Source organism: Mytilus californianus, unplaced genomic scaffold (genome assembly GCF_021869535.1).
Source record: "Mytilus californianus isolate M0D057914Y unplaced genomic scaffold, xbMytCali1.0.p SCAF_12, whole genome shotgun sequence".
In the NCBI taxonomy this organism is placed as follows: domain Eukaryota; kingdom Metazoa; phylum Mollusca; class Bivalvia; order Mytilida; family Mytilidae; genus Mytilus; species Mytilus californianus.
The window spans coordinates 42819615-42891703 of record NW_026262604.1 but is presented as its reverse complement, the minus strand read 5'-3'; the positions used below and the strand labels follow the sequence as shown (position 1 = coordinate 42891703).

At 33.6% G+C, this 72089-nt stretch overlaps 3 protein-coding genes across 3 annotated transcripts in view; 2 read left to right on the top strand and 1 right to left on the bottom strand.

Moving 5' to 3' along the window:
• The window catches only part of LOC127721080 (uncharacterized), a 10573-nt gene extending 5174 nt beyond the window's left edge, over nt 1–5399 (bottom strand). The window contains exons 1-2 of the mRNA XM_052227763.1: nt 4950–5399; nt 3863–4662 (exon numbers count right to left, since the gene is read on the bottom strand). Of these exons, the coding sequence (XP_052083723.1) occupies nt 3863–4662; nt 4950–5364 (1215 nt within the window). The 5' untranslated portion in view covers nt 5365–5399. The remainder of the gene's footprint in view (nt 1–3862; nt 4663–4949) is intronic.
• A 2588-nt stretch (nt 5400–7987) lies between these two features.
• On the top strand, nt 7988–9540 carry LOC127721079 (zinc finger protein 227-like; the record flags this gene model as incomplete). Its single annotated transcript, XM_052227762.1, has 1 exon — nt 7988–9540. A coding segment is annotated over one exon (750 nt), but the record flags the coding sequence as incomplete, so codon positions are not given.
• A 7379-nt stretch (nt 9541–16919) lies between these two features.
• Nucleotides 16920–56954, top strand: LOC127721078 (zinc finger protein 226-like). Its single transcript, XM_052227761.1, has 6 exons — nt 16920–17052; nt 37163–37952; nt 43813–43841; nt 44174–44227; nt 53358–53435; nt 53674–56954. Exons 2-6 carry the CDS (start codon nt 37304–37306, stop codon nt 54355–54357), a joined length of 1494 nt encoding a protein of 497 aa, XP_052083721.1. The 5' UTR covers nt 16920–17052; nt 37163–37303; the 3' UTR covers nt 54358–56954.
• Nucleotides 56955–72089: the final 15135 nt, after the last annotated feature.

Here is a 72089-nt window from a genome sequence, read left to right as displayed (position 1 = left end):
CAACAACCTTTTTTCTAAGTATACACATGTACAGCAGCTCCTTTAAGGATTAGTAAGGGAACACTTTACATATAGTCCAGTGGCTAAGTCCTGTCTTTTTTGTCTCTATTATTTCCTTATTTATATTATATTTCTTATATTCTCTTGTACATGTAGTAAGCTAAAAAGCTATCATTACTCTTTTTCCTCATCTGCCTGATAACAATGAAATGTATTCATTGTTGATGTCTGTAAAGTGACTTATAATTTAACTGCTAACAGAAATTTGGACTCTGGTGGATAGTTTCTATACTGTTATCTCATTGGCAATCATACCACATCTCTTTATTTTAGTACAGGTTAAGTATTTAAAGTAAGTGACTAACAAACATTAAATCATTTGAAAGAAAAATTCTGCAATGATTTCAGTTTACATATATCAACAATAAGATTTGGTTGTATAAATTGTGTCATTATGTTTATAATGACCACTGTAATTGTGAACTGCCATGACTGTCTTGTACAAAATATATTTGAATAAGTTCCCTAATGAATAGTATATAGATGTTTAAAAAAACAAATGTATGTACTAGTTCCAGATCTATCAATTCAAAAATAATTGATGTTTTTTTTAATTAATTGAATAATAACAACTTATTGCAATACTCATGATGATCATGATATTAAAATACAAACTAGCATTCTTATATGTGATACATATATAACTTAATGCAGCTTATTCTGAAATTGTAAGGTATGTCATAAAAAAGAGATTTTTTGTAAAAGTTACCAAAATTGTCTGTATTTCAACCACATTTAGGCCTAGGAACCTTAAATTTTTAAGTGTAGAGGTTGACAAGGCATGACTGTAAATTCAGATATTATCATGAGGTTTTTATTAAAGTAAATAATGCGATTAAATTGATTATCTCAATAAAAAGAACTCTCATTCTGATTTGATACTATGAGATTTTTTCTGATATCAGAAAAATAAATATCTCATTGTTGTCCATTCTTCAAAAAATTTCTGAACATACTGTACATGTATTTAAGTCAGCTTTGTTTTTGTCTGAGACTACTATAACATGGGAAGTGACCAATCTCTATGTTAATTGTTATAGTAGTCTCAGGTTTTTGTTTTGTAGTTCAATTGACTATGCATTTTAGAGCAGTTAAATATGAATTTGGATTAAATTTGAAGTTGATTCAGTATATTTTATGACATAATAACACTCTTTTATTTAAACAAAGCATTTTCAGACTTTATTTACAGACCAGCTTAGCTAATCATTCATTATTCAATCAATAATTTAATTAAAAGACTCAACAGTTGTTTGTAGGACTTATGAATTCAAATATAAGGGAAAAAAATCAAAACTTGAAGTAATACATGCAATAGGAATTATGAGAACTGTATGATATCAGATTGCAATACAGCTTTTTGTTCAGTTTTCTTTGTGTTGATTATAATGTTTTTAAATCCCTTTCTGGCTTTTTGGATGTTCAGATTTTTTCTCTTAATTAAGAGCGAGCAACGGAACTTGTACATCTTATATAGTTTCTTATCTCGGGGGTGGATCAAGCAAATTTTCAAAGAGGAGGGGGGCATGTATTGTCTACATTTTCTTTTTTTCCATATTGTATTTTAATGTAATGCAAAGTTAAATTCTATTGTAACACAAGTTCTGCTGACAAATGGCTGATAAACCCCTCTTGTATGTAATTATTTGGCATGAAATGAAATATGTTTTTTCTGTATATGGAAATTAGGAATAATCCACCCTCTCTTTATAAAAGACCTGGATCTGCTTAAAAGTTCTTGCTTTTCTCAGAATTTTCCATTGTTACATCAGGAATAAAGGCTACCAATAATCATGCTTGACAATCATTGAGGTCACACATAAAGAACCCATCTCTTTGTAGATCATAGTAGAAAAACAAAGATACAATGTAGTTGGTAACATAAATGTATTTAAAAATATCAAGAGAAACATTTCCATACAGAATCTCTGTCAATAAGTTATTTTTCCACTCTTAACAGTGAAATCTTAAATATGTAAATTGATCGGCAAGCCTCACATCTTGAAAAATAAAATGTCTGTAGGAAAGAACTATTGTTTCACAATTGATGCTGTGTTAGAATTTATAATATCACTCTTTTTTCTCCATATGATCAGCATAAAAAGTGACAAGTTCTTCAGTCTAAATAACTTTGTTAAATCTCATTTCTGGTGGAACATTTTCAGTGCACCAGATTAACAACTTTCTATGTTAGATACTTATTTAAATATAAAAATTCAAGTCTAATTTTAGAGTGAAATTTTAATATATTTAAACAAACTGTTCTAAACAACCAACATGTACAAACGCTGAGTTTATTTTCATATCCTTTCTAAGAATATTGATACAAAGAAAGTAAAACAAAGACTTGTATCATTCCATCTACCAAAAGGGTGTTTGAGAATATACAAATAAGTCCAAGTTTCAGAGAAAAGTCAGTTATCTATAATTTTCTTCTTTGGAAGTTTTCAAAAACCTGTTTTAGGGTACTTGAAAAAATGCCATATTCAAACATTCCATGACTATTTTAATGTTACAAGAGTAGAGGAACATAAAATATTGAATGGTTATTCAAGAAAGTGTCGAAATATAACTACAATCATTAATTTTACTCGAATTTACTGTTGTGAACTTGCAGTTTCCTACGACGCGTGTACGGAGTTATCTCCCGTTGATCTCCGCTTCGCCACGAATAAGCTGACACAATTGCGTATCCGGGGAATTTATGATCTATAATTAATATATAAGATGCAGAAAATGGTTTTACTTCATATTTTATACCCCTCCATACGTTACCAAACCCATTTAAGAAATGATTTGGGATTTTCCGTAGACCTACGCGAATTTTCCAAAAAAAATTTCAACTTCCATCGTTGTTTTAGAATACTTTTATAACACCTTTCATAAATAAGTATACATAATAATGAAGCTTATTCACTCAAGATTTGGACCCTACAAGTTTTATTTATGTACGAGTTACAATTAGACGATACGAGGTAAAAAACCAAGAGGTGTACACGTTCACAAGAAAACGGTAAACTCTGACCTTTTATCACGTGACCAATGTCTTGAACTTAGACGCCATTTAATGAATGGCTATTATTTATTTTGAATTTATTGAACCATAAAATTAATTTTTGACTCTTCACATTGAATAATCCGCGAAGCGGATTATGTAAAATGTGAAGAGTCAAAAATTAATTTTATGGTTCAATAAATTCAAAATAAATTATTGCCATTCATTATAAATAAATGTCTATAAAAAAAAAAGGCTCAAAGAACTTTTTATATTATTTATATTAACAATAACAACGTAACGTCACATGGTGGTGTATGAATACATAACGTCAGAGAGAATGAATGAACTGTCATGGCCTCCACGTCATTGGAATGTTATGAGACAGGTAAGCTCTTTTCCAAAAACAACAGTTTACTGTGGATTATTGATTTGAAATGTGCAGTTATGGAAAGAGGAGTTAGAAATAAACCCTGACGACATGAAGTTGTTTGACGATAAGGCGGTATTCATAGTGTTTACGTTTGGGGTGTCACGAGCCGCCAAAACTGAGCTCACACTGGCAGGTTTGTTTTGTACAGCCATCGGCATTGGCATCGCAGTCTGTGGCGGTGCACGTCCTGTGGATAGAGTTGAAAGTGTGTCACTCATTGATTTCTTTTGGAGGGTAGAACAGTCCCGACTGTAGCTTCGTACAGACGCCTCATTCCGGTGACCGCTCATATACATAATATGCCGGATTTCGAAGCCAGCGTCACTCATTGCTTGGATCGCTGTTGCCCGGAGACAATGAGCTGTGTACATTACACTACAGGAGGCATCTGCCATGAATCTTGTGAATTGGTAAGATTTGACCGATTTGTTAGTGTACCATAGTTGTAAAATGTTCGGAGTTTTGGACGACAACGCATCTTTATTAATGTGATTGAAAAGTGAAGTTGCATCTGGATCAGTTTTCAAAATCAGCAATTTCAATGAAGCAACTGGGCAGCGATCGCCTTCACATGAATACATTCGTTTGTCATTCATAGTTTCTCCAGAGTCTAATCCGCCTTGCCAATTTTTCTGTTTCATTTCGTGTGATAAACAGGCATATTCACGATTGTTTTCATCTAAGTGGAATTCAAACGAGTTTATCTGAAGTTGTTGATGAAACTCTATCCCACGGGTCACAAAATGCATAGCAATATTATACCACACACGGAATCTTAGGATAATTGGATCATCAGATGAGTACAGGTAAGAATTTATCTTTTCCAAATCATTCATGGTTATAATCTGTTTATGTTTTGTAGGACGAGAGAGACCTTTTTCGAGGTTTTTCTTTAATTTTCCATCAAGAGTTTCATTCGCCTTCCTAAATTCTTTATCGCGAACGATATCAATATCCCTATCTAAATCATGAATGTGGCGGTTGATTGCTGCCCTTATGTTTTTCATTGAATTTTTGTGATACTCTTTTGACTGGGCAGTTGACATTTCCTTGCCTCTTTTTTCGGAAAATTTTGGGGTTGCCTCGGCGTAAAATTTACCCAAAACATTGTTTAATTCCTCTGTTTCAGTAGTTGCGAAATCCAATACTTGATCCAGGGCTTCCATACACCATTCTGAAAAATAACAAAATAAGAAATTCAATTTGATTTTCAAACATAGGAAAGAGGAAATATTCAATATTGGTAGAAAAACAGCAAATAAAATTTATTATATAGATTCAGATAGCTCAGTGGCAGAGCGCTCATGTTTTTTGAGAGGTCCCAGGTTCAAATCCTGGTCTGAATTTACATTGTTTTATTTTGAGTGTATAGAACAGTTGTGTTTGTACATTGTATTTAACTCATTTAACTGTCAGAGTATAACAAAATCATAAACAGTGTTTCCATAAGTTTGTATTTACCTTGGAAAACTTTGACTCCCCACTTTGTGTTTTGTTTGGTTGATTTAGCCTGTCGACTTTCTTGCAGGTCTTTCAGTTCTTCTGAGGTAACAGTTTTAAATCGTTTCTGTGTTTTTTGAAGCCCAGAAACTGTAGGCCTTTCAACTTCAACCGGCTTGGGTGCCAACGGAATCTGAGATGGGGCTTGTGGATGCGTTTGTTGTGCCAATCCAGGATTTTCGGGAGCAATGTTTAGCTCAACAAGTTCAATATTTTGCAAGTTATCTTTAAACAACCATCCCAATAAATCTTCTTCACTGTACGAGTCCATTTCAATCAGCTTTTCGCCCCCACCGATGTCGAAATCCGGCACCTCTTCCATCTTTGCCTTACTAGTATTGAGCAGACGACAGGAGTTGGGGAGGGACGGAGTCATACATGTACATGTAGTTCGGGGTTAGATGGGTAGGATAACACATTTAAAACATTGAAAACAACAAATGATTGAACAAAACTTTATTGTTTTGCTCTAAATCGTATTGCTACGAATGTATCAAGTAAAAGAATTTTCGAATCAATAAAAAAGTAGTTCCGGTAAAAGTGGGCGTGTCGCCATAAAAATTGACAACATTGAAAATAAAAGTAATACTTTTAACCAATCAGAAAACAGTAAATACACCAAATTTATTTATTAACATGTTAAAGCGTTTGCCGTTCAACTGTAAACCCTACTCAGAGTTATTTATACCCTATCTGATGAGTCTTCAACTTGGTCTTGTTATGATCTGTTATGGTAATCGTTTGCTATAGTCAAGGACGTATATTAGATTATGTTAGTTATACGTCCTTGCTATAGTGTACCCATTCAGACCCTCGGCGGCGACACTTGAGCATGTGTGAAGGGGTAAATTCAGTAAATAAATATACGTCATCAGGGACCGATTTGGGGGAGAGCTTTCTGTACAAAACTGAAGTCCTGTGCTCTTCTGATTGGTAGATAATGTTTGTAATAAATATTTTTTGATAGATGGATCAAAACTAGAGTTAAAAAAAATTAAAAAATGAATGCTGAATGTACTAAATTTTTTTACTACAGGGTTGAAAAGTAATGGGGGTCAGTAAAGGAATTAAGTGCGAATCTACAGTGTTTGTAAACAAGGCCATGTGAATGCCCAAAAATGCCGCATGACCCTATGTTTTTATTGTTGCAAAAGATAGGGCTACATTTGTACTTTCATGAATGATATATGAAAGCTTCCAATTTCTAAAGGTAAATCAGGTATAAATTTAATTCAAGACATAGATTAGCATTAAAGTCAATGGGAGATTTTTTACTGAATTTACCCCTGAATTGTGAAACCGGAACATGCTAGATATTGACATCAACACTGACAACAGAACACAGTTTTTTTGTGAATGAAAAAAAATATTCAATTATTATAACCTGATACAGTGATTTTAATGTATCGAAGCTTATTTATATGATGACAATATACTCTTGGGTAATGAATTGAAGTGTTGTCATAATATTTAATGATTTTGTTTATGAAATACACGTGTTGAAAAACTTAGAAAAAAAAGGCCAAAACATTTTACTTTTACTTTATCATGTTTATTATATTTGTAACACTCAGAAACGTGTCCATCCTCCCAAACGTGTCCGATTCCCCCAAACGTGTCCATATATGACGTCGCTGAACTGCAAAATATGTCTAGTTGCCAAAGGGCGCCAAAACGTGTTGTTTATAAGTGCCCAATTGTGTCCATTTAATTAAAAAAAAAGGCCAAACGTGTCTGGTTTATATGAAATCGTAAAGTCTCCATTTTAAAAGCACAGAAACCACTTTTGCATGAAGCAGGTCGTACAATACCCTCATACATTATATAGCCATTTAGGTATCATCGAAGAATATTAGTACAATTGAATCCACTTAGTAAACAGTTATTAAAACTGTACATAACTAATAAATTGCAATGTTTATGTTTTTTCTAAATACGCATGACATATTTGCCACTGGACATTAAGCAATCAACATTCAATAGTTAATTATGTGTTGCAAATTTAGCTTGCATATACTTAATAAAAAAGAACCGGCGTTGAACAAATTAATGCTAATAAATTACCACTTAATTAACAGTGAAGCATCGTGAAAATTTACAAGATACAATATATTGAATTTTTAATTGTGAAATACCTCTATCTGAACTTTATATAAAACATTATTAAAACCGCTTTAAGCAAATGTTAAGTGAAAATAACTTTTTATTGTGGGATTCTTTTTTAACCTGGTGTCTATTATTTTGAAAGCAGAAGTCACTGTGCATAGTGTAGCATGTCTTGAACAATTGTCTATACGGCTTACTAAACTTTCCTCCAGATTTCTTTTGGGTAGCTGCTTTGATTTTTTAAGAATTCAACCGAACCCAACGTCTTTTATTGTATCCCACGCCATATAATTGCCGTAAACGTTTTTGACTTCACAGAGTTATATTGGCGCATATTATATGTATTTTCAGTAATATAATTTGTATAAGTTCTTACCATCATCATTGATCATGACCATATATCATGTATATACAGGAAATCTGTCAATTTCAAATATCTACAAATAAATATATACAAATTTGGCAAGGGACAACAAATAATATCTTTAAGAATTGTTTCTGAACATGCTGAAATAGATATTTAATAACATTTTTAAAAAATATACATGTACATGAAATGTTCACTTATAAATCAATCATAACTTTTTGCAAATATGAGGTTGTCTATTAAATTGTTTTGTCATAAAATACTTTTAATAAACAGACAAATGCCAGGGCCAGGTGAGCTAAAAATATGGGGTAATAACCATTTGATTCTGGACAAAAAACTGTATCTTTTACATGTGCATGATGAACTGAGTTGTACAAAGCCATAAAGATTGCAAATAATATGCTTTTGCCCACATGGTACTTCTCAAAATTTTATGATTGTCTTCTCTTATTCAGACTGCAGGCCATTTTGATAAAACAAAAGACGTAAATTCACCAAGACCACGAAGAAAATAAATGTCTGACAATGTAAAGTATGCGGTAAAGGGTTTAGTACGAGTCGGAATTTACAAAGACATTGGAAAATACACACTGGTGATAAACCCCATGAATGTACAGTATGCGGTAAAGGCTTTAGTATGAGTAATCACTTAAAGGGGCACATGAGAATACATACTGGTGATAAACCCCATGAATGTTCAGTATGCGGTAAAGTGTTTAGTATGAGTATATACTTAAAGGTGCACATGAGGATACATGTAGGCGATAAACCCCATGAATGTTCAGTATGCGGTAAAGAGTTTAGTTTGAGTAAATACTTAAAGAGTCACATGAGAATACATACAGGTGACATACGTCATGAATGTACAGTATGCGGTAAGGGATTTAGTACGCGTCAGAACTTACGTAGACATGAGTATATACACACTGGATATAAACCTTATAAATGTGGAGAATGTGGTAAGGAGTTTAGTCAGGAGCAGTGCTTAAAACAACACTTTTATGTGCATACTGGTGAAAAGCCTTTAAAATGTAGTGTATGTGGAAGAGGGTTTGCTGGTGGTTGGAACTTACAGAGACACATCAAAACACACACAGGTGATAAACCTCATAAATGTGACAAATGTGATAAAGAATTCATTCAAAGGATTGACTTACAGAGACACATGAGAACACATACGGGAGATAAACCTTATAAATGTGATGTGTGTGGAAAAGGATTTAGTCAGAGTCATAGCAGAGATACACATGCAAGATCACACTCTGGTGATTAACCTTTTAAACCTTGTGAATGATACATGTATGTATGTTATATGTGTATATTTTGTGTAGAAAAGGATTCGGTCAGGGTCATAGCAGAGATAAACATGTACGAACACACACTGTTGATCAACCTTAACCCTGGTAATGTTATGTATGTTATATTTGTACATTTTGTGAAGTAAAGGATTCAATCAGGGTCATTATGCAGAGATACATGTGCGAACACACGACACTTGTGATTAACCTTAAGCTTGTGAATGTTATGTTTGTACATTTTGTGAAGTAAAGGATTCAGTCAGGGTCATAGCAGAGCGACACACACTAGTTATAAATTTCTTAAATATGATGCAAGAGGTATAGGGTGTTGTTAGTTTTAACATGCAGTCACACACGAGAACAGTCATACTATTGTTAAGTTTTTAAAGCTCAGTTTGGTCTTTAAATTTATTACTACATCTTCCAAAAGATAAAAGAATCTGGATTTCGAAACTGAGAACATGCACTCTTAAGATTCCTATGGAAACTGGCAGGTGGCACAATGTTGCAAGAACCGATTGTCTATGTACCTTATGTATTGAATGTGTTGGTGATGAATATCATTATTTATATGTATGTAATAATACTTATATCACTGAACTTAGGTAGAAATATATACCGACATATAATACAACACACCCATCTGTACTGAAAATGCAAAAGATGCTGTCATTATGTCACTGCCTTTTGTTGCATAATTAATCTATATTTTTCAGGAAACTATCTACTCTCATTTAGTAAGATGTATGTACCTAATAAGTTTTATGGTCTTTGGATAGTATACTTTTGTTATTAGTTCCATGTATATTCTGTCAATCATCATGTTCATTGTATTTGATTTGTAATTTGTCCTCATGTAACACATATTTTGTGACTGAGTGTAAATAACATGTTAAAAACATCATAAAAGGTGAAGAATGGGATAAATGACATATCACTTTCAGAGATACATGAGAATGCACTCTGGTGTTGAACTAATACATTTTGTGTGTCGTTAAACTGTGAATGTTTCATTAAACTGTTGGTGGGTCATTTAACTTGCTGTGTCATGAAATTGTGAGAGTGTCATTAAACTGTGGGGTGTCACTGAATTGTGAGTGTGTCATTAAACTGTGAGTGTGTCATTGAACTGTGGGTGTGTCATTAAACTGTGGATGGAGTTTTACCCTTGTCCGTCTGTCTGTACGTACGTCCCTATGTCCCAATGTTGGTTTCCGTTCTCTAACTTAAGTTTGCCTGAACCAAATGTTATGAAACTTATACACAATGATTATTACCACAAAACACAGATCAAGTTTGAAATTGGGTGCCGTCACGATAATGGTTCTTGAGTTATGCCCCTTTATAAACATTAAAATTGCTGAGTTTTTTCGTTTCCGTTCTCTACCTTTAGTTTGCCTCAACCAAATGTTATGAAACTTATCCACAATGCTTATTACCACATAATACAGATCAAGTTCGAAATTGGGTGGCGTCACTTTTACCGTTCTTTAGTTATGCCCCTTTATAAACATAAAAATTGCTGAATATTTTGTTTCGGTTCTCTAACTTTAGTTTGCCTCAAACAAATGTTATGAAACTTATACACAATGCTTATTACTACATAATACAGATCAAGTTTGAAATTGGGTGGTGTCACTTTTACCGTTCTTGAGTTATGCCACTTTATATACATAAGAATTGCTGAATTTTTCGTTTCTGTTCTCTAATTAGATATAGGAAGATTTGGTATGAGTGCCAATGAGACAACTCTCCATCCAAGTTACAATTTATAAAAGTTTAACTTTAGTTTGCCTCAACCAAATGTTATGAAACTTATACACAACTAGTTCAAAATTGGGTGGCGTCACTTTTGCCGTTCTTGAGTTATGACCCTTTATAAACATAAAAATTGCTGAATTTTTCGTTTCTGTTCTCTAACTTTAGTTTGCCTCAACCAAATGTGATGAACCTTATACACAATGCTCATTACCACAAATTACAGATCAAGTACAAATTTGGGTAGCGTAACTTTTACGGTTCTTCAGTTATGTCCCTTTATATGATATGCAAGCAGGGGCATCATCTGTGTCCCATGGACACATTCCACATTTATTTTAACTATCAGTGTGTCATTAATATGTGGCTGTGTCATTAAACTAGCGGTGTCATTAAACTGAGGATGTGTCATTAAACTGTGAGTGTGCCACTAAACTGTGGATGTGTCAGTACACTATGTTTGTGGCATTTGTATTTTGGAAGGTCATAGGTTTGTTCCCTAGTTTGGTCAAACCAATGTTTTAAACATTGAGATTAATTGCTTCTCTCTAAGGCATGCATAAGAGTAAAAATTAATAGTGTATGTGGGTAAGGTTAGATGTCTCCATACTCCTACTAACATGACTAACATGAATAACTTTACATGTTTGCATTCTGGATTCATTTAATATTTACCCCTGAACAATAACCATCAATCCATCAGGATATTCATCTAAAATGATAGAGCCAGAATTTACTATTATGGTGTTTATGTCAGAACCAAAACTCACAATAAATCAAGAGAACATATGTTGGAGAAAAAGTAGAGTTTCTGTTAATTCTGCTTTAATTGGCATTTTCAAAAGGAAAAAAAGGTTTGGTTATACATTGTTATATGGTCATTTTGGGATATATTTAATAACTAATTTGATAAGTATGCATGATTTGTTGGAAAATTGATTACTTGTTTCATTCACCTCTATACGACTTTCTGTGAACTTGTCACCTAAGTTCATATTTGAAATGGTGACTGTTTTATAATAGATCTATAGATGATAAATATATAAAATTGAGAATGGAAATGGGGAATGTGTCAAAGAGACAACAACCCAACCATAGAGCAGACAACAGCCGAAGGCCACCAATGGGTCTTCAATGCAGCAAGAAACTCCCGCAACCTGAGGTTGTCACGGAATAGAAGTTCCTTCATAATATAAGTTCCAAAAGGAAAAAATATTCTGGAATATTATTTCCACAGGAATAAATATTACAGTATATGTTCCTAACGGAATAAATAGTATAGAATATGAGTTCCAACAGGAATAGATATTATGACATTGTTTATAACAAAGTTTCCAGTGGAACTTCTGTTAGGCGGAACAAATATACGTTGACAAGGCGTCCTTCAGCTGACCCCTAAACAAATATGTATACTAGTTCAGTGATAATGGACGTCATACTAAACTCCAAATTATACACAAGAAACTAAAATTAAAAATGATACAAGACTAACAAAGGCCAGAGGCTCCTGACTTGGGACAGGCGCAAAAATGCAGTGGGGTTAAACATGTTTTTTGAGATCTCAACCCTCCACCTATACCTCTAGCCAATGTATGATAATGTCATTAAATTCTACAGTATGTAATGTATTATAATGTCATTAAAAGTATGGAATGTATGATAATTTCATTAAAAGTATGTACTGATTTATAGTGTCATTAAAAGGATGTAATGTATGATAATATCATTTAAAGTATGTAATATGTTATAATATCTTTAAAAGTTTGAACATGTATTTAATTGACATTAAAAGTATGTATCACAAATAAGCATGAACAAAAATACCAAACTCCAAGGCAAATTCAAATAGCCTAGGGGATTCCATAAAACAAAACTGACAACAGCAAACACGATCAATCAACAAAACAAGTGAAAACATATGTCATATTCCTGACTTGTTACAGACAGTTTTGCATGGCTTTCCAGTGGTTATCTGTTTCAGTCATCAGTAGTAAGTATAACTTATGTACTTTATAAATGTATATACAGTGTATGTATAAAAACAAGAGTGCACACGCTGAAATGTCTCGTCTTCTTTACTTATCATTGATATTATGTTGATAGTCCTAAATATAAAGCTTTATTACAACTGTCACATAAACTTAACATTAACCAAGAAAACTAAACATTGACTAATGAGCCATGAAAATGAGGTCAAGGTCAGATGAACCGTGCCAGGCAGACATGTACAGTTAACAATTCTTCCATATAACAAATATAGTTGATCTATTGCTTATAGTTTAAGAAAAACAGACCAAAACACAAAAACTTAACACTGAGCAATGAACCGTGAAAATGAGGTCAAGGTCATATAAAACCTGCGCGACTGACATATAGATCATAAAATATTTCCATACACCAAATATAGTTGACCTATTGCATATAGTATTAGAAAAAAAGACAAAAACTCAAAAACTTAACTTTGACCACTGAACCATGAAAACCAGGTCAAGGTCAGATGACACCTGCCAGCTAGACATGTACACCTTACAATCATTCCATACACCAAATATAGTAGACCTATTGCATACAGTATAAGAAAAACAGACCAAAACACAAAAACTTAACTATAACCACTGAACCATGAAAATGAGGTCAAGGTCAGATGACACCTGCCATGCAGTTGGACATGTACACCTTACAGTCCTTCCATACACCGAATATACTAGACCTATTGCTTATAGTATCCGAGATATGGAATTGACCACCAAAACTTAACCTTGTTCACTGATCCATGAAATGAGGTCGAGGTCAAGTGAAAACTGTCTGACGGGCATGAGGACCTTGCAAGGTACGCACATACCAAATATAGTTATCCTACTACTTATAATAAGAGAGAATTTAACATTACAAAAAATGTTAACTTTTTTTTCAAGTAGTCACTGAACCATGAAAATGAGGTCAAGGACATTGGACATGTGACTGACGGAAACTTCGTAACATGAAGCATCCATATACAAAGTATGAAGCATCCAGGTCTTCCACCTTCTAAAATATAAAGCTTTTAAGAAGTTAGCTAACGCTTTTCATTTCCATGACTGACAGCCACCCGCAATTGTTAAGCAACAAGAACTTAAAAAATGATTGTTCATTTGTTTTCCAGAAGTTGGGCTCTTTTAGCATGCAATGCATAGATCCAGTCTTTGCAAATTCGTTCTATAACTCTCAGCTGAGACTCTGATATAAGGTTGTTCCTAGAACAGTCAACTAATAATTCAAGAAGGTCCTCATCAGAATTAATTATACTGCAATAAGGGATCTGATTAACCTCCAGTAGGGATTCGAATCTATTGTGATGAATTTTTCTCACACTATTCAGACTTTCACACGTAACTAGGAAGTGTTTATAATCCTCAGGTCCTACCATGCACAATTTACATTCTGCAGATTTTGTTACGTTAAATCGGTTGGTATACGTAATACTTTGGGTTTTGTATGTTCCTGTAAGCATCCTGTATTTAACTATCCCTTTGCTAACATCTCTTTTGTGATCTGACACTGCTCCAACAGAGGTAATTCCAGTTGTTAACTTCCATGTATTTGAGTTGTTTTGCTTCTAGCAATTTCGGTCCATCCATTTTTCCAGGCTCATGTGCGGATGGAAGATCATAGGATCTGAGTATTTTGTCCACGTTTATGTACCAACTATTTGATTTGTCGTCTTCTCTTGCTAGCTGTCTAACTCCAATTTTACATTCAATTGAGTTCAGGGGCGTAGCTGCCGTTAGGCACTTTAGGCACGTGCCTACACATAATTTTTTCACAAATAATTTTTTTATTAAAAAAAGTAATAAACAATGTTATCTGTAGATGCATGTGAATTCGTCAAAACTCTTTAATTATCGAATGTCATGCGTACACTAGTCTATCATCCTTATTGAATCAGTGGCGTATTGGAACTGTATGTCATTATATTCCACCTAATATAGAAACTATAAACTAGAACTTTGGTTCAGATAATTCACTTCAATCAACAAATACTTGAATGAACCTCAACTTAGATAAATGATTTTTTTTAATTAGTTGTTGTTGGCCCAAGTTCAATCTGATGCCTAGTGAAGAGAGAAAGAATGCCACGCTCTCTGCACGTTAAGACACTTGAAACAACTCTTTGAGGGGTTATAGTAGGTTGTCTACTGAAAGGCAAATTTCTGTTCCTATTTAATAAACCCTCATTTTCCAATGCATGGCATTTCCAAATTTCCAGACCTTCATCCTGGACGACCTCTATCTGTTTTAGTCCTGAACATGCATGAATTATTTGCCACTGGATGTCTATCAATCAATCAATCAATCAATCAACTAGCTTTCAGTAACTTCGAGTACTCTCAGATCTACATGTAATGGCGATAATTATTCAAATTCCTAAGCAGGTAGGGATTTTACAGTACAGGATATAAGAAAATATGAATTTCTTGAATTTTGTTAGACACCGTTAGTATGAACAGAACAGAACTTCTGCATGACGTATTGACTGTGTGTGTGTGTGTGTGTTTGTGTGGCCGGGGGAGGGTGAAGGTTTAAGAATCAAAATATGAATGGTCGATGCGCCGTATTCCGAAAGTTAGTATTATCATGTAGTAGTCTCAGTGTTTACGTGCCTATTTTTTTTTTTTTTAATGAAGGATCGTCAATATGTACTATCAATTGACGTTTATATCAATTATACTCAATCAGAAACAGGTTGTGCTGCTTAATAAAGGGCTACGCTGATCCACGCTGGGCAATGCATATTGGAAATATTGTTTTTTTTTTTATATTTCCAATTGTACTGCCGGTTAATTCATCAGTCAGATGTAATTGTAGAATTATGTTTATTTTTTCGACACTGTTTTCATGTATATTATCATGATAAAATGACGTTTTTTTATGTTTTTTTGTACACAAAATTTTGCAACTTAAATGCTGAAAACCGTTTTCTGTCGGAGGGCTACGCCCCCAGAACCCCTTACCAGGGGCCTTGTGGGGCCCCAGACCCCCTACCGCAATTTGTGCCTACAGTTTATTGGATACCTAGCTACGCCCCTGGAGTTTGATCTTTTGATATTATAAGAAATAGGGAAATGACAGCTTTATGTATGAGTTGTTCGATAGTTTCTGCTCCGAGCAGGATATAGGTAGCAGCATCAGCAGTTCTTTGTGGTAAAGACAGAAGTTGTTTAAATGTCTTTTTCAGGAAAGTTTCTAATTTTTGGATATCAGTTTTTGGTAATGTTGAGAATTTCAATTCCATAGAGCATTCTTGGTATAACGTATGTTCGCCATAGTTTATATGATAATAGTGGATTTATACCATTTATTCCATGTAATACTGCACCTAAAATTGAATACATTGTAGCTCTTGCAGCAGAGATTCTTTTCTCTATGTTTGGATTGTTTTTCTCTTGTCTTTCATTACCTACATGTTTAATGTTCTGCTTTTCGTCGATTTTTTCATTAAAAAGTTGAAGATTTATTTCTTTATTCTTCTTTTTAATCAGCAGTATTTCTGTTTTTTAGCTGTTTATCTTTACCCGGTCATTTTTGGTACAGTTTTCAATGATGCGGAGTTGGATTGAGGCATCATGTTCTGAACCAGCACATAACATTATGTCATTTGCGCACGTTGGGCAGCCCACGTAATTGGTTCCAATTTTAATTCCAATGTTTGTGGATTCAAGAGTGGCAAGGACATTTTTGTTATAAGCCTTGTAAAAATTGGCAGAAAGGATTCCACCTTGTTTGACTCCCTGCTCATTTGCGAACTTTTCCGAGATGTATCCTTGAGATTTAACTTGAGTAGTTGTTTTGTTATATAATTCCTTAATCCGACAGTAACCATGTTGATCCGTTTATTCCTTGGTGAAATAATTTCCAAAAAAGATGTATATGGTAAACCACGTCAAATGCTTTTTCTGCATCCAGAGTTATTAGAATGAGACACTCGTTTTTATCATTGACTTCATTAATTGCTTCAGAGATGAGAAGAGCAATATTAATTGAAGATGCGCCTTTAGTGAAACCTTTCTGAAGCTTGTTTTGATGTTATTTAGAGTACCTTCGATTCTAGCTTTAATACAAAGCTCTAATATCTTACATATGATAGAAATAACTGTGATGCTTCTATAGTTGGATGGCCACGGTAAAGTAGGGTCTTCGTTTGTCTCTTTTGTGGACTGGAGTCAGCAGGCCTTTTTTTATGACCTCTGGTACATGTTTAGTAAAGAAGATATTGTTAATCAAGGTTACCAGGTATTCAGCCAATTCTGTGCCACCATAAAGTAGGTGTTCTGCAGTTAAGCCGTCTATATCACCAGCCCTTTTTCGCGTAGTCGGGATCTGTCGTACATCTTTTTCTACTGACTGGTTCCGTAAACAATACAATAGTAAACGTAAACCAGTTTAAAATCTTTTGAGCTTAACCGGTGAAGGCTTCACTGTACATAGAAATGCAGATCACAAGTTCTACATACTAGCGTATGGTTCCTCTGCAAAGGAGGTTAAAGATACAGAGGTAAGGTAAGGTAAGGTTTGAGACAAAGCAACAAAATCTACAAATCGAGATTGATGTTGACGCGGATATTTTGACAGCTTGTGCTCACCGCCACCGGCACCGCGTATCATCGGTACAGCGGATATAGGTACCAAGCGGTCGTGATCGAATTTTTTTCTGACACGGTATGAAAATCTTTGTTTTGTTTACATAATATCAATGTGTACTTCAGTCTAAACATAATTGTTGTTTTAAGAAATGATTTGGTCGTAGGTTGGTGATTAGAGAACACCATACAAATTTCAGAGAAAGGCATACTGAAACTATTAGAAAAGATTAACCCACACAAGGCCACAGGGCCAGATGGTATATATGGGCGTGTGCTTAAAAGAACTTAGTACTGACATCGCACCCATAATGACATTAATTTTCGAAAAATCCCTGAACACCGGAAAAATACCTACTGACTGGAAGCATGCCAACGTCTGCCCAGTATTCAAAAAGGGGGATAAACATAATCCTATCAACTACAGGCCTATATCCCTAACATGCATCCTATGTAAGATCATGGAGCACATATTAGCAAGTAACATCATGGCACATCTAGAAAATAACAACATTCTATACGATCTACAACATGGGTTTCGCTCCTCAAGATCTTGCAAAACCCATTTAGTATCATTCATACAAGAACTGGCAAATTATAGCAATGATAACATTCAAACAGTCGGAAAGCTGACCCCGGTTTGACCCCATTTCTTAAAGCAACAATGGAAGTCATGTGATTACCATATATGGGCATTTTTTTACCAAAAAAAGTGAAGCCCGTTTTTTGGAATTTGTAGTTTTTTGCATGAATTAAAACTAATTTGCTTTTAAGTGAACATTCTTGAGTATATAAGAAATATATTGATCCACTCAATTATGGATTAAACTAATTTTTTCTCTCAAAATGTGTCTTCAAAGTCTAGGTGTTGACCAAAAAAATTGGTCACTGGAAATTAAAATCGCAATTTTCTTTCTTAACTTCTCGGGAAGCTATGCTGAATTTAAATTATGTTATGTAACATAACTTTGACTATGATATGTCAAATTTGTGCCACTTAATACGCAAATGTGCCACTTAGATGTGTCGATATTTCTGACGAAGCGGGGCCGATAGTAATTTACGAGTAACGTCCCTTTGTTTCACACTCTCATGATCAAACTACTATTATATTAAGCACCTTATGCTGTTAGTTACATGAGAATATTATTAAAATAATTTTATTGAATATATTTTGATACTAAAGACATGTGCAAAAAAATTAGCGAAACACATTTTATCACTTTTCAGAACTCAGTCTTCGTGAAATACTCAAATAGGCCCTATGTCAGTATGTGCCATAATATTATTATTCCAAGAGTTAATTTAATATTTATATTTTGGTAAGTATTTATACTGCTGTAACCATGGTAACCAAATTATTTCAACACAGAAATAAATTTCTACTTTAATCATACAAGGGGTAGCCAAAATATTCATGAATAATGGATCAAGACAGGATTAAAATGATCAAATACAGGAACTCCTTTTCATTACTGATACCTGATCCTACCTTTTTCATTTAAACTTAAACGAGACCATAATGAAAGTATTCTGAATGTAAATTCTTCATTATTTGAAATAAAAGGAAATTAGTTTGCAATTCTTGTATGAACAAACTAAATATAACAAATAAATTTTGTCTCACTGATTCCATGCAGATTCTAATGAATGGACTCAAATTATATAAAAAAAACACTAAACCAATAAATAAATGGTTCTTAAATCATGAACTTGAAAATAGATAAGAACAAAAAAGACTATATCTAATATTTTTCTTCTTCTTAATTTAATTTGTTTTAACAATTATGCATTTTTATATTTATATACAAAGAATTTCAGAGCAGATTCTGAGTGCTAAGTCAACAATATTATGTTTTAGATCACAAGTCATAAGTAAGTCACACTTCATGTCAGTATGAACATGCTTTGAATAAGAGTGATTAAAATGCTAGTCTGAAAGAGATTGTTTTAAGTTCATATTTAGGACAAGACTTTTTCATTTACCTTTGGCAGTTTTGCAGGATTACTTCATCACATTTTTTTTATAATATTATAAACGATGAATTAGTTTTGGTTAAGGTTGTGTAAAGACAGTATATGATTTCCTTACCTTGTTTTAGTTAAGTCAAACAATTCACTGACTTAAGGTAGCACAATACAAAGATTTGTTCACCCCTAATCAGACAACTTTAAACTGATGTAATTTCTTTCATCCAGCTTTAAATTTTATAAATGAGGTACCAAAAGAAAGAAGAAAGATTAATCTTTCAAATGGTGATTATTTCATTATGACATGATTATTACATAATTAGTTATTATGTAATTAGTTGCTATATTGTGATGTCCACACTTGAATGAAATTAGCTTCTTTGTTATTCATACCATCCCAAAATATTTTATAGATTCTTGTGAAACACAGTTTGACCTCCAAAAGGGTGTCTCAGATTTTTCCTATTGTATTTCATTCTGTCATAAACCCTCAATGAAGTTTGCAACCTCAATTCATAAGAGATCACTAAATTAAATTGGGTATAAAATTTGTTCTATTGATGTTTTTGGAAATCTGAGACCCCCTTTTGAAGATAACTGGTCAAGGAACAACATGTGTGAAAATCAGGCATATAGGGGCACCCATCTAGGAGCTAATTTCATTTAAAACTACATTTTCATGACAAAAATGAATGTGCCACAATTGAATAAATAAGGATTTTCCTACTTGTACCCCATTAACTTCAATATAATTCACACATGTATCATGGGGATAATTCAGGATTGGCCTTTAATCATAAATCAATTAGGTTTTGACCAGTAAGAAAGCATTCCAATTCAGCAATTCTAAAGATATAAAGAAAATGCACACCCTAAGCATCAAAAATCAGATCTGGCGGGAAATGTTATATTATTGACCTTGCTGTAAGTCAGTTGCTACAGATATGGTCAAAACTCCGCCCACCATGATCAACCTTTACTATTAATGATCTCAGAAGTTTAATTACACATTGCATTTACTTTTTTCAACATGGATTTTATTCTTTTCGTACATAAAATGATATATTTTGTTTTTTGCATTGTTACAAAAAGTAAGTTATGCATGTGTACACAAAATGATCAGTTGGTCAGTCTAGAGGATCCTTATGGGGGATTTCTAGAATTATAATTGTATACAATGACAATATGGTGTTTTACACAAAGTAGATTTTTTTCATTTTTTGCAGTTTGAAAATGAAATATTTAATTTGTATTTTCTTTTAAAAAGAATTCATATTTGTACATTCTCCTCCAGAAATTCTAGTATAAACATCAGCAACATTTATTGTTGTACAATTATATTTTTTTAATATCTGTACATTTATATTTTGATTCCCTCTATAGCTCCAAATAGTTGTTTTGTTTTTTTCTCCTGGCAGCTCCAATACAGAAATGTATTTTATTTGGAATTCATTATCTTCATTTTTCCATAAATCCCTAATCCACCTCTTTTTCATAACTGTTATTTTTATTCTGGTCAGTGGTCGTAAAGCTATCAAATGATTCTATTGATTAACCACATAGTACTGCCCACATGTTCTTATCTTGTATCAGTCAGACACGTGCATTTGTTTATAAAACTAATTTTCATCAAAACTCTTTAACAGTGCAAGATATGTAAATATTTTTTTCTTCTGTGGTTTTTGAATATTAAAAAGTAACAAAAACAGCTGAAAATGAAATTTTGATAAAATTTAGTTGCTTTTGTAATGTGCTACCTTAAAGAGAATAATTAATCCAGTCAAATATAATCACAGCTGAACTCGCCATTGCTTTTTCAAACAAACACACTCACTAAATGTGTGTACATTGCGTAAAGATGCAAGTTGACATCGATGTGTAAGATAAAAAAACTACAATGTCAAAAAATGTCTTTCGTTCGGAATTTAGTTCGAACGGGGTTACCTAAGGGGTGATAGAACGTTAGACTTGATTTTTGTTTTACCTTTGAGATACTTATTATTAATTTTTATATAGTTTGTATATTCTTTGTTTATCTGGAAAAAAAAGAAGAAAAAAATAACAGACAATTTCGCACTGTAATTCTTAAACGACGATCAAAGGCATTACGTTATTTTTAAAAGACAGACAATTTATAACATGTTTAAGTATTATTTTCTTTGATAATAGGAAACCATGCTTGAAAAATCAAAAGAAATCTATTTCTGACCCTAATGGCAAGTAAGAAACAGAAAAAAGAAATAATTCCAAATTGGCGCCAAATTATTTTTTCCGCGAAATTAACGCAATTTCAGAATGGCGGGTTTTAATATCAGTCCCATTGTTGTCTTAAGAAAGTAGCAACAATGGTCGTTTCTAAGGGCTTGCTTTCCGACTGCAAACAGACGTAATTGTGATGGACTTTGCCAAAGCATTTGACAAAGTCCCTCACAAAAGACTACTTTATAAACTTAAACACTATGGTGTCAACAACAAAACATTGAAGTGGATAGAAGACTTTCTCACACTTCGCACACAAACGGTATTACTGGAAGGCACAAAATCTGAACAAATACATGTCACATCAGGAGTACCGCAAGGAACGGTACTAGGTCCCATCCTATTCCTGGTGTACATAAACGACCTGAATGAATATATTAAACATGGCACTCTTAGACTTTTCGCAGATGACAGCATTATTTAAAAAACCAAAAAAAATAAACATGACTCAGAAAAATTACAAGAATACCTAACAGCAGCAGCAAAGTGGAAAGAGGACTGGCTCATGTCCTTCCATCCGGACAAGTGTTCAGTCCTCCAAGTAACAACAAAGAAAACCCCTCTCCCATATGATTACATCTTACATGGGCACACTTTGCACCAAGAAACATCTACTAAATATCTTGGCTTAACAATACAAACTGATTTAAAATTTAACAAACACATAAATAACATCACAGCAAATGCAACTAAACAACTTAATTTTATCAAAAGAAACCTTAAAGTCAGCTCACAGTCAGTTAAAGAAAAGGCCTATATCTCACTTGTGAGACCAAAGCTAGAGTATGGTAGCTGCATCTGGGACCCACATACAAAATCACAAAAATCACAAATAGAAATGGTCCAAAGACATGCAGCCAGGTATACATGCAATCGATACCATAACACCAGCTCTGTGACAAACATGCTTAACCATCTCAACTGGCCAACACTTGAACTTAGAAGAATAAGAACAAGACTTATATTTTTTTTCAAAATCATACACCACCAAGTATCAATATACCCCACGAACTTGTTAATACCATCAGACAGTCGCACAAGACAATACACTCACAGTCACTCATTCAGGCACATACAGGCAAAAAAAGACTCATATAAATTGTCATTCTATCCAAGGACAATCATCCAATGGAACCTTTTACCAGTTACTGCTGTCCAATGCACCACAGTTGAAGCCTTCAGAGAACAGATTCCTACATCTGTTCTCAACCAATACTACACCATGTAATTGTAACACCTTGTAAATAGTTTTATCTTATATGTACAGTGAAAATCAAAAACAAGTTATTATTTCTTTATTTAAATTTTGATGTAAATATATATTTTATAAATTCTACCCACGCATGCACGGCACATAGTCATCAATATTATGATAGAGTGCGGAAACTGAAAGAAGAAGAAGAGAAGTCTCATTATTTTCCCAAAACAAGAACGCTTACTAAAAACGTGCAAATACTTGTCAAAGAGGTTGGTGCTCGTCTCATCCGATATGATTCTATATTCATTGCAACTCTTTTTCTGATAGAAGGCCACTGTGTGTGCGTAATAAGTATAGCTGTTTCAATAATTGGCATTGAAATCTTTCATACACATGTTATTTTTCAATATTTTATTCCGAAAAGAAGCGTTGTGTATGGTGTATAGCTGACCACATAAATCCTTATGTACGGTGCATAGTTAAATGAATGTACGGTATATAGCTTTTCACGCTTCGAAGTACCTATAAAGCTATATCCGCTGAAACGATGATACTCGGTGGTGCTTGTGGTTACAAACTCAAACATAAAGAGAACGATCAGTGACTACTTTCAGCTTGAGCAGGCTTTAAAGTAAAGCAAAGATGATTACTAAAATATATATTACATAGTTTTAGATTTACACCTATGCGTACATGTACGAGCTATTTTGTTTTAAGGCTCATGTGGACCCTTTCAGGCCTTTGGCTTTGGCTAAAATGGCTGTTTTCATCTCAAAATTTACTCTGAGTACAGATTATAACCTGTGCATCTGATAAAAGTTAAGGCATAGCATGCCCTAGATAAACATGATAAATAGAATTCAAATGCATTTTATGTTTTAGAAAATTTAAAACTTAACTTAATTTTGCTGTGCACTATTTTTCGTCCCTGCAGAACTTCCAGAAGATGATAAAATGTGTTTTAGGGTCTAAATTTTGTGTATTGAAAGAAATGAACCCTTAGATCATCGTTTGTTGTATTTGACGAAGAAAATACCCTGTTACAATAATATCAAACTTTTTCACCCGTTCGCTCGACGTGTTGGAAGTGACGATGCCTACATTTTGGTGAAGTGGTGATGGAAGTCACATGACAAATTCAACTAACTACCTTATCCCGGAGCTGGCGTATTATTACCTGTTGGGAGGTTCTCAAACCTCTTTCCCAACTTTGTTTATTTTGGCACTTTCTGGAGGAATGAAAAAAGTGCACTGCAAAATCCAGTTTTTAAAAGAGAAAACTTATTTGAATTGTATTTATCTAGAGCATGATATGACTTTAATTTTTTCCAGATACTCAGATTTGTCTGTACTCAGAGTAAATTTTGAGGTGAAAGTGCAGCCATTTTAGTCAAAGGGTCCACATGAACCTTAAATATGTACTACTTTCCAGTATGTTCTTTTTTTACTGGGCCCGATTAGGTTGTATTACATCTTACAAATCTATCTATTTATTTTTGCAAAGAATTCCGCTCAAGCTGGTGCTAGGGGCCGTCTTAAACTTGTAGTGAGGTGAGAGTTTTTTGCTCTGTGTTGAAGGCCTCACTACGACTTTGAGATGAAGAACAGCTATATAAGCGCTGTTCCTTTGCTTATTCTGTTGTTTTTTTTTGTGTGTTTTTTTTTTTTTTTGCTTTGCATGTACTTATTTCGTGTCATGGATGGATACCCTGTATCCTTTGTTTTTCTATTACAAGAAAGCTCGCTTATTGTATTTTTACATGGATTTAAACTTGTGTGCATTTATGTATGTTGTATAATTCCCGAAGTATACATGGTATAGGAGTATAAGGAAAAATAAAATATAAATAAAAGGCATAAATGTAAAATCAGACAGCATCTGACAAATTCTAGTCACTTCGGCACCCAGTATAGTCAATTCAGCACCTAGTCAAATATATGTTGAATATATAATGTTTTCAGTATTTTAAGCAAAAAGATTAAAATAAAGAAGGGTGATGGCCAGAATTATTGTTTATTATCAAGTTCTTTTTGTTTCTTTGTGTATTTTCTTTGGGCAACTTTATGTGAATGTTCCAGACCATATATGAGTATTTGGACCATATATGCATATGGCCAGAGAACACAGTTATTTCGTAGTGCATTTCTTTTAGACAATAAATTCAAATTAAAAAAATTGCACCTGCTCTATCTCAAAAAGATTTTTACAGTGTAATGTACTACTATTGATACAAATAATATCAAAATTATAGAAACTTCTACCAGCTCTAACTCAAAATATTGACAATTCTGTGTTTAGGGGGGCTAAAATTCAGTTTGACAGCTTCAGACATTCTAATTTTTGACCGTTTTTAACTGGACTAAAAAATCACTACCATAAAGCTCCAGCACCAAATTTTTTTTAACATGTAATTTCATCCCCTTACTTAATATTTCATGCATAAAATATCAAGAAATAAATTGGGAAAGTGTATAAAAAAAAATGCAAGTTATACACTGTTCACACTGTTAAATAAAGAGAAGCAGTTTAACCAAGTGAATTTTGAATCTTGGTCTGTTCGCCCAAAATCCCTCCCATTCAGGTTCGCCCCCTTTTGGGTTCACACCCCACACGTTCGCACCCTGAGTCCATTCGCACCCTTTTTATTGGTTTTTGTTGCATTTTTATACGCCCGTTTACGGGACGTATTATGGTATACAGTTGTCTGTCTTTCCATCCATCTGTCCTTCCATCAGTCTGTCCGTCCATCCGTCGTCAACATGTAGGACAGTAACTCAGAAACGCTGTAACCAATTTGCATGAAACATTAGTTAATTGTTCATTTCTATTGACGTGAGCTCCTTTTCGTTTTTTATAAATTTTAGATTTTACGTTTCTGAGTTATCAGGTTATTGGGTTTTATTCATTAAAAAAGGATGATTTTACAGTTTTCGAACAATAAACTCAAAAATACTTTCACCAATTTGCAAGAAACATTGGTCATGTTGGTGAACTGTTTATATCTTTTGACATGAGTTCCTTTCGATTTTTATAAATTTTAAATTTTATGTTTCTGAGTTATTGGGTTTTCTTCATTTAAAAAAAAGAGGATTTTCCATTTTTCGCACAATAACTTAAAAATTCTTTCAGGTCAGTTCTCATGAAACTTTGGTAAATTGTTTATATCTGTTGTCTTTCGCTCCCAGTCGATTTTTAAATATTTTCGATTTTAAATTTCTGAGTTATGGAATTTTATAATTTATTCATAAAAGGGGGTGTTTTCTAGTTTTCTGACATTATCTTTAAAGTGCTTTGGGCAGTTTTGATTAAACTTATAATGGTGACTGATTTATATCTATTAAGATAACCTCCCTTTAGTGTTTCATAAATTACTGATATGACATTGAGAAGTTATTGAACTTTATTCTTTAAAAATTGGACGGGTATATCATGCGCTCATGGCACAGCTGTTTATTTAATTGTGTTTAAGTTAGTGTATTGCTATAAATAAGTTTTTTTTTTTAGTTGATTCAAAATAATGTGACAATCCTGGCCCCCCATTTCATGGGAAAAATTTGGTTGATTATATAGGGAATCACTGAAGCTTGACTGTTTCAGTTTGTGTTCAGTCCTAATAATTAATTATATGTTGTACACTGTATTTGATGATAATACAAAACATATATAAATGTTGAAACTGAACACGAATGTGGCCACTTCCATTTTAGACAAAAACCATCTGAAAAGTGACGCTTTATGGCATATTTGATAGATTTTTCATAGTTAACCTCGAGTTTGAGCGTCTGTAATGACCAAATTAGTTGAAATCTGTAACATAAACATATTCAATCCACTGAAGTAGACACATTATTTAATAATGTCAAAAATATTTTATCAGATGTACTTTGAATTTTAGGCCGAAATTGCCCATACCGGACCTACTCCTTTAAAAGAGCACTACAATATCTTTTAAAAAAACCCCATTGAAACATCACATTATACGCCATTCACACACCAATACTATCTTATATGCACTAATATAAACAGTTTATTTTAAAAGAATTAATGTATTTAATTCAAATAACAGTCACAATTGTTATCAAAGTTCAAAGTCTATATACTGTGGTGGAAAATGGTCAACTGGTTTGTCTGATGATCCACGCAGTCTTCATTAAATCTCCCCAAAAATATTTCATTTTGAAATTCACAAACTTTTATTAATGAAAATATAATTATACATTTAAAAAACATCTAATAATTCAATGGGTATTGGAATAAGAATAGGGTGCGAACAGACCCAGGGGGCTAACGTGTAGGGTGCGAACGTGTATTGAGAGCGAACGGACCCTATATTTTACTCACTATTAAAATTATATTGAACACATTTTTGACTAACTGACAAAAAACTCGACCAGATAAAAAGTCTAAAAAATGGCAGGTTTAATATGCTTTTTCAAAAGGAGCAACAATTGCAAAAATGTTTTAAGTTTTTGAAGCTATATATTGGCTGTCACAATAGGGCTACATTAACTACCTAAAACATAATATACATAACATGTATGAACTTAAGTCAAGGCACCAAAAAATGTCAGGAGTGTGACATTTGAGTTTGAATGAGTACCACTCTATAATATGTCATTAGAAGGAACATTCCCATGTCTTTTCTATAAGTTCTGATGTCAAAGAGAAGAATACAGACATAAATGAGTGGGATGTGAAATTAATTTTGACAGAAAGTTTAAATTATTAATGTCAGGAGTGTGACATTGTTTTAAAGACACTTTTTTAACATAATATTATGTCAAAGTACATTTTTCATTACTTATTTTATGTATAAAACATTAATGCATATATATGCCTTTTACTGTATTTGCATACAAAATAGTATAACTGTAAGTTGTTTTAATTAGAATTTTTGAGGAAATTCACTGAATAAATTTAATAAAATGCTCCGCTAGGCACAGCTTGATACGACCGCAGAGGTCGAACCCTGAACAGTTGGGGCAAGTATGGACACAACATTCAAGTTTGATACAGCTCTGAATTTGGATTGTTATTAAATATTTGACACAGCATAGGTTATATCTGACACAGAATGAATGTGGTCTATGAACTTAAAATTTTTTAATTTACCTATTATGGTCCAATATCCAAAATCTAAATGCATACAGGGTTAGATTCAGCATATCAAAGAACCCCAAGAATTCAATTTTTGTTAAAAATCAAACTAAGTTTAATTTTGGACCAATTTGAAAACGAGCACAAAAATTAAGAATCTAAATACAAGGTAGGTTTACGTCGGTGAAACGAAAGGAAGGCTAAACAAACGTATGTGCGGCCATAGATCAGATATCAACCTCAATGCAAACGACATTCTGTACCAGCATTTTAATCAGCCTGATCATTCCATCGTTTCTATGACAGTTCGTATAATCGAAAAAATATACCACAAGACTAACAATCCTCAACTTGCAACGCCTCTCCGTAGACAAAAAGAGGACTACTGGATTCGACAATTGGGAACTGCGACACCATATGGTTGCAATGACAAAATTGATGGTATAGGTATTCTATCTAGTCCTTCCTGTAGCTCGGTGAATGTGATGAATATTTTCAACTCTACTCCTCGACGTAGACGCAGTCATGGTCATCAACATTATACATCACCTACTTTGCATGATGTCTCTATTAATGACTTGCTGCCATTTATACAAAAGCCGTTAGGTATTCATCACATTCGCATGAAACTGTATTCATTACCCCTTTCAAAACTTCATTCTCTGTTCAATTTATGTTTGGAAACCACGGTTACAAACCCTCATTCAAACCAATACAAACTTACAGCTATTATTTCGGATATTGCAAGTCACAGTCTTTTCAAACCAGTTCGCATTGGAAAAGATGAAAAAGAGAAAAGATCTTTTCTTAAACTTTCCTTTGTCAACTTAGGCAATATCCTTCATCATAAATTAGTGCAGTCGAAAATACCTCCTTATTTTAAAGATCAGTCTGTACCAATAATTTCTTATACCTATACCAAACCAATTGCAACTAAAATTTTCAATTACAAACACGTTTTGCAGGATCTCAACATTGACGACTTCAAGTCTTAACCTCCTGATTGCACCTGTGGTAGTTCCCAATTCACATATAATCCGGCTGGCCACGTTATTACCGGAGACCTCAACATTGTCGATAACACTTCCCTGCGAAATTTGTTATCCAAAGGTCTGAAATATCGTGAGCCTAAATCCATCAATTGGAAATACAACTTCAAAATACTGATGGATTCAGTCGAGGATTATGCCAGGCAATGGGCTAAACGCGAGAAAGAAGACGTAGATACTCTTTCCGAATGGATTAAGGCTGTGAGGTCGTTGATACAAATCCGAATTAAGAAACTAAATGGGCATATCAATACCCACGCTTCATCAATTTTTAAAGACCCAAATGTTGCAAAACACTAATTGTCCTACCTCCATGACAAATATGTTGTTGTCCCCACAGATAAAGCCCCAAACAACATCGTTTTTGTGTGTAAATATCATTACATAAACTGCTTGATAAATGAATTAGGTATTGACAATTCACTTGGAAACTCAACATATACCCTCACGACACTTACCAAAGAGGAAATCCTAGATAATCACAGGTCTGTTCTATGTTCCTTTGGAATTTCAACCAAAGACGAAGAACTGGATCTTCCATCACTGTATTGGATACCTAAACTACATAAGTGTCCTTACATACAACGGTATATTGCTGGGTCTTCCAAGTGCTCCACGAAACCTCTTTCTAAATTATTAACATCTATTTTATCAGCAATCAAAGCCGGGCTCCAAAGTTATCGTGAAACTGCCTATTCTAGAGGTGGCGTGAATCAGATGTGGATACTAAAAAATTTCAAAGATCTTTTAGAGTACATACAATCTAAGACTCTCTCATCTGCAATAGTATTAAAACATTTGACTTTTCTACACTTTACACAAGTATTCCCCATTCCAAACTAAAAGACAAATTGAAAGAGTTGGTATTACTTTGTTTCATTAAAAAGAATGGCGAACGTAGAAACAAGTATCTTGTCTTGGGGAGGGATAAATCCTACTTTGTAAAGAATCACTCTGATTCAAACAAAAAATTCTCTGAAAGTGACATTATCAAGATGCTTGATTTCTTGATTGACAACATATTTGTTACGTTTGGAGGACGTGTTTTTCAACAGACTGTCGAAATTCCAATGGGAACCAATTGTGCCCCTCTTCTTGCCGACTTGTTTCTTTATTATTATGAGGCTGACTTCATACAGGAGCTTCTTAGGATAGGATAAGATAGAGATAAGAAGTTAGCAATATCCTTTAACTCTACGTTCCGCTATATAGATGATGTTCTCTCACTAAATAATACAAAATTTGGTGACTATGTTGAACGAATCTATCCCATCGAACTAGAGATAAAGGATACTACAGATACAGTTAAGTCTGCTTCATATCTTGACTTACATCTAGAAATTGACAATGAGGGTCGGTTGAAAACAAAACTTTACGACAAAAGAGATGATTTCAGCTTCCCAATTGTGAACTTTCCATTTCTATGTAGCAACATTCCAGCAGCGCCTGCATAGGGAGTATATATCTCCCAATTGATACGATATTCCCGGGCTTGTGTTTCCTATCATTTTCCTTGATAGAGGATTGCTGCTCACAAGGAAGCTATTAAACCAAGAGTTCCAAATGGTGAAGTTGAAGTCATCCCTTCGTAAATTTTACGGACGCCATCACGAGTTGGTTGACCGTTATGGAATAACCGTTTCACAGATAATATCGGATATGTTCCTTATGTCGTAACTACAATACCCTTCCCTTTTCACGAATGTGACTTACCGAATTAGACTATTTACCGGATTTGTAATAACATAAGCAACTCGACGGGTGCCACATGTGGAGCAGGATCTGCTTACCCTTCAGGAGCACCTGAGATCACCCCCAGTTTTTGGTGGGGTTCGTGTTGCTTAGTCTTTACTTTTCTATGTTGTGTCATCTGTACTATTATTTGTCTGTTTGTCTTTTTATTTTTGGCCATGACGTTGTCAGTTTGTTTTCGATCTATGAGTTTGACTGTCCCTCTGGTATCTTTCATCCCTCTTTTTCAGCATATCAAAGAACCCTAACATTTCATTTTTTGATGAAATCAAACCATATCATTATTATTTGCTTTTATATATAAATCAAAAATAACCAACTTAAAATGGAAAATTTTAAAGAAAAAAAAAAGGAAAAAAAAATCCCCCCCCCAATTTTTTGAACCCCCATATGATTCATCACCCCCAAACTCAATCCCAGCCTTCCCTTTGTGGTATGGTACTTTGCAGTACAGTTTCAGAGAGATCCATACACTTGAACACAAGTTATTGTCTGGAAACTGTGAAAATGCTTATTTTTTGGCCCCAAATTCCTTAACTTTTAAGGCAATTACCCCCAAACTCAAACCCAGCTTTCCCTTTGTGATATGGAACCTTCTAGTACAATTTCATAAAGATCCATACACTTACACAAAAGTTATTGTCCTGAAACTAGAAAAATGCTTGTTTTTTGCCCCTTTTTGGCCCCTAATTTCTAAAATTTGAGGCAATTACCCCCAAAATCACTCCCAGCTTTCCCTTTGTGGTATGGTACCTTGCAGTACAATTTCAGAGAGATCCATACACTTGAACACAAGTTATTGTCTGGAAACTAGAAAAATGCTTATTTATGGCCCCTTTTTGGCCCCTTATTCCTAAACGTTTTGGGCAATTACCCCCAAACTCAATTCCACCTTTCCCTTTGTGATACCGGTATGGAACCTTGTAGTACAATTTCAGAAAGATCCATACACTAACACACAAGTTATTGTCATGAAACTAGAAAAATGCTTGTTTTTTGCGGTTTTTTTTTGCCCCTAATTCCTAAAATTTTGAGGCAATTACCCCAAATTCAATCCCAGCATTCCCATTGTGACATGGAACCTTGTGGTACAATGTCAGAGAGATCCATACACTAACACACAAGTTATTGTCTGGAAGTTACAAAAATGCTTATTTTTGGCCCTTTTTGGCCCCTTAATTCCTTAACTGTTGGTATCATAACCCCCAAAATCAATCCCAACCTTCCTTTTGTGGTATTGAACCTTATGGTAAAATTTCCTAGAGATCCATTCACTTAAACTAAAGTTATTGTGCAAAAACCAATGTGTCTTCGGACGTCGACGCCAACATCATACCAATATACGACTGCAAATTTTTTTTATTATTTGCGGTCGTATATTGGTATGATGTTGGCATGATGATATCAGATATGTCCCTTATGTCGTAACTACAACACCCTTCCCTTTTCACGAATGTGACCTACCGAATTAGACTATTTACCGGATTTGTAATAACATAAGCAACACGACGGGTGCCACATGTGGAGCAGGATCTGCTTACCCTTCCCAAGCACCTGAGATCACCCCCAGTTTTTGTTTGGGTTCGTGTTGCTTAGTCTTTAGTTTTCTATGTTGTGTCATCTGTACTATTATTTGTCTGTTTGTCTTTTGATTTTTTGGCCATTGCGTTGTCAGTTTGTTTTCGATCTATGAGTTTGACTGTCCCTCTGGTTTCTTTCGTCCCTCTTTTGCAGGCTATTGTCATATTATATATTGTATGTGTGGAAATAATCTTCAGATATGAAGTTTAACTTGCTACTGGTATATTAAACTATGAAGAATAATTGAAATCAAAGTTAAAATTGTTAACAATAGAGAACAGTTGGATTTTTTAATGTTTCCTTTCACAAGCGTCAGGAGTGTGACAATCACATTGTTTTAATATATCTACCCATACTATGACAAAAACATGTTTAAGATTCATATAAAAATGCAATAAGAGCTCAGCCTGATAGTTCTGCCTAGTTATATATTGTCTTATCATTTTAAGCATAGACTATGGTTATATGTGTTTTTGTTTTGCTTAACACATATATATTAAATATTTTGTGTACAGTTAGACATATTGAATTTAACAATACAAAAATATCAAATATATAATTTTTCAAATGCAAAATGTATTTTTGATACATGTATCTATAATCATCACATCATTATAATTTTAGGATGCAGTTGCCATGGTTACACAGTCATGAATAAGGAATTTTAGCATTTTTTTTTGCTATATACAACAAAGTACTTAAAAAGTGTCTGACTCCTGAAATGAAAAATTGATCTGTTTAGCTATTTTGTAATTAACATTTCAGTCTACTATAATATTTTGTTTTTCTTTGATACAGAATATTACTACAAAAATAGATTTAAAAAACTCAGAATTTAATAGCATTTACTGCTGTCCAGAAGATACTTTCTGATTTTAACAGAGATGTCACACTCCTGACATTTTATGCCACACTCACAGAATTCTGTAATTCTGGTAGACAGATAAACATGATAAAGGAAACTTATTTTTTACTAAAAATACCAGTATTTCATCAGACCAAACATGAAACTTAAAAAAAAGCCTTATACTCTTTACTTATTGTTATTAAAAGTATTCATGTCAGGAGTGTGATATTTCACTGTAATTGCCAGGTTATACATGTTATAATAGCAGGGGGTTTCTGCTGTATTTGACCATCCACTTCTAAAATTCTTTTTGAATATGATTTCCTATGCATACATCTTTGGAAAAAAAATGATATGGTGAACAAAAACTTTGTTTATTGTTTTTAACAAAACTTCAAGTACTAGTTGTAGAAAAAAACCTTGAAAAAAAGCTATAAATTTAATATTTTTCAAATATTTTGACAAGTAAGTTTAGTACCAAAATGTTCCTCTCCTCTTTCTTGTTCATTTAGAATTATTGTTTGTATCCAATAAATGATGCACAAAGTTCTCTTTAGCTTAGAGGATTTCTAAATTTTTTTTTTACCTGAAATATTTTTCTGTTACTGTTGATATTGTTTTCTAGGCTTTTGTTTCATAAACTAATGGGTATCTGTAATTTGGTGGACCATAATTTATTTGAATTAAATGGTGTTGAAATTTTAATGAACTACCCTCTTCGTCACACTTTTGCTTCATTTTTATTGACTCCACCCACATGCATCCCTATAGTTTTCATTTAATCTGTCTGTCTATACATTTCTAGAGTTTTCTCTTAATCTGTTTGTCGATCTATCAATCCCTATAGTTAAGTTTTCACTTCATCTGTCCATCTATACATCCATAGAGTTTTCACTTACTAGTAATCTGTCTGTCCATCTATACATCCATATAGTTTTCACTTAATCTGCCTATCCATCTATATATCCCTATAGTTTTCATTTAATCTGTCTGTCCATCTATATATGCATTAATCCTATAGTTTTCTCCTAATCTGTCTGTACGTCTATACCTCCCTGATAGTTTTCACACAATCTGTCTGTCCATCTTTACATCCCTAAATATTTCACTTTAATCTGTTTGTCCATCTTTACTTTCCTATAGTTTTCACTTAATCTGTCTATCTATACATCCCTATAGTTTTCACTTAAACTGTGTCCATCTATACATCCCTATATTTTTCCCTTAATTTGTCTGTTTACATTGTACCTATACATCCTATAGTTTCTACTTAACCTATATTTCCAGTAGTTGATCTATGGGATTGTTAAAGAGTACAAAGTAAATTAAAGACAGTTTCCCCTGAGACTGTGAAGGGTTTTTAATCAAAAACCATTTTTGATTTAATACCATTACCGATAAATTTCTATGATGGCTTCCTTTCGTAAACAAATTATTAATTCGGGAATCTTTTGCAGAGTCGCTTCAGATCGTCCAATACGATCATGTCTCTCATTCTGGGAATGAAAAGTAAACATTTTCAAGATCAATAGGGAAACCTCGGACAAAATTTACTTGCATAATCGCTGTTTTCTGTATTTCTCCGTACAGGGGTTGCCATATCTTGTACAGCCATATGATCTTCTCTGGATGGGGACTGCACAACCTTTCTGCGTGTTGCAACAGGTCTTTCGTGAAATAGGTCTTGCCACAGTAGGTTTGTCAGGACATGATCATGGTAAAGGGGTGTTGAAAACGAAATACGTCCATTTCTTGGACCATGAATCATAAAGTAAACTTCGTCCTTTTTCAGTTTTTTCAGTTTTTGTTTTTTTTTTTGGGGGGGGGGTCCCGTCCGTCCTTAACAAATTGTCTCCGCTCTATATCTAGAGAACCGTTATGATTTCAAAGTTTATACTTGACATGTATATAAACCAACACCAGAAGGTGTGTCATAATGTATGTACAACTTCCTAGGTCAAAGGTCAAGGTCAAAAACTTTGGTTTCAGTTGACAACCCCATGTCCTATGGTAAAGATCGTGCCGTTCTATATCTTGAGAACCTTTATGATTTCAAAGTTTATACTTGACATGTATATAAACCAACACCAGAGGGTGTGTCATAATGTATGTACAACTTCCTAGGTCAAAGAGCAAGGTCATAAAATTTGGTTTTAGTTGACAACCCCATGTCCTATGGTAAAGATCGTGTCCGCTCTATATCTTGAGAACCATTATGATTTCAATGTTTATACTTGACATGTATATAAACCAACACCAGAGGGTGTGATATAATTCATGTACAACTTCCTAGGTCAAAGGTCAAGGTCATAAACTTCGGTTTCAGTTGACAACCCCATGTCCAATGATAAAGATACAAATTTTTTACCACACATTATTCACAGCGGGCAGGGGCGGGTCCAGGTGAGGACATCAACCTTAACTGATGTAAGGGCATGCTCGACTTTATTTCCAAACATCATGAAAGTTCTCATCTTACTTGCTTTGACGAGCGTCACGTCAAGCTCCACGGAAAGAGCTAACTTATCACTTAAGTTGATCAAGAATGATTGAGAAGCACCATGAAGGAGGATCGTCCAAATGCTCTGCTTCTTCTTTATGTTCACGCGAGAGACATTAAACTCGATTATGATAAAATAATTGACGATTATGCCATGAGAAATCCGCGTAAAATGGTTCTAATGAATCCACTCTAGTCTAACCATTCATTGAAAATGAGAGTCCGTCAGTATTTTTGTGTTCATTTTAGGTTTTTGCGTTCAGGTACATTTATACTAGTAACATGTATATTTGGTATAGCATTTTTACTTCCCATCTGGATAGCATTTGGTAGTATCATATTGTTTCAATATCCATTTATAGTGAGTAACTAAGTGACATTGACCTACATTTTGCCATGAAGTTCAAGCACCATATTTATTTATGTACCATATACCACCTATTAGAACTGGACAGTGACATGATCGCTTTGATTTAGTACTGTAATACAATGACGTCAATTTTTCATTTTCAATCATGTATTCCACATTAAAGCCTAAAATATTTAGAACGAAATAACTTTATACTTCAGTGTTTGTTTGTCTTGTATCATATGTGTCGTTCAACGAAACCAGAACTTAATCTAATATAGAAAGATATTTATCAGTCTGGCTACTTCATAATTTGATGAGCTTCTAAGCTTTCCCATGAACCCTCTAACAGGGCAACCGTTATTACGCCTCCCTTTCATAAAATCCTGGCCTAGTACTATTGAAATGTTAAGTAACGCTTTATACCCTAGAATTTGGAATTTCTCGTTATTGGTCTACTGCTGTTAAGATCCATCCAATCATTTTAATATACCATAGACAATTAATGGAGAGAATTCGGCATAAAAAATGTCAAACCCTGACACTTTAACTATAAAATATACAATCTCCAAGTCAGGAACCGTTACATTAATGCATTTCACAATTATTTTATGTTTTTTAGCAAAAAAAAAGTTCAAAAATCTTTATTCTAGGCCCCCTCTTCCAAATATCATGGAAACTGCCCTGGCGGGGCCCACAGAGATGGCTCCCATCTCAATGATATCTAGTTGCGTCTGTCTTTTTTATGATCTCACTACCTCTTGTTACATAATCAGTATGCTAGAGGGTGACCAAAAACCCTCCTATTATACTACTTATACATCACTATATAACTTTGTCCTTCCATCTATACATATCAACCATTTTTGTGAACTCATAAACTGTCAACTTATAAAACATGTAAAATTTTGCCTTTATATTATTCATTCGACTCCGATCTTAATTGATTAGGATTGCAAGTATTCCTGTGAAGGTTGGCAGTTGTCTATGGATACTCCGTCTTCCTCCTCTTATCAGAAACTTAATGATTTATATACATGTATCCAAGATGTAAGCATAGTATAATATGCTATTCCAATAGATGTAGGCATAGTATAATATGCTATTCCAATTGATTTCAATGTTAGAAACTACCAGTTGGTCTCCATTTTCAAAATGGCCACCAAAATACATAAAAAAAACTTTTGACACATGTTTGAAGTGCTGGGATATCACAGTAATTTGACTGCTACATACATGTACATGTACGTGGCAAAGGTGATGTGAAAAAATATATGTATAATCGTTTGTTACTGACAAATAACTGTTTCATCTACACGTGCATGATGTACTCCAGGGAAGTACAAAGCCATTAGGATTGTAACAAGGCTTTTGCCCGCACGGTGCTTCTCTAATTTTTATGATTATCTTCTCTTTTTCAGAAACACATGAGAACACATACTTGGTAGAAGCTGTTTAAATGGGATGAATGTGGAAAAGAATTTTTACAAAAATGTGACATACAAAAACACACGAGAACACATACTGGAGATAAATGTGATGTTTGTGGTTAAAGGTTTAGTATGAGTAATCACTTACACATGTTACAGGGACACATGATGATACATACTGGTGATAAACCCCATGAGTGTACAGTATGTGGAAAAGGATTTAGTACGAAGCAGAACTTACATACACATTGGACAATACACACGGGATATAAACCTTATAAATGTGGAAAATGTGGTAAAGAGTTTAGTAGGGAACAACAGTTAAAAAGACACATTTATACACATACTGGTGAAAAACCTTTCAAATGTAGTGTATGTGGAAGAGGATTTGCTGATAGTCGGAATGTACAGAGACACATAAGAACACACACTGGTGATAAACCTTATACATGTGAGAAATGTGATAAAGAATTCATTCAAAGTAATGACTTACAGAAACACATGAGAACACATACGGGTGATAAACCTTTTACATGTGATGTGTGTGGAAAAGAGTTTAGTATGGAACATTCCTTAAAAAGACACATTAATACACATACTGGTGAAAAACCTTTCAAATGTAGTGTATGTGGAAGAGGGTTTGCTGATAATGGGAACTTACAGAGACACATAAGAACACATACTGGATATAAACCTTATAAATGTGATGTGTGTGGAAAAGAATTTAGTCAGAGTACTAGCAGAAATAAGCACACAAGAACACACACTGGTGAACAACCTTGTTAATTTAATGTATGTCATGTATGTATATTTTGTGTATTGAAGTCTAAGAACAACTAAAGAACACACTGGTAATCTACCTTATAAATGAGATACATGTATATATATATGTTCTGGACCATATGAGTATTTGAACCATACGCGTATGGTCATGACAATATGGGTATATACTCATATGGTCCAGGTAATTAACATGATGGACATTGAAAAGGTGTTATAAATAAAGTGTTTCTAAAAATGAATTTTTCACTTATACAATCATACATGTATGGTAACCATTGTTAATGACATACCGTTGTACAGTGAATTCATTCACAAGTTAGAAATTTTATAGTATAATCTTTTTTGCATGATCATTATCGATTTGTTCTTACAAAACAGAAATGTCGACTTTGGAAAATAACTTCTGGAAATATGACTAAATGACGTGTTAACCAAGAAGTCAATTGTTTTGCTCGCAAGCACTTATTACATTGAATCATCTATTTTTAAAATTCATTATTTTGGAATCTAAATTGGTTTTAGCAAATGTTTAGTAAATTAGAATTTCTTAAATATTTCAAATTGATATAAACATGATAAATAAAGGCAACAGTAGTATACCGCTGTTCGAAATTCATAAATTGATTGAGAAAAAACAAATCTGGGTTACAAACTAAAACTGAGGAAAACACATCAAATATAAGAGGAGAACAAAGACACAACAGAAACACTAAAATGTAACACACACAGAAACAAACTATAAGATAACTATAGCCATTTTCCTGACTTGGTAAAGGACATTTTAAGAAAAAAATGGTGGGTTGAACCTGGTTTTGTGGCTAGCCAAACCTCCCGCTTTAATGGCAATGTTAAATATAACACTAAAATGACAACATTACATGACAAGACTACAAGTTATGATTTCTAATTCCTATTGATACGATCTTAGTTAACAAATTAAACAATAACAGTACATTGCAGTAACAGGTATGAATAGGAGCGAAAACACACAAGTTGAATGAAAAATAAGTAGAAATAAGAAGAATTTTGCTTAAAAACAAAATCATTAAGTACTCAAGTAAAAAAGGTCAACAAGGCCTGTGGTTTCACTTACAGACGAAACAGTTGACAGGGTAAAGGGCTTTTAATTGAATTGACTCTTGCGAAGGCAAGATAACAAAATTCAGACAATATGTCAAAGGTGAAGGAAATCATTTAGCAACTGTTTAGCTGTTTTGGGTTTGGAGATTGAGCTTTGTGAAGTTTTTATTTGTTTTAAAAAATACCTATATGATCTAAATACCCATATGGTCCGGCCCGTTAATGACCAAACGTTACGAGTATTATACTCGTATGGTCCAAATACTCATATGTCCGGAACATATATATATGTCATCATGGTCATGTCTGTACATTTTGTGTAGTAAACCTTAAGAACAACAAAAGAACCCACTGGTGATCAACCTCTAATGTGATGAATTTCATGTACATAAACTTTCATTTTGTGTAATAAAGGATTCAGTAAGACAGTCAAAGATACTATACTTGTACAAGTTATTTTTATTCACTTGAAGAAGTAAATAATAATATTTATATAAGTAAATTTGTGTATTTATATTTTCTTATAAGGTTTGAATAATCTCACCTTAATTAGTCCACTACCGACGAAGTCGAAGGGCACTTTAGGTTTGCACTCCGTTCGTCTGTCCGTCTGTCCATCCGTCAGTCCGGCAAATCAGCTTTCCACACTTTTTTTCTTTGTTCTTGAAGATATTGGTTTGATATTTGGTATATAGTTTTATCATGACAAGTTATAGATCAAGTTCGAATTTTGTTCCGGTCTGATGATTTAGTCCAGAGTTATGGACCAAAACTCTGGACCATATCTAATGTTAGAGTACTATGTTAAACCATATTTTTGTACAAAGGGAGATAACTTATTTTTTAAAAGACATTCTTGTTAAATTATTTGAAGAATTTTTTGGCAGGTTTGATTGTTATTTAGTATAAACTAATTATCTGAATGCTATAGATATAAAAAAAATTATGAAGAGAAATCCTTTAATTAGATAATAATCTATTTTTATTAATGTATATATTTCAATACATTACACTGTGTAGATAAAAGTTGTTGACATTTTATAGATAAGTTACAAATCTATATTAGTTTGTGACAAATGAAAGAAAAAATATTTGGAACTATTAATTACATTTGATTATAATTTGAAAATTGATATACACTGTATTACATCATACAATGTATCTAATTTTAGAGAACTATATATCATATCTAATGTTTTTTTCACTAATATAATCAGTTTTCCACACTGTTTTTAGTCATGCTTGAAGATATTGACATGATATTTACTTTTTGTTTACACCATGACAAGTTATAGAACAAGTTAACATTTTGTTCCAGAAAAAATGAATTTTTACCCAGTAGGGGACTATGTATTGCCATGCAATACTCTCAGAATGCTTGTTTTCTCAAAAAATTTACTTGTACAAATTGTCCATGAAATAACACTTAAATGATAAGTAAAGACATCTGCAAAGGACAGACAATTAAAATTCCATTAGAGCAAACAAGTCCTGAGAAATTCAAGAAAAGAAAAATAGTATGACTTTTTTATGTGTATAAGTAAAAAAATCTGAATGTCTAAAGGACATAACGTTAACTAAGCCATTAAAATAATTTACCTATACAAGTAAATAAAATACATTTGTATAAGTATCTTACAAATTTACTTATATAAGTATATTAATATTTACTTCTTCAAGTAAATAAAAATAAATTGTATAAGTAGTACCCCTGACTGTAAGAATTATGAGGTGTAGGGTATTGTTAGTTTTAACATACAGCCACATGAGAACGCATACTGTTGTTAAACATCATAGAATGTGATGAATGTAATAGAGACATGATTTCAGACATACATGAGAATTCACACTGGTGTTTAACTTTATACATGTTATGTGTCATAAATTGTGGGTATGTGATTGAGCTGTGGGTCTGTCATTATACTGAGGGTCTATCATTAAACTGAATGTGTGATTTCAAACTGTGGGTGTGATGAATCATTTGGTTGTCATTGGACTGTGTGATTAAACAGTGTATGTGATTAAACTGTACTTATACTCTAGCTTAAGGGGATGTAGAGCGTAAATGTATGGCTTTTTTAACAGTTTACTACATGAAAGTTTTGAGATTGAATCTTTGTGATATAAGATGTCTGCTTTTTAAATACTTTGTTGTTCCCTTGGGTAGCTGTTAAGGTTATGTAGAAATATTGCTCTTTATATTGTTATATTGACTTTGATGGTCGACTTAAAATGATAATGGAATTTATAACCAGCAATTTTTATACAATTTAAAAAAAAAAATCTGTAATTTTTTTATCATGTGTTTTTTTTAATGTTTTTGTACATGATGTATAGAAAGTCTACAATCTTGTATATGATAAAAAATAAACTATATACAAATTTATTGATTATTCCAATCAAAACAATTCATTTTTATTACCCATTAGTTCACCTATTGTTTGTCATTAAATTTGAAGTAGTGATTAACACCTGTAAAAACACATATAAGTGTCAATTATGTCCCCACAGACAAAAGGCTACTAGATCATTTAATAGTCACTATTTGTTCATTTCTTTTATTTTTAATTGAAGATATGTTTTGGGCAAAAAGTATAAAAAAAAAACAATGTGATTTCTTTAACACAGTTCAAGTAAATCTGTCAAATAAAGTTATGTCATCAAAACAATACAAATATTATACTGCGCCTGTTCAAAGTTTTATATAAATAGAATGCTTATATTAAAAACTCAATTCTTCACTTAGATTACGTTTTTTATGTGAGAGGGTCTGGATGGGGTTCTTCATTTCTGTATTCTTTAATTTTTGGGGTAATTTTTCTTTTATCTTTAAAAATAACCCTTATTCTGTAAAATTCCAGTGAAACCCATTTTACTATTAAATTCATTTGTTATTACATGATTTCATTATTCTGTACATGATTCATTTCTGTATTCAGTTTTTCTGTTAAGTGTCCTTTAACCTGGATGTGTGATTAAACTGTGGGTGTGTTATTAATCAGTGGGTGCGTTTGAACTGTGGGTGCGTTTGAACTGTGGATGTGTGATTAAACTGTGTGACTGATAAAACTGTGGGTGTGTGATAATTAATCAGTGGGTGAGATTAAAATGTTGATGTGTGATTAAACTGGTGGTGAGATTAAACAGAAGCTGTGTGATTAATCAGTGGGTGTGTGATGAGACAGTGGGTGTGATTAAACCATGGATGTGTGATTGAACTGTGGGTGTGATTTAACTGTGGATGTGTGGTTAAACTGTGGGCGTGGTATACTGTGTGTGTATGATTAAACTGAATGTGTAATTAACTTTGGGCGTGTGATTAAACTGTGGATGCAGGGGCGGAACCATCTTGGAGGGAAGTGGATCGTAACCCTTGGCTAGCGAAGATGGACCAGGAGGGAAGTGGATCGTAACCCTTGGCTAGCGAAGATGGGCCAGGAGGGAAGTGGATCGTAACCCTTGGCTAGCAAAGATGGGGCTGAACCAGCCATTTTTAAAAGGGGGTTCCCAACCCAGGATAAAAGGGGGGGGGTTCCAACTATATGTCCCCATTCAAATGCATTGATCGTCAAAAAAGGGGGGTTCCAATCCCCGGAAACCCCCCTGGATCCGCCACTGGGATGTGTGATTAAACTGTGGGTACAGGATTTAAATGTGGGTGTGTTCTTAAACAGTGGGTATGATTAAACTTTGGGTGGATGATTATACTGTTAGTGTGATTTAACTGTGGGCGTGTGATTAAGAATTAAGTAATTCAGGAAACTGACAGAGGAACATGAGAACAAACTTGTCATCCTTGTGGTATATATACCATACAAATTCTTGTATATTTATAATTTGAATGGTTCATTTTTAATCAATGGCAGTCAAACAGAGGCACCTGAGAGCACTTTCTGATGTGATGTGATATGTAACGTAACGTGTGGTTCTGTTGAAATGATGAATTAAATACTTTATACAGAAAAGGTGAATTACATACATTACAATTTGGTTAACAGTTTTATTATTTACTTGTGGGCCTTGGTGGCCGAGTTGTCTTCTGTATCACTAGCCTGTCAACACTGAGGTTATGAGTTCGAATCCCGCACGAGATGTACATATATCATGTATATAAAAATAAAGAGATATGGTATGATTGCCAATGAAACAACTGTCCACCAAAGTACAAATGAAGTTGATGTATAAAAAAGAAGATGTAAGCAACTATAGGCAACCGTACGGCCTTCAACAATGAGAAAAACCCATACCGTATAGTCGGCTAAAAAAGGCCCCGTCCTGAAAAATATGAAACAATTCAATTGAGAAAACTAACGGCCTAATCTATATATCAAAACAATTTACGAAAACAAATATGACAGATATGAACCAACGACAACCACTTAACGACTGTTTATTAAACATATCATGTACTTTGGGGCATCTTTAATTAACAAAAACATTGTAAATACATTTTTATTGGGCTCAGTCACTAATCATATTGTTGCTTGTGATAAAAAAAAGAAGGGGGTCCTAGGTTTAATCCCTAGTTGAATTAAACCAAAAATGTAAACATTATACAATTATTGACTTTTGATGAGGTTGATTTTAAAAATGGATGGATCCACCCCTGTATACTGAAATGTCATTAAAGTATTTACATGTATTGAAATTTAATTAAAAGTATGTATCATTCCAGTGGTAAATTAATTAAAGTTAACAGTGATAAATATGTGTACATCATGTGCATTATAAATGATGTATATGCACAAAAATAAGGAGATGTTGTGATATGATTGCAGCTATCTTTCAGAGTCCAAAGGAATGGGATGTAAGCAACTATGTGCCACTGTGCAGCTTTAACAATGACCAAAACCCATACCCTATAATCAGCTATAAAAGAGGGTATGGATAGGGTCCTTCATTTCTGTATTCCTTAATTTTTAGTCCATTTTTCTCTATTCTTTATAATTTTTAATCCATTGTTCTCTTATCTTTATATTTTAACACCCCATTATTATCTTTACTTTATGTTTTAGGCTATCATTCTCTTCTCTGTAAACCCCCATCGAGACCCCCATAAAAGGCCTCCAATGGCATGTGAACAAAACACGAAAACAAATAGCATGTTGTATGCTAAAACAATAAATAAAAAACAAATAGTGCAGACAACAATCAACTACAACCACTGGTTTACTGGCTCCCAATTATGGACAGGTACGTGAAGAATGATGATGTGGGGTTACACATGTTTTAAGTGATAAACCCTCCCCTAAGCCGAGACAGTTGTGGCGCGGAATCAAGGTAATAAATATTGATTTTAGCATATTCTAAATTGATTGTAGTTTATGCAAAATTGATTTTATAAAATTGAGAACGGAAACGGGGAATTTATCAGCGAGACAACAACCCGACCAAATAGCAGAAAACAGCACAAGACCACCAATGGGTCTTCAACACAGCGAGAAAATCAGGTACCCGAAGGCGGGATTTAGCTGGCTCCTAAACAATAATGAATACTAGTTCAATAAAAATGGACATCACACTTAACTCCGAAACATATAAATGAACCAAAATAAAAAAAAAAAAACATACAAGACTTAACAAAGGCCAGAGGAAGCTGACTTTGGGACAGGCACAAAAATGCGGCGGGTTAAACAAGTTTTGTGAGATTTCAACCCTCTCCCTATACCTCCAGCCAATTTGGAATAAACATACACACAGCAATACGCACAGTAAAACTCAGACATGCCAGTTCCAGACATCAAATTGAATGATTGAAAGAGTATGTCTTCATCATATGAAAATCGAGCACAATCCCTCCTTTTAGGGGTTTAGATCACACAATATACGAGAAGAACATAACCCGTATCCTGCCAACAACAGGTTTTATTTCCGATGCAAAGACCCTACGAGTGAATCAATATTAATTCCAAAAAATGACCCGACAACAGTATCGCAACTATATCCCTTCTAATTTCTGGCCAACAGTAAAGCCATTTTTAACAAACAAAGGATGCACCAGCCAAAAAGAAACCATACTACAGGAAGACAACAAAATCATCACAAACCAACAAGAAATATCTGAAATTTTTAAAAAACTTTTTTGTAAATGTTGCAAAAAACATAGGTGACAACAACATACAGGTTAATGACAAACACCCAAGTATAGAAGCTATTTCTAATAAATACGCAAATGGGTCAACATCAAAAATAAACTTATTTTTCAGCCTATAAATGAAGCATTTATTTCTAAAAGAATTGGTAAAATTAATGTTACAAAGGCAACTGGTGTAGATGGTATATCACCAAAAATTTTACACGCTGCTAAACCTGTAGTGATTAAACCTATCACACAGCTTGTAAATTTATCATTATCCACTTCCATTTTTCCAGACTCGTTAAAAATTGCCCACGTGGCACACATTCATAAAGAAAGTGTTCTTGAAAGGGTAATTATAGACCCGTTAGTGTTTTACCTGCTATATCTAAAATTTTTGAAACAGCCATAGAAAATCAACTTATTGAATACTTTGATGATTTTTTTTACCATTTCCTTGCGGCTTTTCGACCAGGCTATGGCTGTCAGTCAACATTACTTAAAATTTTTGGAGATTGGAAAAAGGCACTGGATAATCATAAATACTTATCAGCAATATTGATGGCCGATATCAGTAAAGCTTTTGACTGTCTTCCACATGATCTACTTCTTTGTAAATTGGAAAAATATGGCCTTAGTCCATCTGCTCTTGAATTGCTAAAAAGTTATCTTACAACAAGAAAACAGTGTGTAAAAATAGGTCAAGAGTATCAGTCAAATGCAAGATATCTATAAAGGTGTTCCTCAGGGATCTATACTTAGCCCTTTATTATTTAATGTATTTATAAATGACATCTTTCTTTTTATCAAACACTGTGAATTATATAACTATGCTGATGATAACACTCTGTCTAAATCAAGTACTACTTTGATTCAGTAATTAAATCATTAGAGGAAGATAGTAACTCTCTAATACCATGGTTCTCCTTCAACAAAATGCAGGCAAACCCAGAAAAATTCCAGGCAATTGCCATAGGTAAAAAAACACACACTCAAAAATATGGTCTTCAACCTAAATGGATTCAACAGAAAATGTGACGACGAGGTGAAACTTCTTGGTATAACAATAGACTTTAAACTGGATTTCAACACTCACATCTCAAACATCTGTAAAAAAGCTGCACGACAACTAAACGTACTAAAAAGAATCGGCACTCATCTCACCAGACTTTCTAAACTTACAGTATACCACTCATTTATCTTGTCAAACCTCAGCTATTGTCCTCTTACATGGCACTTCTGCAGTGAACAAAACATAAAGAAAATAGAAAAAATAGAAGAAAGAGCACTCAGATTTGTTTATGACGACTACAAAAATTTTTACGATACACTCCTTGAATAGTCTAAGCTACCAACACTAAAAATCAGAAGAATGAGAACCATGGCATTAGAGACTTACAAAATAATTAATAAATCAAGTCCGGAATTCCTACATAATTTAATAAACATTAAAGAAAATTCATATAATTTTAGGTACAAAGGCATAGCGGATATACCACGGCCAAAAACACTAAGAAAAAGCTTTAGTTATGAGGCAGCAAGACTCTGGAACTCCATGCCAAATGAGGCAAGGAGCTTATCAACTTTTGGCCAGTTCAAAAATTTTATCTCTACCTGGTGTTTTTTCAGAAAATTGTACCTGCAGTTCTTGTAAATAATTCAACTCCTTGTTACACACAGGAGCAAATTGAACAAGTAGAGATATATAAACACCATAAGATGGTGCCTAGGGAACGTCACCATCTCAAATTAATGGATAGTTAACAATAGGAAATAAAAAATCATCTCTTTTATTGTAAATTTTAGTATTAAGCTTCCCGTTGAAGATATAGTTATCAAGATCCAGGAAAGGGCAGTGTTCATTGTTAGTATTAGCTTGATTTAAAGTAAGTTCAACAGAATGAATCTAATGTTCATACTGAAGACGTCAATATTGAGAGCCAATATATCATCCAAATTTCTAAAAGTGTTATTAAATTTTTGAAATGTTGTTTCGATGGGTCTTTGCTGATTTTAGTCATAAATTGTAACTCGTAACAATACAGAAACAGGTCCGCAATAAATAGTGCAATGTTAGTCCCCATTGATATTCCAATAACTTGACGATATACAGAATCTATAGCGAACACAAATGTCTAGTATAAATTTCAAGGGCAGTTATCGTATCAGAGCAGGTCCAATTAACATAGTTCTTTTGTTTGTTTCATACTAAAGATGACCTAAAAGAGTTTGAATATATATATTCGCATTCTGACTTTTTAAATGCCCATTTTATTAGGTATGTGAATTTTTTTTCTATAAAACATCATTACAAATAAAAACAGTGTCAACAATATATAATTTATGATTATTTCAAGAAAATTATCAATGCATATGAGCATATAAGTATGGAAAGCAAAACAAATACTTTTAAAATTACCAGTGCATATGAGCATATAAATATCGAAAATAGATCAATCCTTTCTGCTTGGGTGGGTTTGAATGACTTTTAAATAAAAGAAGAAAAAAAAAACAGAAGCAATTAATAGACTCGCATATTTAATGTAGTAAAGTGTCTTGTTTATAGTATAAAACTATAACCTTTCTAAATAAGCCATGATAAGATATTTAAAGGACAACTTCTCAACGTGTCTGCTAAATGAATACTACTGGTCTCCGCTAGTACTGAACTATTTTTGTGAACCTCTCAGCCTAGGAAAAAATGTCTTTCAACTGCTTATATCGTCACATAGAATAGGAGCGGAACGAGATCGTTATTGGAATATTTCCTGACAACCCAACTGATCTGCGGTACACTACCATTAGAGCTTTTGACACAGAGCTTTTAGTTCAAGTCCTGTTTATGTATCATAAGATGCGAGATACTCTATGTACTTAGGTTTACCTTTAAGCACCAACAGTTTTCATGAATGGTAGAATTACAATTAATCTGCCTGTCTATACATGTTGGTGTTGTTGTTATCAGTGGTTTTGGTAGACGGTTAACTTAGGGAACGACCATTAAACTTCAAAGGGAGGGGGCGGAGTTATGTTTTTTTTTCTAAAAAATATTTCGAATCATAATTTGATGAAAAAATGTTCTGACTGCAGAAAAAAATAATTTTATTGAAAGCATCGAAAAATTAAATAAATTTGTTCGCGCTTGGCGAAAAAAAGATAAAAAATTCAAACTAAAAAACTATACCCCCCACCCCTTTTTTTTGGTGTTGGTTTTTCTTAATCTTTAACAGTTTAAAAATGATAATATGATATTTTTTTCTTTCTTTTTTTACATACACAGTTAAACTATTAACATGATTAAGTTTTGGGGTTTACTACTAACTAATTTTCATAGACCAGAGTGTTTTACTTGTATTTTTTGAAACTTTTAAAACTCATCTGCCTATGTTGCATGGTCGGATACGTATAGGTGATTGCTTCACTGATGCACAACACATTTTAATCTATTTGATTAAGCAGCTCAATGGGCCGACCCAAAGGTGAAGTGTGGAATGCAATTGTGCTGTGCGGAAAAAAGCTTTCAGATTCGGATACGATCAATGCATTTGAATGGGGACATATATTTGAAACCCCTTTTTTTTCTCCTGACAGCAATTCGGACTGGTGTGTAGTTTAAACCAATATCTTCGGTTATCTTGCTTACTAACCGAACCATGAAATCATTACTAGTCTTGTCCGACATATAGACAATCTGTCGATATCTTCATCATGTCATTAAGCTTATAATTATTCTATGGTTCAGCAAGCAAGGGAGGCAACCAACGATTTTAGTTTAACCTGCACACTCTGTTCGATCTGTTTTATCTAAATTCTTGGCGATGATTTTGAATAAAAGTGGACACCCTGAAATGTGTAGCCGGTTTTTAGTGTTCATAATTGAATTTATGTGAAAAGTCAAAATAAAAGTGTATATATATACTAGAACATGACGTGAAGGTGGGATAAATCTTTCAGACAGACATGGGAGCTGTATGAAATCATTCCTCTCCGACTGACATATAGTAAACCATGTAAACCAATTGCTTGAAGTATCTCAGAAACAAACTACATGACGAAAATTGAATTTTGACAAATGAACCATGAAAATAAGGTCAAGGTCAGAGGACATCTTCCAAACATTGGACTAAAAATATATTATTTCGTTCTATTTCGTGTCCTCATTCTCCATTCCGTTTCGTTTTGTTATATTTCGTTTCGTTTCCATTCTGTTTCTCACTTATATACCTATACCTATGAATACCTATGGATCTTCAGAACGCTGGCACTGTTGTACCATTTATATATTCTGCTCATCGTTGTAATTAATTGTACGTTTTTCACTTATATCAGAGACATATAATACAATTGTATTATATGTCTCTGCTTATATGTACCCTTCAGATTCCGTGAGTATTTTTTTCTTTTATTGTGTCAGTCTGATTAAAACCAGCCCCCACGGTTTTAATCAGACTGTTATTGTGCTAACTGTTTTGTATTATTGCATAATCCAGGGACTTTCTATACTAACAGTTCTGTATGCAAATTTGTATAGACAGTGTAACAGAGACGAGTCCCGTTAGTATAGAAAGTCCGGTATCGGGTCCGTTCGCGCCCAATACACGTTCGCACCCTACACGTTCGCACCCCACACGTTCGCCCCCTAGGTCCGTTCGCACCCTACACGTTCGCACCCTTTTTTTATTCAAAAACCTGATAAATTTTTAGATGTTTTGTAAAATATTTTTATTTTCATAAATAAATATTCGGGAATTTTTAAATGAAATATTGTTTTAAATTGATTTGATGATTAATTATTAAATGTTAATTATGTATGATTACTGCTAATTGGTATTTATACACAGCCTAATATGATGTTATTGTTGAGTGTTTAAAAATCATGATTGTTGTCATGGTTGTTTTAACTTGCTTTAAATGTAAATACTGCATGTATTTAGCTTGGTATGAGTAAAACTTTGAAGATTTTAAATAAAAAACATGAAAGATAATTGTTTTTAACAGCTTGGCTCCTTTGAGCTCAATTCAATTCAATTCTTTATTACTTTAAGCACATTATGCTTATCAGTTCAATAAATACAAATACATTTCTATAACACAACATGACATAATACATCAGAGAAGCAAATAAATATCAAGTATTGACCAATAACAGTTTGGTCCTATGATTAAATGCATTAAACAAGAATTTACACAAATTACGCAAATCTTTTACATTTTCAGTGCTGAGAAGTTGCACTAATTTGAACGACGATGGACGTCTATAATAATAAGTTTAATAAACTGTCTCCTTAAGTCTCTATAGCATTCACATTGTAAAACAAAATGGAATTCATCTTCAGTGATATTCAAAGTACAAAGAGTACACTTTCTATCTAACCTATTTACTCCACGATAACGGCCTATTTCAACAAACAAATTATGAGATGACAATCTAAGGCGAGTTAAATACACTCTAAAATTCATATGTTTGGTTAGATAATTCTGTAAACATACATTATTGACAATATATTTATATAAATAACACTTAGATGAAACGTTCAGTTGATCATTCAAAGTCTGTTTTGCTTGATCATATATCCTTGTTTTTACAAATAACTCATGTGTGTCAGAATCTCACTTTATTCATAAACAATGAAAAAAAATATTTATAGCAATACACTATCCAAAACATGATTACGAATTATTCAACACATAAAAAAAAAACGTTGTCAGAATCCCATTTCCTTTTGAAACAATAAAAAAAAAATTTATAGCAATACACGAACCAAAACATGATTAAGATTTTATCAACACCTAAAAAAACGTTGTCAGAATCTCACTTTATTTAGAAACAATGAAAAAAAATAATTTATATATATATATATAAATATATAGAGAGCAATACACTTACCTAAACATGATTAAAAATTATTCAACACAAAAATAAAATACTGGTCGTCAGAATCTCACTTAATGCCTCGTTCACACGTACATTTAATTCGAATTGAATTCGAATCGAATGCGAATCGAATTCGCTAATCGCGTTCACACACTCTTCTTTTTTAATTCGAATTGATTCGAATTGGCTAAATCGCATTATCCAATTCGCATTAGAAATGCGTTTTTGTTAATACGAATTAAAAGTTAACGTCGTTAGGACAGTAAAGCGAATTTGACGCGAATTGCAATTCGAATTAGAATTTACGTTTGGACGTTAAACGTTTCGAATGCGAATTAAACTAATTCGAATTAGTTAATGCGAATCGAATTCGAATTACGTGTGAACGCAGCATTATTTAAAAACAATGAAAAAAAAATGTTTATAGCAATTAACATTTACCATGACACAAAAAAAACCTTGTCAGAATCTCACTTTATTTAGAAACAATGAAAAAATATATATTTATAGCAATACACTTACCAAAACTCGTTAACAAATTATTAAACACAAAACCAATAAAAATTGGGCGCGAACGTGTAGGGTGCGAACGGACTTTGGGTGCGAACGTGTAGGGTGCGAAAGTGAAAGGGGGCGAACGTGCATGGGGGCGAACGTGATTGGGCGCGAACGGACCCGGATTCAGAAAGTCCCTGCATAATCATATATTGAATATCGATTTTTATGAGAATCGCAAACTACAACTTAATTGTGATTTATTTCATTCCGTGCAGGTGTGTTTTCATAAGCGAGGCTAGTTGCAGATCTTTATCATATATATATCGTGATTTTACCATTTTTCAAAAGTGGTTTGAGATGGCAGTAGTGAATTTAAAAGGATTTAACCCTTTTTCATAAGTGGGGCGAGTTAGTTGCCAAGAGTGGCGAGTTGGTGAAAAAGTGGGTCGACTTGTCTTGCTTCCGGAAACTGAAACATTCTAGATATTGACATCAACGGGAAACGGTGTTTTTGTGAATGAAGATAAGGTTACTTGAATACAGTGATTATAATGTATTGAAGCTTATTTATATGGTGAGAATAAACTCTTGTGTAATGAACTAAGGTGTTGTCATAAAAATCATATGATTTATTTATGAAATACACGACGTGTTGAATAACTTGAAAAAAATTATAAAAAAAGGCAAACCTCAAACATCAAATGACAAATGAATGAGGACAATATTTCACCTATTATTATAGTTTGAAAATTCAAGTTTTAACCCATTGTTTAATTGCCAACTAACTTTTACAAACTTTAAAATAGAAAACCATTTTAGGGATGCCACGCTGTCAATTTAGCTCTTGAAAACTAATAAATTTATCCCAGGGGGGTTACTGACTACCCTTTCGGGTATACATGTAACTGTGCCGACAGCACTTGCCAAATCATACCCTGTTCTAACCAGAAAACATTGAAAAACATACCCTGTCCTAACAGAAATATTGAAAAACATACCCTGTTCTAGACACGCTCAGAAAATGCATACCTTGTTCATGTGTTGTTCTAGACCGTATAAAATAGATGCTGTTCTAGACACGGGTTCTAGACTGTATCTTAAGCAGTTGAATAAGCGATCCTGTTCTAGACAAATACTTTGTTTAAAAAAAGACCCTGTTCTCACCAGCAGGGCATGAAAAAGCAACCCTGTTCTAACCAGCAGGACATGAAAAAGGGACCTTGTTCTAACCAGCAGGGCATGAAAAGCGACCCTGTTTTGCGGCACACTCGTACCACTAAAAATATAGAAAGTAACCCCTCCCGGGAAATTTATCCACATAGCAATTTCCAATCCTTATACTATTATATGCCAGTTGTTTAGAAAAAACCACAACTGTATCTTCTAGCCATTGAGCATTAGTAAATGTACTTTTCTGCATTTAGGGAGCTACCATTTGATTTTTATGGGGCTAGGATGAAATTTGAAAAAAAAGGCAGGACAGAAGTTTTGAGTAAAAAAAAAGGCAGGATGAGCAACTTGGCAAAAGAAAAGGCAGGATGACAAATTATGTATAAAAAGTCAGGATAAACTAATTAAAAAAAAGGCAGGACTGAATAAAGTGAAAAATAAAAAGGCAGGACCGAGATTACAACTAAAAAAAATGCAGGACACAATTTTTCATTCTAGCCCCCCAATAAAAATCAAATGGTAGTTCCCTTAGTCAACTTAAAACTATTGTCTGATCGGTTTTCAGGGTGAATTTTCAAAAGTTTAAAAAACAATTAAAAAAATTAATTTATTAAAATTATTTCGTAAAAAGGCAGACTTAATCTTTTCAGAGGTTGAATCTAATAACCCTAGATTACACTCACAAAAACATAATATAATTTCAGAGGATAGGACTTTTGAAAAAGTTTAAAGACAATGGTGGACGCCAAATGATGAGAAAAGTTCACTTGGCCCAGGGTCAGGTAGCTAAAATATAGGATAATAATCATTTGATTCTTGACAAAAAGGTGTTTCTGATACATGACGTGCATGATGTTTATTGAATTGACAAAAGTTTTACAGATTGCAAATATGCTTTTGCCCACATGGCGCTTATCACAATTTTATGATTATCTTTTCTTATTTCAGACTGCAGGCCATTTTGATGAAACAAAAGACATCAATTCATAAAGAAAACAAAGAAAATAAATGTCTGATACATTTAGTGATAAACCCCATCAATGTACAGTATGCGGTAAAAGGTTTAGTTTGAGTAATATTCTGAAGGAGCACATGAAAATACATACTGGTGAAAATCCCTATGAATGTACTGTATGCCGTAAAGGGTTCAGTAGGAGTCATCACTTGAAGGATCACATGAGAATACATACTGGCGAAAAACCCCATGAATGTACAGTATGCGGTAAAAGGTTTAGTTTGAGAAGTAACTTGAAGACGCACATCAGAATACATACTGGTGATAAACCCTATGAATGTACAGTATGCGGTAAAAGGTTCAGTATGAGTATATACTTAAAGAGTCACATGAGAATACATACAGGTGACATTCCTAATGAATGTAAAGTATGCGGTAAGGGATTTAGTACGAGTCAGAACTTACGTAGACACGAGCATATACACACTGGAGATAAACCTTATCAATGTGGAGAATGTGATAAAGAATTCATTCAAAGGATTGACTTACAGAGACACATGAGAACACATACTGGAGATAAACCTCATACATGTGATGTGTGTGGAAAAGGATTTAGTGAGAGAAATGGCAGAGATAAACATTTAAGAACACACACAGGTGATAAACCTTATAAATGTGATGTGTGTGGAAAAGGATTTAGTCAGAGTAATAACAGAGATACACATCTAAGAACACATTTAGGAGATTAACCTTTGCATCCTTATTTATGTTATGTATGTTATGTGTGTATATTTTGTGTAGCAAAGGTGTCAGTCAGAGTCATAGCAGAGATAAACACGTGCGAACACACACTGTTGATTAACCTTAACCAGTCAGGGGACTTACTTAAATGAGTGATTTTCTAAATCACTGATTCAAGTAACATTATGTCCACAAAGGTTGGAAGTAAGAGTTGTCTTTCTTTAATAAATACTTTTTTAAGTAGTACAAATAAATCACTAGACTAAGTGATTTAATTTTATTGTAGCTTTAAATATACAATACTAATGATCCAGGGACTAATTATGTAGCTAAAATTATCAGAACCATCATCTGTGTCGATAGGATGACCAGTCATGTCAGGTGATGACCTTGTACTGAATCTGGGATAATGACATGAAAAATCACTTGTTTAACAATGTTTAAGTATCATACCTCTATTTTCTTCAAAAAAATCACTTCTTTAAGTATTATTATTTTAATAACCCCCACTAATTTCAACACCCCCGAACAGTGAAATTTTGATCGCGAACAGTAAAATTTTATTACATAATCTGTAAGATGAAGCCTTGAATTTTACAGGAAAATTACTCCCACTGCTGGAAAAAATCTGTTAAGAAAGTATCAGTTCTTTATGTGAAGCCTTAATTACAAATGTATAGCATTTTTTCAACAAAAATGGAATTTACAGCTAAATAATTGCATCAAAGGCATAAATCATGCTACTTAAATGAAGCAAAAAGTTCATTTTTTTCAATTTTACTAATTAATGATAAGATATTATCTAAACCTATGTGTTTAAATTTTTGGTAAAACTATAAAATCACAATTTGTGACAAAATGTTGAATTTGCTACTTAAATAAGTGATTTAAAACTCTCTTATTTCAGTAATTCCCCCGACTGTTAACCCTGGTGATGTTATGTACATGTATGTTATGTTTGTACATTTTGTGAAGTAAAGGATTCAGTCAGGGTCATAGCAGGGAGACACACACTAGTTATAAATTTCTTAAATATGATGCAAGAGGTATAGGGTGTTGTTAGTTTTAACATGCAGTCACACACAAGAACAGTCATACTGTTGTTAGTTTTTTAAAGTTCAGTTTGGTCTTGAAAATTATTTACTATGTCTTTCAGAGGATAAAAGAATCTGGATTTCGAAACTGAGAACATGCAATTTTAAAATTCCTTTTGAAACTGGCAGTAGTGCAACGTCGCTAGAACCAATTGTCTATCATGTCTATGTACCTTATGTAATGAATGTGTTGGTGATGAATATCATTATTTATATGTATGTAATATTACTTATATCACCATGATCACTGAACTTTGGTAGAAATGTAAACGTACATATTATTATAAAACACACCCATCTGTACTGAAAATGCATAAGCTGCTGTCATTTAATATGTCACTGTCAGTTATTGCGTAATTTATCTATATTTATCAAGAAAATATCTAATCTCGTTTAATAAGATGCATGTATCTTATAAGTTTTATTAGCTTTGGATAGTATACTTTTGTTATTACATTTTAGTTCCCTGTCTATTCTGTCATTGGTTTCATTGGATTTGTGATTTGTCCTCATGTTACATATATTTTGTGTCTGAGGGTAAATAAAGAATTGAATTGAATTGTTAAAAACATCATACTAGTACATAATAACAGACTTCCCGGTGTCCTAGCACTCCCTTTGTGTTGGGGAGGTGATTGTCCTTGTAAATATATGCTGTAAATACGTTAGTGACACATCTCCATTAATCCTGAAATGGAGTGTACACGGAGTTCTTGAGGGGTGCTCCGAATAACGGAGGAATCTACTTATACCAGTGTGAAGAATGTGATAAATGACATGTCACTTTCAGAGATACATGATAATACACTCTGGTGTTGAACTTATACATTGTGTGTCTTTCAACTATGGAATGATGGATATGTCATTAAACTTTTGGTGTCATGAAATTATGAGAGTGTCATTAAACTGTGGGATTTACTGAATTGAAGATGTGTCAATAAACTGTGAGGGTGTCAGTTAACCTATGGGTATGTCATTAAATTGTGAGTGTCATTAAGCTATGAATGGGTCATTTAACTATCAGTGTTAAAGTATGACATGTATGATGATGCCATTACAAGTATGTAATGTATGATAATGTCATTGAAAGTTTGTAATGTATGATAATGTCATTGAAAGTTTGTAATGTATTATAATGTCATCAAAAGTATGAAATGTATGATAATGTAATTAAAATTATGTAATGTATGATAATGTCATGAAAAGTATGTACTGTATGATAATGTCATGAAAAGTATGTAATGTATGATAATGTCAGTAAAAGTATGTAATGTATGATAATGTCATAAAAATATGTAATGTATGATAATGTCATAAAAATATGTAATGTATGATAATGTCATAAAAGTATGTAATGTATGATTTTATGTCATTACAAGTATGTAATGTATGATTTTATGTCATTAAAAGTATGTAATGTATGACAATGTACATCATGTACATGTATGATACTCAGTAATGTCATTGAAAATATGTAATGTATGACAATGTTATTAAAAGTTTAAACATGTCAGGAGTGTGACACTTTTACAAGAAGTCATGTGCATTCATTTATGATATGAAATAAATAAGGGCAGATACAATACCAAACAATATCTTTCATCCAACCATTATATCTTGACTATGATTTCTTGTTCAATTCTTCCATCTATTTTCATTTTTATGAACAGAATAAGGTACGTCAAATAATTATACCCCGCTTTAAAAAAGTGGGGGTATACTGTTTTACCTCTGTCTGTCCTTCCGTCAGTCCATCCGTCCCATGAATATTTTCGTTGCATTTTTCTCAGGAACTACTTGACAAGGATTTCTGAAATTTGGTTTCAGGGTTTATATAAGTAAGTTACACCGTGTGATGCATTTTCAGATTCATCACTCAACAACTTCCTGTTTACATGTTTACCGAACACTTGTATTATTTTACACATGATAGCCAAGTAGAAAATTTTCGTCACATTTTTCTCAGGAACTACTTGACAAGGATTTCTGAAATTTGGTTTCAGGGTTTATATGAGTAAGTTACACCGTGTGATGCGTTTCAGATTCATCACTCAACAATTCCTGTTTACATGTTTACCGAACACTTGTATTATTTTACACATGATAGCCAAGTAGAAAATTTTCGTCACATTTTTCTCAGGAACTACTTGACAAGGATTTCTGAAATTTGGTTTCAGGGTTTATATAAGTAAGTTACACCGTGTGATGCATTTTCAGATTCATCACTCAACAACTTCCTGTTTACATGTTTACCGAACACTTGTATTATTTTACACATGATAGCCAAGTAGAAAATTTTCGTCACATTTTTCTCAGGAACTACTTGACAAGGATTTCTGAAATTTGGTTTCAGGGTTTATATGAGTAAGTTACACCGTGTGATGCGTTTCAGATTCATCACTCAACAATTCCTGTTTACATGTTTACCGAACACTTGTATTATTTTACACATGATAGCCAAGTAGAAAATTTTCGTCACATTTTTCTCAGGAACTACTTGACAAGGATTTCTGAAATTTGGTTTCAGGGTTTATATAAGTACGTTACACCGTGTGATGCATTTTCAGATTCACCACTCAACAACTTCCTGTTAACCGAACACTTGTATTATTTTACACATGATAGCCAAGTTGAATATTTTCGTCACATTTTTCTCAGGAACTATTTGGTAAGTATTTCTGAAATTTTGTTTCAGGGTTTATATAAGTCAGCTATACCGTGTGATGCGTTTTCAGATTCATCACCCAACAACTTCCTGTTTACCGAAATATTTCGGCGGGGATATCATCAGTGAGCAGTAGCTCACAGTTTTACTTTTTTTTTTTGTAAAAAAATAAAATGTTAGTTAAAGTCAATACGTTGCCAGAAAATGTCTGTGAAGGTGAAATAACATTTTAATGCAAATCTTGTTTAGTATCATAGCTTGGCACAGGTGCATCCAGATGACCCTGAAGTTCCACATCTTGAATACTATGGTTACAATAAGAAAACTACCCAAGTTTGTCAGGAGTGTCACAATTGAGTTAAGATGTTATTTATTTACAAACAATATGTTGTCGAAAGATACCAGAGGAACAGTCAAACTCATAAATCGAAAATAAACTGACAACGCCATGGCTAAAAATGAAAAAGACAAACAGACAAATAATAGTACACAAGAAACAACATAGAAAACTAAAGACTGAACAACACGAACCCCAAAAACTGGGGGTGATCTCAGGTGCTCCGGAAGGGTAAGCAGATCCTGCTCCACATGTGGCACCCGTCGTGTTGCTCATGTTATTACAAACCCGGTAAATAGTCCAATTCGGTAGGTCACATTCATGAAAAGGGAAGGGGATTGTAGTTACGACGCAAGAATATAGTTGTTGTTTTACTTGAATTTCAGTGAATGCAGTTTATCAGTAACAAGCATGCCATTATTGCTTTTGTATGCTCAATACTTCTATGTCAGGAGTGTAACACACAAAAATGTTTTATTTCAATCTTTATATTAGCAAAGGTAATCTATTGGAAGAAACAAGCTGACATTTATTATAAAATGACATAACTACACTTCAGCTTAACACAGAAGACAAGTCTTCATTATAACTTCTGAAGTTTTTGAACTAAAATTGCAATTGAACTAGCTTGTTTAAATGTGTTACACTCCTGACGTACAAGTATTGAGCATACAAAAGCAATGGAGGCTATAATAATGGCATGTTTGTTACTGATCATCTGCAACAGTTGTTCACACTCAAATTCAAGAATAGAAAACCAACAATAACAACATTGTTTCTACAAAAAAAATTACATGAATGTCACACTAAAAGCGTTACACCCTGACATTTTTTGGTACATTTTTGGACAGTATTTTTTATACAGAGCACATACTGCTACCATCTTTAATAGTAAGAACTAATTTATCATAATACATTATCTGACATAAAAACAGCATATATATAGTATCAAACAAGAGACTGACCAATGTTTAAAGGAAAGCCATATTTTTTTTAAATAGACCATGAGCACAATTTGTAAATATGTAAGAAATATATAAAACTTTTAAACCTGTTTTTAATGTGCTCTAAAATTACATGTTTAATAAAAAGTCTCTACATGATTTCCGGTCAGTTGTAGGTTAAAATATGGTAGCAATAAATTCTGGTCAGGAGTGTAACATTTGTTACACCCCTGATAAGTTTCTGATGTAGCTTATCTAAAACAAAATTTAACATGATTCCTTATTACAATCATTGTAACATCTTAACGATGTAATGAGAAAAGTCAATCTGTCTTGGAAGTGATTTTTCTGGACACTTTTTCCTAAGATTATTGTAAAAATTAAAGTGCAATTCACATTAAACATGTTCAAAGTTTGCTCTTCACTCAAAAATTAAAAAAATGTGTAATCAAGTGACTGTGAGATTGTAAATTAAAAATAGATATCACTACTGATTTTATATACATTCCATTAAATAATTACTGAAAAAATATGTCAGGAGTGTAACAAAAGGATAAAAAAAAACAATATATGTGTTTTGTAAATGAAGAAAGCTTGGAATTGACTGAAGCAATTGGTGTGAAATTTTCAGAGGATGTTATGAGATCATATATGTTTGATTTCTTTTAATTTTTATATAAAGTTTAAGCTTTTGCAAAGAGATTTTGTTCTAAGATATTAAAATATACGCTAAAAATTGGTGAAATTTACATATTTAGAAAAAATCCCTGTACATGAGGGACAAAAATGGCAAGAAAATCGTCTTTTACCTTTAACGTAAGAAACACACAAATTAAATTGATACATTTATACTTACTTATGTTTGCAAGTTGATAATAGTATGTTGTTGTTTCCTTTGAAAAGTTGATGAATTCTTATGAGTAAACTGTTCTTACCCATTCATTAATAAAATTTATGTGACCCTAGTAGCTTTCTGAAAAATCTGTATCAAGTCTTCATTTAAACCAGAATTATTACTAAGCTACTCTATACCAGAAATTGTGAAATACACAACACTGGTAAGTGTGGATGTCACCACGCTAAACAAAAACCGATTCATTAATAAAATCCGTCGCCCTAGTAGCTTTCCGAAAAAGCTGTATCAAGATTTCATTTAAAGCAGAATTAATACTAAGCTAATCTATACCAATATATATTTAACACTGATACTAGAATTCATTGCGCATTACTATATGGTAAGTGTGGATGTCACCACGCTATACCAGGTTTGAATTAAACAAAGGAGGTCAATTTTAACATCATAGCCCTCGTGAAAAATAGAATACTTCTGTGGCTCCGCTCTGAATAATCATAGGACACTCTTATCCCAGAGGAAACTAGATCTGGCATTTACAACAGATTATTAGTCCCCTACCGACGAAATCGAAGGGGACTTTAGGTTTGCACTCCGTCCGTCTGTCTGTCCGTCTGTCCATCCATCAGTCTGGCAAATCAGTTTTCCACACTTTCTATCTTCGTTTTTGAAGGTATTGATTTGATATTTGGTATATAGATTTATCATGACAAGTTATAGATCAAGTTCGAATTTTGTTCCGGTCTGATGATTTAGTCGAGAGTTATCATGGTCCATATCTAATGTTAGAGTACTACATTTTGTATGTTAAACCATATCTCTGATAAGGAGATAACTCATTTTTTTTTAAATTCTTTGGTAAATTGTTTGAAGAATTTTTGGCAGGTTTGTTTGTTTTCTGAATGCTATATAATTTCATATAAAAAAAATTATGAAGTGAAATCCTTTAATTAGATAATAATCTATTTTTATTAAGGTATATATTTCATTACATTACATTTTGTATAGATAAAAGTTGTTGACATTTTATAGATCATTGATACAAATCTATATTAGTTTGTGACAAATGAAAGAAAAAATATTTGGAACTATTAATAAAATTTCGATTATAATTTGAAAATAGACATACAAATGTATTACATCATATCTAATTTTAGAGAACTATTAATCATATCTAATGTTAGAGTGTTTTCCACACTTTTTTTCATCATGCTTGAAGATATTGATTGATAATTGGTATATAGTTTATCAGGACAAGTTACAGATCAAGTTCAAATTTTTGTTTCGATTTGATAATTTTGTGCAGAGTTATGGTTCTTGGACTTGAAAAATTCACTCATATAATTAGTTTTCCACACTGTTTTTCGTCATGCTTGACGATATTGACTTGATATTTTCTTTTTGTTTACACCATGACAAGTTATAGAACACGTTTTGTTCCAGTATAATGAACTTTTACCCGGTAGGGGACTATGTATTGCCATGCAATACTCTCGGAATGCTTGTTGAATTAGATTTTCTCAACACTACACTGCTAAACAATTAAAATAAATATCAGATATTAGACTCAGGTGTTGTGGTAAGTGTGGATGTCACCACGCTTTACCAAAAATATCCTTATAATACAGGAAATTTTAAGCTGATTGCATTTCTTCTATCTCAAACACAGCTGGTTGCATAATTACACAGACCTTTCTTACCGTGGACACTTTTATTATATCTTAGGTAAGTGTGGATGCCACCACGCTATACCAAAAACATCACCAGGAGACGGGAATATCTATACCTACTGCTAAGCTTCTCAATTCAAACACATCTGGCTGCAACTACATTAAGCCCTTTCTTGTCGTGGATATTAGTATTAGGTAAAGTGGTAAGTGTGGATGTCATCACGCTATACCAAAATCCTCATCTTATTACAGAGACTGCATCCTCTAACGTCTCAAACACATCTGGTTGCATTTTATTCGGGAGGTCCGTCCTGTTGTGGAAATAAGCTAAAAAAAAATTCAAAAATTCAATTATCAACAGCTCTGAATAATGGTGTAAGTGGTGATGCTCCCACGCTATACCAAGATCCTACTTATCACAGATATCAACAATACAACCTCTTATCAACTTTGTTCAGATACCAATCATAACTTTTATTAAAAACCACTCTAAATTATCTAACACCAGAATATTCTCATTGGTAAGTGTGGATGTCCCCATGCTATTCCATCATCTCAGGCTTCATCTGATAAAAACATATTTCTAAACCCATCATTCTATTATGGCAAGTATAAGACCAACCAGAGACGGGATACCTACGCAAGTCTTCACTCCATCTAAGGTCAACGTCTCAGTAAAATCCTACTTACTGAATGAACAGAAAGCCATCGGGAAAATAGTTAATGCCAACATACGACCAACAGATTTAGACTTACAATATAAACACGGTAATATTATCTTGGAATTTACTGCAGCAACCTATCTGCACTTCAGCGAAACTTTACTTCAACATCTTGATGTACATAATGACGTCATATGTAACATACATGATAAACAAGACAAATCTGGTAAAGTGGTTGAACAATCTATTGCAGTCAAATGCCGTCAAAACATACGGCAACATTACAGGATCAATCTATATAATACCACTTGTAGATTGGAAGTGAACGGACGTAACCATCGTATGTTTTTTTGACGAATTACAAACTATATCCAAACAAATGGACAACATAAAAGACTACTCATCTATCAATAAAAAAAATTAGGGAAGACTGTATTTAATTGCAACAAACATCCTCAAAGGAAATAAACAAAACATCTCCTACTGCTATCTTGAACAACTCTTCCGAAGATCAATCTGTGGCTAACAACACCTCCTCTAAAGAGCTGACTGTGGCTAATAAAATCCACCAGAACACAGTAAACAAAGGCACTGATAGACTAGAACCGGACAATACTTGCCCTAAATGCAAGCGAAAGCTGCTATCAAGAGGTTTCCTCTCCATTAAAGGCAACCATTGGATTCACTATACCTGTGAAAAGCTGAAAAAATCTGAAATTGAAGAACTTGAAAAGGACTCCAACAACATCCAGTACATTTGCACCCTATGTAATGCAAGAAATGATATTAACTACACAACCACAAAAAGTCAAGAAACTTATGCCAGTTGTCATTCCTGATGTAACATCACCACTTTCTTGTGTCTCTGCTGCCAGGGCTATCTTAAATGATGAATCAGTTAACAGGGAACAAACAGAGGACCTGCCCCAATCTACTAAACGGTCAAATCTATCAAGCACCAGATGTACAAATGACATTTCCCAATCTGACAAAGAATTACGACAAAAAGAAGGCAAGCTGCTAAAATTGGAAGAGGAATTAAAAAAGAAAAAGTGACAATTAATGATGCACTTAAAGACCAGGCACATCTCAAAACATAATCCCTCAGTCTAGAGGCCAAAGTAAAAGAATTGGAACGCTCAAATAGGATATTGAGGATGAAAATTGTAAGAACACAACAACCAGACTCTAGTGAAATCATGAATAAACAACCTCCACCCTTCATTTTAGAAAATAGTCGATCAGGTTATACTCCTTAACATACAAATATTATGGAAACTTATATCTCATCTTTAGAAAATAATATCATCAAAGATAGAATAACTCATATTGAAAACACTCGTCAGCTATATACACAAATGCACGACATGGAACTGCAATTTATTCAACAGAGGCTCAAAATTTAGAAAACAACTTATCACAACCAGCTAGGCCACACTACCAGCCATATCATACAAGCCACTTCACAATACAGAATCCTATTCATCAGAGCCCTGCATACATAACTAGATTACCAACATATCCTTATCATTGCAGACCAATGAACAATAACTGGCCATCCAACCACAACACATGCCAGCTTACCTTCCAAAAGTCCAAAGACCAATGTTTCCACAGAATGGATTGCCTCCACGCCTATCCAATATTCCGCCTCCAACATATCCTTATCATCAAACAACTGTGAGCAACCATCATAACCGGCATCCAACCCATCAAACATTTAAAGGTTTAAACCTGCACTTCAGGCATGAGAACAAAAACAACCAAACCGTAAATACTGATATTAATTCCATAACAGGGCCTCATGCAACCATCACTGTCAACCATCCTCAAACATCTGTCACAACTTCACCTACAACAGAAAATGTAGCATCAAACATTTTAACTTCAACAGATACCACTGAACGTCTTAATAAAGTTAATGAAATCAAAGAATCACAACAAGAACTCCAAACAGAGCCTGAGCAAGTCCACTTTACGGTACACAATGAACAAGTAAGCACAAACAAAGTACGGAAATCTACACCTGATAAAGAAACTTCAAGCGTTGATAGCAATCAAATATCACAGGACGTTATTAGGCCCAGCTCAAATACTGAGGATTATCCAACAGATTAGCCGGATTACTTTTTAGGACTTTGCCAGAACATCCAGAGGATAACATAGTACATGATACATCTACTTCAACTCTAGTTGGAATAGCCTCCTTCAATTGTAAAAATTTATATAACTCCAAAGCTTGTATAAAAGACATTTTAGATTTTATTGATTTTATATGTATTCAGGAACATTGGCGGTTCAAGTTCGAACAGGACAATATTGGAGAGCTCTTTAATTAAACTTCTTGGACATGCAAGTCAGTTGATGAAAACAACCCTATACCTCCAACACAAATACCGAGAGGATATGGTGGAGTAGCTATACTATGGAAACAACATCTAGATCATCTTGTAGAAAAGTTAATGATGGCTCAGAGAGAATCATATGTATAAAGCTTAATGTAAAACCAAAGCCGATTCTGTTAATCTGTGTTTACATGCCATGTAGTGGGTCAAAACAGGCAAATGAACACTTCAAAGAATTCTTGACCAGCTTCATGAGATAATTCTCAATTACTCCGACACATGTACACCTATCCTATGTGGAGACTGGAGTTGTGATCTGATAAAAAAAACCAAATAAATCAGCACGAATAAATGAACTGGAAGACTTCATAAGTTCTGAGAAGCTAATGTTTAAAGCAACCCTATTAACATTCATTGATCCAAATGGCAATGAAACATCAACAATTGACTATATCTTTGTACATGACAGCCTAGCCGATAAAGTTTACCACACCATAAGACTGGATATGTTATCAAACAACACCTCTGATCACTATCCACTGTTAACGGAAATCGAAACAGAGATTGTAAACAAGAAAAGACCAACCTGTACATGCTGTAGTATCAAAAACAATTAAATGGGATAAAATAAATTTACAACAATATCAAGATAGTTTAACCAAGAGCCTTGAGGAAAATCCCATCGACTACATAAATGACTCGACCACAATAACAAAACTAGTGAAAACCATAGTAACAGCTCAAAGGAATATAGTACCACCATCTAAAATATCAGCTCAACGAAACAAACATATTTGAAATGACGAAATAGAACACTCACTGAAAATGAATAAATCATCACTCGATAAATGGAAACTGGAAGGAAAACCAACAGCTGGCGAAACTATGCAAGAACGAAAAAAAAAAAAAACGAAAAGCAACTGCGCAGAGCCCGAAGACAAGAAATTGCACGGCAACGAGACGAGTCACTACAGAAGATCATGAACGCTAAACAAGGAAATAGCAAAATATTCCATAGACTTGTAAATGCACAAAGGAAAATAAATGCCATATCAGACCTTACGGTAGAAGACAAAACCTGATATATACGGTATCACAGCAGAAAATATAAAATATGGTGGAGATACATTACTGCTTGCAATTACATCTATAATAAACAACATCTGTTCCTCTGCAACCACATCAGACTGCATAAAACATGGAATTCTAACTCCAATATTCAAAAACAAAGGACTACCAAGTGAGGCCAAAAATTATAGAGGAATCACTGTACTCCCTTTTATTGGGAAAATCCTGGAAATATTACTGAGGATATTCTCCAAAACCGGCTACAAAAAGGTTTCACTCCCGGGGTATCTCCTCTATATAGTGCCCTCATACTTCTAGAATCCATTGCAGAATCAATGGACCAAAAGATGTGTTTTTGTAGATCGCTGGACGCCAAATCCGCATTTGATGTTGTCAATCTTAACAGCTCACATCGTAAACTTTGCCTATCAGAAGTAGGTGGGACCCTCTGGCTCCTAATCCGCCAACTGAGTACCTACGCCACAACCTCTATTAAATGGAATGGTCTCATGTCAAAACCATTCCCTGTGCAACAAGGAGTAAGACAAGATGGAATACTTAGCACCGAACTGTACAAAGTTTATATTAATGATATACTGGACCAACTAGAAAACAGCGGTCTTGGTACCTACATCGGAAATATATATTGTTGAACCCCGACTTGTGCAGATGATGTTGCCCTCATTGCCAATTCTCCTAATGACCTGCAAACAATGATAAGTACGGTTGAGAATTATGGCACGCAAGAAAAATACTCACTCCAACCCACCAAAAGTGTTATATTAAAACATGGGCCACCTTCAAAAGATACAGCCTTCAACTTTAAAATAAAAAATATAGAAATGAACGAGCCAGATTCAGCTGTACATATTGGCATAAAACACAGCTCTGACTTTAAAAAAAAACTATCAGGGGCGTAGCTGGACTTAAATAAAGTGCAATCATAACGATTGCCGAGCGAAGCGAGGCGAAAATTTTTTTTGGACCATTGTATGCAGAAAATGATAACTTTTTTCGGGCATTTTCCCGATATGCCATGCTTATGAAATTCACATCACATTCACGCCCAAACTCCTATTTTGTGAATACTTGTGGACTTTATAGTGATTCGGCAAGGGAGGAGGCTATGGACCGCCCAAAGTCCCCAGCTGGTCCAGAATAGCACCCTAGTCGGGGATTCAGGGCAGCACCGTAGACGGTGGTCTAGGGAAGCGAATCCCCATGAAGCTCCGGGCATATGAGTAATTACAGTGACTGCTTTGAACATAAAATACCCTATCTGTTTCTTACTATACCATATTTTCATGAAACGATAGTAAAAGTCTAGTGAGTTCCGTAATTTGCTGCTTATATTATTAACATGGTTATTTTCAAATATAAAAAAAAAATGATAAAACAGGAAGATCAGGAAGAGTCGACAACCGAAGCGTTAATCAATGGACAATTGACAAACCTGGGAACAGATAAGACACAAAAGGAGAAACAAAAACATTCAACATTGAAAACTAAATACAGATGAAAAACACGGACCCAGAAAACAATGTGGCGACCTCCGGTGCTCCGGCCAAAAGGGTAAGCAGTTCCTGCTTCTTGCAAGACATCCGTAGTGTGTCTCACGAAGGTCATTCTCAAATCAAAGGAGAGGTTTCTACGACAACGGTAGAAGGTCATTTGGGACACAGATACCCCAGGTGAATCAATAGTCTTTTGGACGAACGGACAATGGGAATACGAAATCTAACGGCCACTTTTAAGTCTTGACTTATAAGTAAGGGATATAAATCTAAGATGTTTTCAAGGTGATTGTATTGAGTCTGTATTATTAAATGTTAATACTGCATGTAAGACTTAAAGTATAGTTAATATCGAAAGTCCATATATCTATTTTTTGCCAAGGCAAATGATCGCAGAACTCTCTCGGTGTTATTAATATCCATTTCTTTGTGAACATGTATGAGCGCCAACGAAGATATCTGTCCTGTACCATGGTTGAACGGAGACAAGTTTTCGGTCGCCTTAATACACTAAATGACCGTTCAGTAGTTGATGTAGTTACTGGCATTGTAATTAGAATTGAGAAGATTGCGAATATTGAAGGATATATAGTTCCTTATTAGTCACTGCTACAGACGACATCAAAGATTTGGGCTTTAAACACCGCCCGACACGATAATCTGTAAAGACTAAAGACTATCCGTAATTCAATTTCAGAATTATTTTTTTTTTTGTGAAAAAAATGTGCAAGCAAATGATTTTTTGCGTAAAGGCAGCTACGCGCCTGACTATCAGCATCCATGTTGATGAAAACATCTCAAAGGCAAGACGAACTATGTATAGCCTGATGGGGGCTGGTCTTCATCGAAAGAATGGGCTAAACCCAATAACATGTCTACACATTTGCAACATTTACGTACTTCCTGTTCTTATCTACGGAATTGACATTCTACTTCCAAACAATAAACACTTAGAGCCACTAGAAGTATTCTATCGAAAATCAATCAAACAGATCTTGTCACTTCCCAACAACACAGCGGATGCAGCTATTTACACTATAGCTGGAGTTATTCCAGTCCAAGGCATTATACACAAAGCAGCTTTAAACATATACAGCAAGATTTGTGGTATGGAATCATCAATAGAAAAAGATCTTGCTGAAAGGCAACTCTCGATATCTGGATTTAACTCCAAAACCTGGTTTTCTAAAATACGTTGCTTACTGGCACAATACAATCTACCCTCAGATCATGAACTTATACAGAAACCGGTCAATAGATACCGATGGAAAGCAAACGTTAAGAAAGCAGTCGACAACGTCTGGTATGAACAACTTCGGACAAAAATATCATTATACAGCTCTCTTCGCAATTTATCTGCAAATAATATGCTATGGCATTTTATTCTTCCATGTCTTAATTGCAAGTGTTGGTACCTCAAATCAAGATATAAGCCGCCTTCAACCAAAATTAAAGCTGTTAACAGGAACTTATTATCTGCAAAGAAATAAGGCTGCATTTAACCAAAATACAATAGATCCAACTTGTCTTCTCTGCAATGAAAATTCAGAAACTGTTGAACATTTTCTTCTAGAATGTAAATCTCTGAATGATACCCGTATACCATACCTGCATGAATTAGACTGCTTTCTTCGTAGCATTAAAAACTGTGCTAAATGCTTTAACCTAACCAGCTTAGTAATAAATAAACAGCTTATTTTAGACCCAAGTAGAATATTATGCGCTTGTGACTGTAGATGCAAATGCACTGATAACTGCTTTAAAGAAGAGTATATAACCAGGAAACTCTGCTATGCCTTACATATCCAAAGAAAAAAGTAAAATCACAAAAATACTAAACTCCGAGGAAAATTCAAAACGGAAGAAATGAACTTTTGAAAGCTCTGCCGTCTAGCAAACGAAAGGGCCATTGAATGTAGCCAACATTCACCCCACGGGCGTAATCTTTACATTTTTGTTTATCCAAGCCCAGTGTAAATATAGTCCTGTAAATATAGCGAACTTTTAACCGATTCTGAAAAGAAGAGCTCCTTTGAAGGAGGGAATTCCTTATACAGATACAGAAAGGTCCTAAGAGCTACCGTTCCGCAGCTAGGGAACGACAGTATGAACTGATATATATATGGGTCGGAAAAGTGGGATTATCGGGATATGATTGAGTGTGAACTGTTTTTGTGAGCAGGTTGCCTTCGGCTTGTACATGTTATATTTACATGTAAAGAACGTTAACATTACAAATAGTAATGTTGGATTATTTGTTGTCATGAACATGAAATATTTCCGCCCAGGCTGATGTTAAGCTGTGAGTCTTCCATATCGAGCAAAAGTATTTGAATTAGATCATTGTTTACGCTTTATTTTGTTGTCATGGTTTAGGTATGACTGTGTAAACCTGAATCAATCATTATTCATGACTTGAAAATATTATATTTTTATTTTCATTTTCTATGATGAAATTACAAATTGTAATTGGCATACATGAAATATCTTTAAAATTTGTTGATTGATAAATTGTTGTTTGCTCAACGTTCAATGGCAGGTATTTCATGCAACATTAAGTACAACTGAGATCTAATGAACAATAAATCTGCTCCTCAGTAGGTCCTACAAAGTAAAAGATCTGAGATGAATGGCTGAAAATTGAGATTGCCAATGGGAAAGGATGATAGGACGAGAAATCATTGGGTCACCTACTAATTTAACATCCCCATTTCGAATGAAAATAAATATTTTTAGATTATTGCTTCCATGATGAAACAGGTATAAAATGTATTGAAATATCATATCGCAATACAAGTATATCGTATATTTATGAAAGAAATTTAAGATCTGTCTCAAAAAACAATTTGATAGTTATTCTACCAAACACCAATTTAATGAAAAAATCTTTTGCATACAGTTCTGCAATTCTATGGAATAACTTACCAACGAACATAAAAACATCAACATCCTTATGTTTATTTAAATCTAAATGCTTCAAATATCTCCATCAAGCCACACAGAGATAATTATTTAAAATTAACATGAACATTATGAATGATATTAATCTTATGTATATATATATATATATATATATATATATATATATATATATACTACTTGTTACAGTTACCTTTTCTGTGATTATTTATTAGGAATGCGATTATTAATTAAGATATTCTGATTTAAAAGATATATGAAAAAACTTTTAACAAATTTCTCGAAAGTATGCGACATTTTGCATGAAAATGACGCGAAGTACATAATTGGTAAACACGTTAAATAAGTTGGTATTATAGTACTTACAAGCTTATGATCCTGAATTATTTGCTGACATCCGTTTTAAGTATAAAAATAATGCATTTAATTCAGTTTGCTTCATTCCCGCCAAAATCGTCCTTTTGGCGCCGTCTTTTGCCGTTGTCAGTGCCCCTCTGTATTGTGACGTTACCATGGACCATTGACGTTCTACACAATATTTAAACAAGTTTTGTGTGTAGAAGCCATAAATGTCCCTTTGGCAGCAAGAGGGTTAATCAAGTTGGTTACGAGTGAGCCTTTATACACATAATTTTCATTTAGGTTGTATGGGCATTTTGCCGTTAATAAATTCCTGTTGAATTAAATATAAACTTTTATTATACTATTACAGTTATACTGAGTTCTTCCATTGGAAATAATTCCTATTTAGGCTTATGAATTTCTTTTTCGGATATGTTTGTCGTCGGGTTGTTGTCTTGTAAAGTATACGGTCATATCTCATTTTATTCATTATATTTCAAAGCTTTAGTGTTTTTTGATAAGTTAGAAGAGACATCAGTGCGAGTGACGTGAAATATTTTGTAAGACGAAAGCATTAATTTTTTATATTGCTTACAACTCCTAGTTTTAACCCTCTTAATGCCAAAGCGACATATATATATATGTCGTTTGAGTGTTGATACCAAAGCGACATATATGTCGTTTGGGGGTTTGATGCCAAGGCGACATATGTGTCGTTTCATCAATATTGCAATAAGTTTACATTATAAATCAAAACACTGCAACTTATAATACACTAAATAATTCAGTAATGCTTTATACCATTGTTGACCATCGGTCATCTAAGTGTATTTTGAAGCTATGACGTGATATCCATGACGTCATTGTGACGTTATAAATATGGCAAAAGTAAATTGAATTTTCTGTCTCTGAAAAAGTCGTCTACCAGCACGGCAAACGACAAAATTGGTTTTTATATTTGTATGCACGCACATGACACTGGTATTGACGATTTAAAGATTGACATATTAAGAGCTGGAAACACAAGATGATCCAACAAGTCCGGGTCGCCGCTTTTTGCATTGTAACTTACTAGATTTACAAGATATAAAACACTTAATTGACTGCATTTCCGACATATTCTCAGTCTGTGTGTTGAAAAATGCTTTAGAAAGTTTCGCACATTACGTATGTTCAAATAGAATTGTATGTGTTTATGTTTACCCTCTCTGTCCAAAACGTGTCTGTCCACCCATGGCAGAATCCCAAGAGGACACAAAGTAAGAAATCGGTAAATACCAAAAGAAGGTATAAAATAAACACTAATTTCAAACATGGAACTCACCAG

Bases quoted from the DNA above. Each gene is read 5' to 3' on its own strand.
- LOC127721078 (XM_052227761.1), top strand. From the start codon at position 37,304: ATGAGTAATCACTTACACATGTTACAGGGACACATGATGATACATACT. The intron at 37,953-43,812 runs GTTAATTTAATG...ATATGATTGCAG, and splicing joins ACACACTGGTGAACAACCTT to CTATCTTTCAGAGTCCAAAG. The intron at 44,228-53,357 runs GTACGTGAAGAA...ATATAATTTCAG, and splicing joins TGGCTCCCAATTATGGACAG to AGGATAGGACTTTTGAAAAA.